Source organism: Coptis chinensis, chromosome 4 (assembly GCF_015680905.1).
Source record: "Coptis chinensis isolate HL-2020 chromosome 4, ASM1568090v1, whole genome shotgun sequence".
In the NCBI taxonomy this organism is placed as follows: Eukaryota; Viridiplantae; Streptophyta; class Magnoliopsida; order Ranunculales; family Ranunculaceae; genus Coptis; species Coptis chinensis.
The window spans coordinates 87204917-87277005 of record NC_141459.1 but is presented as its reverse complement, the minus strand read 5'-3'; the positions used below and the strand labels follow the sequence as shown (position 1 = coordinate 87277005).

The window sequence follows — 72089 nt, the reverse complement described above, 5'->3', positions numbered from 1 at the left end:
TTAAGCTCGATCTGATTTAACCTCAAACATACCGGTAGCCTTAACTGTTGAAGAAGAACTAGCGGAGCGGGAGTAATCTTTCACTACCCCCAATTATTATTACGCTTTAGTCTGATCTTCCAAAAATTTATATGCCTCTGAGGCTCCTTTAATTAGGAAACTACCCCATTTATTATGTCTAGGACTTCTTTATGGTGGTGTAGAAGTCCTTTGAAAAAGGCACGAACTAACGTGTCTTTTGCTAGGTGATGGTGTGGACACTCTATAAGGAGATCGGTGGAACGATTCCAAGCCTCTGAAAAATGATTCATGAGGATTCTCGAAAAGAAGTGAATCTTGGAAAGCATTTCATCCGTCTTTAGGGGTGGGTAAAATGTTCCATAAACAAACAACAAGTTTGGCCCACGAGTCCACGTGAATTAGGCGCTTTGGGCATTTAACCAAGACGCCTTTATCAGCTAAGGTGAAAGGGAATACCCTCAATTTAATTTGTTCCGCACCAACCGTAGGATGGTGGAATGTTATAAGGACTTGTTCAATCCCACGCGTAATGCCGATAAGGTTTTTCATGGTCTAAACCATGAAAAATGGGTAACAAATTAAATATATTTGGGGGATGCGGAAATCCCCATCGGGTCCGCTAGAACGATGCAAGATTTAGGGCTATCGCTCAAGGCTTTATAAAATTCAGAGAGAGGAGTCTCTCTTTCTTCAGCCATAATATCAGGTGGTGTGTGTGAAATAGTAGCTAGAGGTGTAGTGGGTGGTAAACTAGATAGACTTGTTTGTTGACGTTGCCGTGTAATTACGTTAGTTGTTTTTCTTCGACCAGACCTTAATCTCATGCAAGACTAAGTCGAACTTAACTAAACATGCAACACTCCAAACAATTCTGATATACTAGTAGAAATCTCTAACTGGAGATGCGAGGTGTGGAAGAAAGGAATACCTGATTGCGTCCTTGCTTCGCTTATGAATATCGTCTTGTTTATGCGTGTTCAGTGTATATAACAAGTTAAAACACTGAAAAACTTGAAAAATCGAAATTCAAAGCAAACCTGTGGAAATCCGGCAAATTTCAGCTTAGGCGGTCATCACTCGGTGTTCCATAACTTAGCGCTGGTCGCTTCGGTATGGGGCGGGTTAGCTCCGTGTTCCAACTTATCGCTGGTCGCTTCGGTATGGGCGCGGTCACGCTCCGTGTTCCAGTAACTTAGCGCGGGTCACGCTCGATAGAAGCGGCGGTCGCTACCGTATATTTTTTAGAACTTTTCAATGCTGAAACGGACAACCACAGTATGAATCAAACAAGGGTGGGTAGGTTTAATGGGACTTAAAAATGACTAATTCTATTATGAAAACAATGCTAAAGTGCAACTAAGATGGCAGCGGCGCCATTTGATAAAACATAAAATTGAATAGTTTTACCTACGAAATAAAGCGATTAAACTTACAAACGCAAGTAAAACTAAAACTATTTATGATGCTATATTTGTTTATCAAAGTTTCTACTCTCGAATCTATCGAAATAGAGTGGAGTAACAAATTCGTTCCACTCCTAGTGCTCTAGCATGGAATGTTTTCTAATCTAATTAGTCGGTCTTAAGCCTAATGAGAGCTTTACGAAGGGGAATTATACTACGATGCAATATGAAAAGCAATATAGTGGTGAGTGTCACTACGAAATATATGGAAATACTAATGTTCTTGAATCTAGATAAAGAATTAGAGGGGAATTGAATCCACCTCGAATCCAACTTAATCACCTAGAATAGACTGTTGTAATCCAATTCATCCAATTCTTACGTTCTTACGGTAAGAATTACTCGTTCTAATCCCTAATTAACATGGCATTTCTACCAATTATAACTAGCATGTGAGGTCGTCCACCCATTCTCATGGCGAAACACGACCTTCTAGAATGGAATAAACTCTACAACACTTCTACACTATACAACTAAGTTTTCATCAAGGCTTCATCAACCCCTCTAATGGAGGTTTTAGCCTTGATTCATCAAACCATCATTTCCCATTGAAATTGAATACAACATATTACAAAGATTCTAACTTTATGAAATTTAACTATACAATAATCGAAATCTAATTAATAACTAAGAATTGAATGATAACAAGAATTGAAATTAGATCTAATAAATTGTAAATGACAAAAATTGAAATTGACAAGAATAACTATTTTATTTATCTAATTGATAAAGAACAATGATTTAAAGTTTTAATATAAAACAGGGAATGAAATTCTAAAACTGAGATCTAAAACTAATTAATGGAGGCTACTAATCTAATTTCTAATCTAGGTCTAACTATCTACCATTAAGGTCGTTTTGACATAAGGTAGGCCCCATTCCGAGGTCTGAGTCCAAAGATACGGCCTTCGGAAGTTCTACTGACTTGTGTGCTGTTTTTGCCCGCGTCGACTTTTCAGCTTTTGACCGGGCTTTAGAAAGGCTTTATCTTCTTGAATCTTGGCCTTTAATCACGGAACTCCTTAGTAACCGACCTTTGCTTCTTTATCTCGCTAAAGTGGCACATTTCTACACATAATGGACTTTGAAGCCTGAAATGCATAAAAACACGTAATCAGTGTTAACTCTTAATTATTACTCACATAATTGGTCTAAAAGTATGATTATTAAGGGGTTAAAACTACAGTTTTGGGCTCTTATCAGTTCCTTTTCGTTTATTTCCTTCATCTGTTTCTTATCCACCGTTGGATGTGAGTGTACCCTATACCGTTACGTTGCATTTTCGATGCTGATCATTTTGGTACCTAATCAGCTCCCAAATGTGTATTTTATTACCCATATATTGCTGCATTACAGTCTCTCTTACGCTTAATGAAAAGATAACTCATAGCTTTTAATACCTTTTTCAAGTTAAGGAGTATTTCAGACCACTTATCATAAAAGCTGCATCTTAGCACCAAAAGGAACATTAATCATGCTTATTATGAAGACCAGTAGCTGCTATGGAAAAGTGCTGAAAAAATAAAAGTCAACCAGTCAAAGTCAACAGTCAAAGTCCTCAAATCAGAAGACTAAAGATGGAGGCCCTTATTTCAAATTATGAAGACTTTCTACCTAACCTACCTTGGTCAATAAGGCACCAAAAAGTAAAAGTAAAAGTAAAAGCAAAAGCAAAAGCAAAAGTGAAAGGGAGAAGTGTCTAGTTTATAATGGATGAGGGCAAATCTATAAAAAGCAAAAATAGGGGTATATAATCAAAAAGCAAAGAAATGAGAACTCATCCATTGTCTTATGATCCAAACCATTTGGTTTGTTTATTTTTCTTGTCTTGCTTTTCAATTCAAGTTTTTAATTTCTTGTTGTTTTATTTTATTTCAATCAACTTGTTATTTCATTTTCTTTATTTTAATCAAACTTGTTACTTGTTCTTTGTTTTAATCTTCAATCTTGTTTGTTACTTTCATTTCAATGTTTTAATCAATCTTCCTTTCATGTTTTCAAGTTATGTCAATCAACAATAAAAGCTTTCAAGTTCATTAGCTTAGAACCATTCTAATCTTATAAGAATCTACCTTTCACCTTCATATCTCCCTCACTCAAACTCTAAATAATTTAGGATGAACCTCAACTCTTAATCTAAACTCTTTTCAAGTATACTCACCACAATATTAAAGCTTCAAATGGCACCGCCATCATAGATTGAAGGAGTGGGAGTGATTGTTTGAGAATCTAAGAAGGGAGCATCATTCTCATCTCTCCATTACTATTTTATTTTAAAAACATTTTTATTTTATTTTTATTGTTTCTTAGTACTGTCTACTTTTTTTGCAAATCAGGTTGCAAGACAACAAAGCTAGAGAGGAGCTGAAGAAATAGGCAAAAACCGACGACCGTTTACCGATGACCGGCAGGAGACCGCCCAGCCACCTCAACAAAAGTGTTTGCGATTTTTTTGTAGTCCAGTTCATTTGTGACAAGAAGTTGTACTCTGAGCCCGGATTTTGTAATAGAGTAGGATATAACAGTGGAACTTGTTTGTAATAGTTAGTGATAAGAAGAAAAACGAAAAAAAAAAAAAAAAAAAACTTGGTTTTTGATTGATTTCTTATGATGAACATGAGTTAAACTTGGTTTAAGTTTAATACTTACTAAGGGATCAAAGCTTTAATTACCTTGGGAAGTTCAAGTGTGTGAGGCAAGTTGTGGATCATAGCTCACACACTATGAATCAACTTGGTAATCAACACTCTAAGTCCATTTACCTCTAGTTAATATAGGTGATTAATCTAAAACTAGTTAATTAGATTAGTATAATCTTAGTTTAGTTTTAAGTTTAGGCCCTTGAAGGAAAAGTTGTATAAATTGTCAAAAACCCAACTTGTGGGCTTTATAAGTGGGCCTTTATTATAACTTGTAACTTAAAACAGGGTAAAGCTCGAAAGGTTGGGCTTGAATTGATTCTCATATCACGAGCCAACCGACGTCGCCTTCTCCTCAAGCAGCGTGTAAGCACGGCTTGAGAGGTAAATTCTAAACCTCCTTGAAGCCCAAGTAAGAGAATACTTGTGTGTTCAAGCATGCTTACGTGATTGTTTGAAATTTAATTTTCGCACTACAATTTACATTCGCACATAAGGCTGAACCCGAGCCACATAACAACCATTGGGAAGTCATTCCCCAATGTAAGTAAATTGGATGTTGTTTGATTCTTGAAAGCCCTAGACCAAAAGAATGAATTAAAATCAATCAATTAGATCCCAAAGTAGTCACGCTCCTCCAGAAAAGGACAAAAATATAGCCACGAGGATTTAGAGTAATTAGTTACCAGATTCCGGTGGACCAACTACCTTCCTTACTCCCCTCCCCTAGATTCATCGTGAGTGAGATTCTTGGTAGCACACCACTTGGTGAAGTGACTGCCTACTCTTCAGAGACGTGTAGTAGAGCCATCCTAGTCTCGCACCTAATTGTTCCTTTGAACAGGGCATAATAAATTATAGACCAAGCAATTATTTTCAAAAATCCAAAAAAATGAATTTCTATATATTGTTTGTGCATCATCATTGATTGAGCATTCATGTATTATCAATATGCATCGCAACCGTCATGGAATTACAATGCAAACCCAGAACCTTGTTCTTTTTGTGGTAGCCCTTATCACTGGTTATCTCATTGTCCATTATATACCGAATACGAGTCTACTATGGGAATTCTTTACGATTACGAACCTCAATTTTCAAACTTCCCAAGTACCCAATACACTCAAGAGTTTTCCAGTCATGCCGACAATTCATAGAACTCCACCACAAATAGTCAACCACCATTCATGTATCATATGGTTAGTCAGAGTATCACCCAAAACCTTACCATCCATATCAAATTCATATTCCACTCCACCATCAATCACAGACCAACTCTACTAGAAAATGGCCAATCAAACAATACTAACTCAGCAAGTAGCAACTACCTTATGTTTTCTCCAATCCAATTCAAACAATGCCACATCTGAGACTAATATTCTTCCCACAAGTCCAGAACCCATCCAAAAAGAGAAACAAGGTGTTACTATAAGAAAGCCCATTGCTAAAGCCCATCCTGATACTCATGACCAATCAAATCACCATCAACCTCCACCTGACTATCGTGAGAATTCCAGCTATCATGACAATGACTATATGCCCGAAGTCACAGTTTCTCTCACATGCCTTAATGCATCATCACCTATAAATAAGAAAACTCCGGTAGAAGAAACTCAAGAGCATGTATTGGACTCGACATATTTAGAAAATGGCAGTGAGAAATTTTATGGAGATCTAGGTGGAGAGGATAAAGAAAATGAAATGCTTAGAAAAGAGGGAGTAAAATCTATGGTGGAAAGTGGATTTTAATTTAGTTTGGCCGTTAAAGACCTATCGATGGAACCAATTTGTGACATCCTTACTATTGCAGATATGAACCACAATTTTATGGAAACGCCAAAACTAAATGAAGAATCCTCTGAGTCCTCGAGATCATGTGAAGAACCACCACCCAACCATCACCATCCCAAATTAACACTTCTTGAAATCCAAACTCCATCCATAAAAAATCCACCCATTTCTGAGGTTGCACCACGAAACCATTCAAAAGAGACTTTGCCCAATATACAAACGCAAGAGTCCATTATTTTAGTAGTTAAGAAACATAGTATGTCATATTGCCCATCATTTGAGCCTCATGAAAGACATCTACTACCAACATCTCACTTTTTTGGACAAGTCAACTATGACGGATTATTGCATAAGTTCCATGATGGGTTACACAAACATTCTCTTATCATTCTGCATCTTACATTCCAAATGCATCATTTTATTATGTTTGGGGGTGTATGCTTCTGTCACACCCCAAATTTCAAGATAATATTTAAAACAATTATATTTAATTATCTGGAAACCCGGGGTGAAACAAAACCCAAAACCCTGTTATCAAACACGATATATACAAAAACTAAAATCAAAAGAAACGAAAAGGAAAAGTCCTTAAATCACATTATTCAACTATAAAGAAACTAACCAACTCTTCAGAAAATCTTAAACCAGAAGACTCCAAGAGGAACTCCAAATCACGTCTCCTTATCCACTGCACTCCACCATCTATGTTCCCAAGAACACACCCACGTTACAAAACAAAGCAAACATGGGTCATCAAATTGAATTTGCTGGTATGAGTAGACTAACCACAAAATATATATAACAATCTTTCAAATTAATAAATATAACATTTCTAACCATTTCAACTTGGAAGACAATATAGTTCCGTTTTTCCAAAACGGCGTGTAGTTTCTTCCCAAGTAAGATTTCATCCCCAATATACAAATTCCATGAATCTCATATAACAGTACTCGTCATTCCCACTTTCCAAAATAACTCACAACATAAATACCACTTACATTCCATTTATTAAATGCACATATGATAACCTAATTAGATATGAGTTTGGTATACCTTACCTTTAAGCCAACACGTCGTCTTAGGGTAGGGTATTTACGTCCCTGCAGAAAAGATTAATAGATCCTACCGTCCTGCAAAATAGAGTTAGACATCACAATAAAATGATTTATCTCAGCCAGTCAAATTTCCATTCATAACCAAACCTCATTCAAGACATTTAAGTCTAATTGATATAACTTGGTTCGTCCCGCATATTCGGGGAATACCACTTATCATAATACCTATATCAAGGGTAGTCATTCATATGACATCATTACGTCATAAAGTTTCTGCGTGCATAATCATAGATCTCAGACTATCACAAGTCATTAATAGTTTCGTAACAACATATCAAGTTATAGTCAATTCACAGTCACATTTCACATCCATAACTTCACACAATTCATATACTTTTACTTAAAAACCACTCGTCTATTTATGAGAACGGAAAAATATCACAACCAAAGAGTACATTCATCCCTTGTGAGTATCAACTCAGCCAAATCACATAAATATTTCTCATAAGAAATCATATACATCATATGCAATAACTCCATCACACGTAAAATCAATATTTTTACTTTGCTTATTAATTATCTTGTTGACTCATTTATTCAAAGACACAGCCCAACCTTTAGATCCTATTCCACGATTTGCACTACACACATTTGCCAAATCACACATATCCGTGTGCCTCACTCACACCGAGTACCACTACAAGACATATGTCCCAAGCGGGATACCGCCTCCAGGAAACATACTTTCATCTTGTAAACTCGTAACTTGTGAGTCACAGCCATCTCTGGGCTTTTCATACACATAATCACAAAGCCTCTTTGGGCATAACAAAAATATCAGGTCATTCATGGCACATTCAATGAATACCTTGGGTCATTCCCGCCACATTCAAGGAATACCCATCATAACACTAACGGGCCATTCATGGCACATTCAATAAATGCCCTGAGTCATTCCCGCCACATTCAAGGAATACCCAAACCTATATTCCCGTACATTCAAGGAATATGACCAACCCGCAAGGCGAATACCTTAGTTCCTCTCTAGGGCAGTCCAAACTATTGGGTCATTCATGGCACATTCAATGAATACCCGGGTCATTCATGGCACATTCAATGAATACCCATCTATCACATGACATCACAAGTCATAATATCTCATTACCAAATCCTGAGGCGTGGAGAGTTCTAAAGATGTGGGCGACACATTAAAACATTATTATCACTTATAATTATACTAGCATTACTCATGTCAAAACAGACCACACATGCAGAGAGTCATTTTCGCGCGTCAAGGCAAATCAAGCACTTAAATATCATTGAATGTAAACAAACTTATAATCAAACAAATACAATTTACATAACCGCACTCATATACACAATATCGTAAACAAATAGTTCATTAGCCCAAATTCAAGTCCACACACACTAATGTCCAAAACAGATCCACATATACTAAAGTCTATATTCATATATAACTTCTATCTCACACATATATATTTATGTAGTCTCAAAACAACAGTAATTTCTAACACAATCACATAGTTATCACACAAACTAATATATATATTATAGATATAGTGTAGTGTAGTGGCTGCACTTTTGCTCAAAGCTGCCTACGTATCCAAATCTTTCAAGATTGGAATCAAGCCTTCGTAGTTCTTACCAGCCATATAGTCAATGCTATAGTTTTTCCTACATTCATCCAAATGACATGTAACTTAATTATCTAGAAACTAGGGTAGGTAGACATACTTTTTCATATAGAACTCGAAGTCCCAACCTCAGCCTATCTAGAAGAAAACTTAAGTTGAAAACGGTAAAAATCCTAATTTTTAGCAAACTAGATTTCTGACGGACTATCTTCCGAATGACACAACATTTTCCATAGGTGTCCAAATGCATCGACGCTTTTTGCGTTGACAAGATAACACACAGAACTTACTTTCTTATGTTTTACAAAAAATCTAACTCTCACTCTAACTATATGAAAACTGGACTCGAACACACTGCGCATAAACTGAATTCTGCCACACTGTTTTCTGTCAACCAAACTTCCAGACATCATAGCTGTCTCCACAGGGCTCGGAATTGGACAAGGCCAATTGAGTTAGAAAGAAGACTCATAAAACTCACTTTTTAATGCTTTACAAAAACTCTAACTCTCCCCCTAGCTTTATGCAATTTGTGATCAAATCCTATGCAGAAAACTACTATTTTCATCGAATAGAATTTCTGACGCATAGAATTGTCACCAATACGTTTCGTTGTGCTGAGCATATGGCAAATTCATATACGGACTACATAGCATAGTCAACCTAAAGCGAAGGCAACATTCAGCAGTAATATATACTTTTAACAAATTTCAATAATCACTATCTTGCACTTAGAAAAAAAAAAAATCAACTAAATATAATAAATTTAAAACGTACCTGAACATCTTGGGCATTAACATCAAGCTGATCAACAATAAGAAACCGAAACCTCGAAGAATCAAAATTTGTACCCGACCCAATCACACGGTTAGCAGGAAACCCATAAGTGAGACGAAAATCCATTGAGTACCAAACTCCATGTATGTTTCAATGAAACAATGACTTGCAAACTCGGAGACCATCAACATAAAGTATAACATGAGCAAGGTGGCAATTCGTTAACTTGAAACTTAGAAGTAAAATCATGGTCCGAATCTGTTCACCTTCCTAAGGTATGTGATGTTGACCTCAATAGCAGGTTGGTTTTTCAGCAAAATTCAAAACAACTAATCAGATGTGGATGGCACACATACACCTATACTTTGATTAGCTAATCATTTAAGTATCTGGACCGTCAAAGATGATGAATGCTCACAAGGTAAAGTTTAAACCAAAGAATCTCTACAGTGATTCGTGATTTATATACAACTTGCAAATGGAAGCTTTAACAACAGAACTTCAAGAAACATGAGTCAATGCATCAGCGGGTTAGAACCAATCACTAAAATCGAAAAATCGAATCGGTGAATATTTTGCCAACGGGTATAACATCACGAAACAACGTTAAATTCCTTTGTGACAATTCACTAGATATTTGCCTTGCACCTTGAGAGCCAAAATTAATAGAAGATCTGTAACATCTATGACGAGTATCGCTTTATATCGCTTTTATGCGTGGAATATATGCCAGAAGAACCAAAGAACGCTTTTATGAAGCGGATCCCAAGTCCAACAACCTAGCCACCGTGTAAAACACCCTTAACCCAACAAATCATAGAAAACCGTTATACGCTCTCCGTATCTCCAGTAAGAAGCCTCCCTTTTTCTCTCTCAGTAAAACTCCTCCTCTCCCTTTTTTTTTTTTTTTCAAAACTCCTCAAAAATAGGAAATGGGGTTTATCATCTTTACCATATCTCTTTCTAATAATTATCCTTTTTATTTTATTTTATTTATTCTTATTATTAATATTAATCATATATTATAAAAATAATAAATAGAAATAGTCGGGTGTTATAATATACACACCTTAAAGGAATCTCGTCCCGAGATTCTAGGAAAGAACGTACATTAACCAAACAAACACTACACCAAACAATAATTCTTCAGAGAGTATAAAATTAATAGATCATATCACAACGACTGAACTTTATGTGATAATCTAACACATGTCAGCAAGATTAATTACACTTCATTTACAGCTTGCACCAAAAGGTTATGATAAACAAATATCAGAAATGAGATATAAGTGTATACCCAAGTATACACACCTTAAAAGAAATACACATATACAATAATGTATAACCTTACAGGTGGACATACGTAAATTAAAATCACGTATTGAAAAACACCACTTTATATGAAAATGCGGAAGACCAAAATTCAAAACGGGAACAAACAAGCTTGAAAGCAACAAGAAAACTTAATACCACAAAAACACTCCTACTACCCATTACCACAATCCGAGGATCACCTAGACCTTTTCATTCTAGGCTAACCTGGCTCTGATACCAAAATGTCACACCCCAAATTTCCAGACAATATTTAAAACAATTATATTTAATTATCTGGAAACCCGGGGTGAAACAAAACCCAAAACCCTGTTATCAAACACGATATATACAAAAACTGAAATCAAAAGAAACGAAAAGGAAAAGTCCTTAAATCACATTATTCAACTATAAAGAAACTAACCAACTCTTCAGAAAATCTTAAACCAGAAGACTCCAAGAGCAACTCCAAATCACGTCTCCTTATCCACTGCACTCCACCATCTATGTTCCCAAAGAACACACCCACGTTACAAAACAAAGCAAACATGGGTCGACAAATTGAATTTGCTTGGTATCGATAGACTAACCACAAAATATATATAACAATCTTTCAAATTAATAAATATAACATTTCTAACCATTTCAACTTGAAGACAATATAGTTCCGTTTTTTCCAAAACGGTGTAGTTTCTTCCCAAGTAAGATTTCATCCCCAATATACAAATTCCATGAATCTCATATATACGATTTTCGTCATTCCCACTTTCCAAAATAACTCACAACATAAATACCACTTACATTCCATTTATTAAATGCACATATGATAACCTAATTAGATATGAGTTTGGTATACCTTACCTTTAAGCCAACACGTCGTCTTAGGGTAGGGTATTTACGTCCCTGCAGAAAAGATTAATAGATCCTACCGTCCTGCAAAATAGAGTTAGACATCACAATAAAATGATTTATCTCAGCCAGTCAAATTTCCATTCATAACCAAACCTCATTCAAGACATTTAAGTCTAATTGATATAACTTGGTTCGTCCTGCATATTCGGGGAATACCACTTATCATAGTACCTATATCAAGGGTAGTCATTCATATAACATCATTACGTCATAAAGTTTCTGCGTGCATAATCATAGATCTCAGACTATCACAAGTCATTAATAGTTTCGTAACAACATATCAAGTTATAGTCAATTCACAGTCACATTTCACATCCATAACTTCACACAATTCATATACTTTTACTTAAAAACCACTCGTCTATTTATGAGAACGGAAAAATATCACAACCAAAGAGTACATTCATCCCTTGTGAGTATCAACTCAGTCAAATCACATAAATATTTCTCATAAGAAATCATATACATCATATGCAATAACTCCATCACACGTAAAATCAATATTTTTTACTTTGCTTATTAATTATCTTGTTGACTCATTTATTCAAAGACACATTGACCTTTAGATCCTATTCCACGATTTGCACTACACACATTTGCCAAATCACACATATCCGTGTGCCTCACTCACACCGAGTACCACTACAAGACATATGTCCCAAGCGGGATACCGCCTCCAGGAAACATACTTTCATCTTGTAAACTCGTAACTTGTGAGTCACAGCCATCTCTGGGCTTTTCATACACATAATCACAAAGCCTCTTTGGGCATAACAAAAATATCAGGTCATTCATGGCACATTCAATGAATACCTTGGGTCATTCCCGCCACATTCAAGGAATACCCATCATAACACTAACGGGCCATTCATGGCACATTCAATAAATGCCCTGAGTCATTCCCGCCACATTCAAGGAATACCCAAACCTACATTCCCGTACATTCAAGGAATATGACCAACCCGCAAGGCGAATACCTTAGTTCCTCTCTAGGGCAGTCCAAACTATTGGGTCATTCATGGCACATTCAATGAATACCCGGGTCATTCATGGCACATTCAATGAATACCCATCTATCACATGACATCACAAGTCATAATATCTCATTACCAAATCCTGAGGCGTGGAGAGTTCTAAAGATGTGGGCGACACATTAAAACATTATTATCACTTATAATTATACTAGCATTACTCATGTCAAAACAGACCACACATGCAGAGAGTCATTTTCGCACGTCAAGGCAAATCAAGCACTTAAATATCATTGAATGTAAACAAACTTATAATCAAACAAATACAATTTACATAACCGCACTCATATACACAATATCGTAAACAAATAGTTCATTAGCCCAAATTCAAGTCCACACACACTAATGTCCAAAACAGATCCACATATACTAAAGTCTATATTCATATATAACTTCTATCTCACACATATATATTTATGTAGTCTCAAAACAACAGTAATTTCTAACACAATCACATAGTTATCACACAAAAACTAATATATATATTATAGATATAGTGTAGTGTAGTGGGCTGCACTTTTGCTCAAAGTCGCCTCACGATCCAAATCTTTCAAGATTGGAATCAAGCCTTCGTAGTTCTTACCAGCCATATATTCAATGCTATAGTTTTTCCTACATTCATCCAAATGACATGTAACTTAATTATCTAGAAACTAGGGTAGGTAGACATACTTTTTCATATAGAACTCAAAGTCCCAACCTCAGCCTATCTAGAAGAAAACTTAAGTTGAAAACGGTAAAAATCCTAATTTTTAGCAAACTAGATTTCTGACGGACTATCTTCCGAATGACACAACATTTTCCATAGGTGTCCAAATGCATCGAGGCTTTTTGCGTTGAAAAGATAACACACAGAACTTACTTTCTTATGTTTTACAAAAAATCTAACTCTCACTCTAACTATATGAAAACTGGACTCGAACACACTGCGCATAAACTGAATTCTGCCACACTGTTTTCTGTCAACCAAACTTCCGGACATCATAGCTGTCTCCACGCAGGACTCGAATTGGACAAGGCCAATTGAGTTAGAAAGAAGACTCATAAAACTCACTTTTTAATGCTTTACAAAAACTCTAACTCTCCCCCTAGCTTTATGCAATTTGTGATCAAATCCTATGCAGAAAACTATTTTCCATCTAATAGAATTTCGACGATAGAATTGTCACCAATACGCGTTCGTTGTCTTTGAGCATATGGCAAATTCATATACGGACTACATAGCATAGTCAACCTAAAGCGAAGGCAACATTCAGCAGTAATATATACTTTTAACAAATTTCAATAATCACTATCTTGCACTTAGAAAAAAAATAATCAACTAAATATAATAAATTTAAAACGTGCACGAACATCTTGGGCATTAACATCAAGGCGATCAACAATAAGAAACCAAACCTCGAAGAATCAAAATTTGTACCCGACCCAATCACACGGTTAGCAGGAAACCCATAAGTGAGACGAAAATCCATTGAGTACCAAACTCCATGTATGTTTCAATGAAACAATGACTTGCAAACTCGGAGACCATCAACATAAAGTATAACACATGAGCAGTGGTGGCAATTCGTTAACTTGAAACTTAGAAGTAAAATCATGGTCTGAATCTGTTCACCTTCCTAAGGTATGTGATGTTGACCTCAATAGCAGGTTGGTTTTTCAGCAAAATTCAAAACAACTAATCAGATGTGGATGGCACACATACACCTATACTTTGATTAGCTAATCATTTAAGTATCTGGACCGTCAAAGATGATGAATGCTCACAAGGTAAAGTTTAAACCAAAGAATCTCTACAGTGATTCGTGATTTATATACAACTTGCAAATGGAAGCTTTAACACTGTGTAACTTCAAGAAACATGAGTCAATGCATCACCGGGGTTAGAACCAATCACTAAAATCGAAAAAATCGAATCGGTGAATATTTTGCCAACGGGTATAACATCATCGAAACAACGTTAAATTCCTTTGTGACAATTCACTAGATATTTGCCTTGCACCTTGAGAGCCAAAATTAATAGAAGATCTGTAACATCTATGATAGTGTATCGCTATATCGCTTGTACGTGGAATATATGCCACGAAGAACCAGTAACGCTTATGAAGCAGATCCCAAGTCCAACAACCTAGCCACTTCGTGTAAACACCCTTAACCCAACAAATCATAGAAAACCGTTATACGCTCTCCGTATCTCCAGTAAGAAGCCTCCCTTTTTCTCTCTCAGTAAAACTCCTCCTCTCCTTTTTTTTTTTTTTTTTCAAAACCCCTTAAAAATAGGAAATTGGGTTTATCATCTTTACCCTATCTCTTTCTAATAATTATCCTTTTTATTTTATTTTATTTATTCTTATTATTAATATTAATCATATATTATAAAAATAATAAATAGAAATAGCCGGGTGTTATAGCTTTCATATGTTTTTCTATAAAGATCCCCAACTGTTTAGGCTATTAGTATATAGTTAATAACATATCATCCATCTCATATGCATAGTTTTGGGGAATCTGACTTAAAACGACCCCACATATAGTCTTGAATATCTTATTATAAAAGATTCACAACATGTTTTCTTGATGCATTGCATGGGAGTACATCAATAAGGTAACCGGACCACTCCACTTGGAGTATGTGGTTGTAAATGGCAGAACCTTAGTCCACGTATATCTCACATATTCTTTACAAAACACTTTTTACTCGTCGTTTGAGTAAGTGTGATCCTATGGAGCGAGTATACAATTTTCATTTTCTTTATTTTACATTTCTTTTTCAAAATAGTTGTTTTTTCACCGTTCTCATAATAGATGAGTCTCGATACATCAATATTCAAGTGATTTTCCAAAAACAAAACAGGTAATGGATTCAACATAGACCAACCCTTAGAAGTACGCAATCTCCATTCTTCTAAGGGCGGTTTGAGTAGGGCTGACAATGGGTCTAGTAAGAACCGATACCCGATCCGGTCTGAACCAATAAAAGCTGGTCTGGGACATGTAGTTAGCATATTGGATCGGTTCTAGGTCTTGAAAATCAGAACCAGACTCTTATTGGATTGATTATGGATTAAATATGTACCGAACCGTTATAGGCCTGATGCGATTAAAATTTTTAGTCTTATTCTTCATAATTTTCCTCCACCATATATTTCTATTACCACAACATTGCAATATTTAAAGGGGTTAGTTAGACTTACCACCCCATTAATAGTTGCAATTAGTGTTACCCCCCCCCCCCCATTTTCAAAAATATTAGTGATACCCCCCCAATTGCAAGATCCAACGGCTCTGAGATGATTTTTTTTCGGATGAAGAAATCGACCGTTGGATCTTACAAATGGGGGTATCACTAATATTTTTAAAATGGGGGTAACACTAATTGGCAACTAGTAATGGGGGGGTAAGTCTATCTAACCCTATTTAAAGTTCCAAAATAAGATATACAAAATACATATGTAATATTAGGATATGTTTTTTTACATGATAAAAAGATGGTTTCTATCTAAAGGAAAATCCTCCCTTACAAATTTGGATTTCAAATCATTCATTATGCCTTTTGGATTTGTGTACCTTGTTTTTGTGTTTGAAAAAAAAAATTATTTAATATTTATATAACAAAAATTAGGATTCAATTATAAAAACAACTCGGTTCACTGGGTTGAAATTGAGCTTATTGGTTCGGAACGGATCGGATCTGGAATCAAAAAAATATTTTCGGTTTGGTTATGGTTCTCTAACTCAAATATCCGTTCGGGTTGGGTCCGGTTCTGGGTCTGTATTGTTGAAAAGCGAATTAGTATTGGATTTGCATATATCCATACCGATCCAACCCATTGTCAGCCCTAGGTTTGAGGATCAGTTATGTGTTACTAAGGGTCGCTCATATCACCATGCACTTTCTGTCTTAGCTTAAACCATATAGATACCAATTGTCCCTTGCTCACCAACATATCATCACGTTAACTATCAAATACATTCAGACAAGGACAAGGTACCTACAATAATCATAACAGAGCATTGGTTCCCATCCCATTTTAACTAGAACTACCAAAATCCACCAAAGAGACCTAGTTCCACCACCCACTAGTGTCCAATCAAATAAACCATTCCATTACGTCATGAGCAGTAACCCCCAACACACACACATAATTGAAGCCGCAGTCTGACTGGATTGGGTTCAATAAAGAGCCGACATGAAAGTTGCCTGAGATCACCAGTTATGGTTTGTTTTCAAAAACTGACATTAAGAATCACAGCTTTTGAGTACGAGTATCATCAAAACATCTCTCCATAGTTTTCAAAACTAGAGGATATAAAAATTAAGATTATACGCTCCGGAGTAACCAAAATGATATCGGATCAAAATATAATTTTATCTTCTTGTTAAAACCTCTATATGGTTAGAGATAGCTTTAGATTAAGAAAAACATTTCATTTGTGTTTGTATAGATAGTTGTTTACATACTTACATTTCCCATCTTTTTATTTTTTATTTTTAAAAAAAACCAAACATACACACATTTCATATGTGTCTGTATAGATAGTTGTTTACATACTTGCATTTCCCATCTTTTTATTTTTTTTTAAACTTCTAGTATAATCATACATGCATGTTATACTTTCATGCAATTCTTATATGTTTTCAAAAATACAAAAAACCCAAAAAGATTTTATAGTAGAATAAATATCCCTAGTATATAATAAACCATTTATTTCTCGTTCTATATCAAACAACCCACGCCCCAAACTTATTTGGGGATGGTGATAAAGAATACAAGTGTCTCGCTATTTTTGCTCATGTTTCTATGGTAATCTCTTTTTTTATCTCTTCAAACTTTAAGGACAAAGCATAGTTCTATATGGTATAGTAACATTTTGCAAAAACTAGGCATTTTCTATATAATAGTATATTTCTTCCTTTCTAATTTTTTTTTTGAAAAAGACCAAAAATATTTTTCCATTTAGTTTTAAAAAATCTTGTTTCCTTTTTCTATGATGAATAAAAAGTTTAGAAGTCTCATTATAGTAATAGAGTAAGGACATCCTCTTTATACTTAGACTAATATACGTATAATAGTTTCTGCATCTTTTCATGAATGGCATGCATCAACATTTGTTTGTATATAGTAGTGAGTTTCTAAAGCCAAAGTTAGAACAATTAAGTTTCATATCTTGTGAGAATCTAGATAAAAGCCTCATCTGAATGATTATTGAGTGATGACACAAAGGATGTCCGGATAGAAAGACCACACGTCCACTTGCTTGATCACCATGCCATATTCTATGAGGGAATTTAGGCCCTTTTTGGATCGATATAGCCAAATAAACGTTAAAACCCAAAAATATAGATTTCATCTAGTTACCCCTCTTGAGCCTTCACCCTTTCTAAAAGCCTTTTCATTCTTCACCAATAATTCCTAACCCATTACAACACACAATAAAAAGCTTACCCAGCTGATAAGTTGAGAACTGGATGATTATCAGAAAAAGAGAAGAGAAGACCTTGTACAAAAATAGAACAGTTATTTTCTTCAAAAAGAGAAGAAAAGAAAGACCCGTCAAAAACCAAAATTCCAAAAAAATTCAAATGAGTAAAAAATCAGATCTCCCAAAAGTTCAAAATAAAAAAGAGATGATATAAAAAACAAAAAGAATCAAAAGCAAAGTTAGAACTCCCAAAATCCAAAATCATATGGAGCCACAAAGCTAAGGGGCTAAAAGAATGTATCATAACTCGGAAGCAAAAGAACAAAACGAGGTTCTTCTCTGGTTACAAACATCTTGAAGACCCAGTTTCTAGACTTATCAGATTTTGTTTTTCCCTTTCTTTTTTTTTTCTAAACCATCACCTTAGCCCCGTAACTTCTAATATAAAAGACCTCTAGCTCGATTAGGAATAGGATAGTATGATAGTAAGTGGCAAGCAAAATTAATCGACCCCGGTTTCTTTGGACGTCATTTGAGTATGCGAGGAATATAAGTTCCCACGGCATTTGAGAGAACGAACCTTGAGTGAATATATCAGAGAGTTGTGATTGCAACACACCCCTGTGAGAACTCACCTTAATTAAGCTCTCCAAAAGCCTCAGAAACAACTCTGTTTTTGCATATCACTGCTCATGTTTTGTACATTTATCTTTAGATGATTAAATTACTGTATATATGTCATTATGAGTTCAAAGGAGCCTGTCCTTATTTACCGCTAATGAGATGTATGAACTTTTGAGAATAAATAAGGAAACAAGACCATTTGTACTAAATAGAAAAAATTTGTGAGTACCTTCTCTGGAAAACTCTCACGAGGTTTAAAACTCGTCCACTAGGGAATTCCTAGTGGTTTAAGGCCTTGTTGCATATGGTCAACGCAATCACACTCTGCGAAATGAGATTAGTATATGGTATAAGAAATCACTTATTTGTGATCTTAGTTTTTTCTCTCATCCTTGCTTGAGGACAAGCAATATGCTATTTGGGGGTGGTGATTAGCTCCTAAATGTGTGTTTTATTACCCGTATATTGATGCATTACAGTCCCTCTTATGTTTAACGAAAAGACAACTCATCGCTTTTACTACCTTTTTTAAGTTAAGGAGTATTTCAAACCACTTATCATAAAAGCTGCGTCTTATCACCAAAAGGAGCATTAATCACGCTTATTATGAAGACCAGTAGCTGTTATGGAAAAGTGCTAAAAAGTCAAAGTCAACTGGTCAAAGTCAATAGTCAAAGTCCTCACATCATAAGACCAAAGATGAAGGCCCTTATTTAAAATTATGAAGACTTTCTCCCTAACCTACTTTGGTCAAGAGGCACCAAAAAGTAAAAGCAAAAGCAAAAGTGAAATGGTGAGGTGTCTGGTTTATAATGGATTTGGGTAAATCTGTAAAAAGCAAAAGTAGGGGTATATAATAAAAAGCAAAGAAGAGAGAACTCATCCATTGTCTTAGGATCCAAACCATTTGGTTTCTTCATTTTTCTTGCCTTGTTTTTCAATTCATGTTTTTAATTTCTTGTTGTTTTATTTTATTTCAATCAACTTGTTACTTCATTTTCTTTATTTCAATCAAACTTGTTACTTGTTCTTTGTTTTAATATTTAATCTTGTTTGTTACTTTCATTTTAATGTTTTAATCAATCTTCCTTTCATGTTTTCAAGTTATTTCAATCAACAATAAAAGCTTTCAAATTCATTAGCTTAGAACCATTCTAATCCTATAAGAATCTACCTTTCTTCTTCATATCTCCCTCACTCAAACTCTAAACAATTTAGGATGAACCTCAACTCTTAATCTAAACTCTTTTGAAATATACTCACTACAATATTAAAGTTTCAGTACCTCATGGGTCAAGATCGGAGGAGTAACGAAGCGCAGATTGGCTCTTGAAGTTGGAAAAGCTCTAAGGACATGATTAGAATTATCTGATTTCATTTGGGCTTGGGCCAAAATTTTGAAATAACTTAAAAAAGTACGTGCCTCGCACGTGCCATCATCTCATATATATAACTCGCGACCACCCAACCTCATCATCGTCCACAAATTTTCCAAAACCCTAGCCACCCAATTCAGCTCACGCCCGCCCCTTTTCAACTCACGACCGCCCATTCACCCATAAACACCACCACTTCAATTTTTCACAGCCTACCCCATTTTCATCCACCATTCCAACACAAAACCCTAATTTTATCAATTCCTACTCTAAATGGCTCGAGTTCTTAAAATTGTGTCGGAGCAAAATTTTGAACCCATCTTCAATTACAATCTGTTTGAAATGTACTTCAAGGCTGAGATTAGGAGAAGAGGATGGGAAGCTTTGGTTTTGTTATGAGGTACAACTTATTCTCCCTCTCTCACTCTTTCGTTCTACAATGGTATGCTTAGAGGGGAGGATGACTACATCACGGTTGTTAAGGATGGTTGCTCGCTTGAGCTCACCAAGGAGGTGGTAAGTGGTGTTATGGGGATTCCTTTGAAGAGTTATGATCAGATGGAATAGTCTCCAGATGGAAAAACCATTGACGTGATGATGGTTGAGACACTTCTCGAGGGGGTGAAAAACCCCAAGTTTCAACTATTTGGCGTTTGAGTTAAGCTATGAAGGAACCAAATGGCGGTATCTCGATCTCAAACGACCCCTACAACACCGCTAGGCTCAGCCAAGCCTTCTGATATAGGTAAGGCAATGCTTCATATTTTATGGATTCTTCAAGAATAGAAGAATAGCTTCTACATCATCTCCTTTATCTTTGAGCAACTTTGCAAACTGATGAAGTCAACCGCACCTCTACCAGTGCCGGTCACCAGGATCATACGCACGGATTCTGACTAGGCATTTCCCTTGTGTTTGTATAGTCGGATATATTTATATTTATGTTTTTTTTCTTACGTGTATGACGTTTAGTATAAGTTTAATTATATGCTTGTTTTATTTTGTTTTCTTGTGGGAATTTGGTATATTAGTAGAAAGTAAAACAGATACATCATGCCAAAAAAATTCCATTTTTTTTTCATGCCTTTTTTATATATTTTTAAAAATACAAAAACCCAAAAAGATTTCAAAGTAGAATAAATATCCCTAGTATAATAAACCATGTATTTCTCGTTCTATATCAAACAACCCACACCCCAAACATATTTGGGGGTTGCGTATTTTTATCATGAAGAACAGAATACAGGTGCATCACCGTTTTTTCTCATGTTTCTATGGTAATCTCATTCCTTATCTCTTCATACTTTGAGAACAAAATATAGTTCTATTTGGGGGTGGTATAGTAACATTTTGCAAAAACTATGCATTTTCAATATAGTATATATAATAGTATATTTCTTCCTTTCTAAAAAATTTCGAAAAAGACCCAAAATATTTTTCCATTTAGTATTAAAAAATCTTGTTTCCTTTTTCTATGATGAATAAAAAGTTTAGAAGCCTTTGTAGCGACCCAATTTATGATGGTCAGTGGTCCGACGGATGATGGATCCAGAAAGAGGACATACGGTGGGGTGGGAGGCACTCTAGAAGGGCTGCGGACATAGGAGTCGAGTGTGAAGGCCGAGAATCGAGAACGAGCAGTGGAAAGCCATGAACTGAAGGGATAGCTGACCTGGAGTGGTACTATCAGGACACGTGCCCAACACGAGCAAGGGGAAAACCCTAGTGTCGTACGGGAACCCTCCACGCGGCAATCGATGGACCAAGAGATGGAGGGACAGGTGGAGGGCCTAAAAGAGAGGTGAGGGATTATAAATAGAACAGTAGAGGGGAGAAGAAAGGGAGGAAAAAAGAGGTCACAACATTTGGCGCCGTCTGTGGGGAGCAAGAGTGAAAAATAGTGAGATGGCAACAAAAAGAAGAGTGGGCCGACCGAAAAAGGCGACGGTCACCGAGATGGATGTGGAATCAGTGAGGAGTGAAAGGGAAGAGCAAGGTAGGGAAGAGACAGTAATGTCAGAGGCGGAGGAACAAGGTTGTTACATGAGGAGATAGCGAGGTTGAGGGAAGAAAATGAGGGGTTAAGGAGAGAGAAAGAGACAATAGAGGAGTCGGAAAGGGAGGTGTCGGGAGCAGAGAGAGAGGAGGAAGGGGGGACAGATGCGGAAGAGCAGACGGTGGTGGGGCTCACTGATAAGTGCTCAAAAAGTGATATTTAACCCTCGATTATGCCTCTTGTTTAGCCATCTTAGTGGACTAATAGTGTTTATAAGTTGTGTTTTAAGATTCTACAGGTGAAAAAGAGAGTTTTGTAGAATATTAGAGAAAATGGGGTAAAACGAAGCAATTCGGAGCATTAAGGATCACATGGGAAGCCCGTGGACAATCATGGAGAAGGCCAAGGAATTGGAGTTGTTAAAGATGCGACTTGGACCTATTTTAAAGTCTATTTGGAAGCCCAAGGCCAAAGGATTCGTTGCTTGGACCAAAGCCCGCAAAAGAGGATAGAAGGATAAAAGCGAAGAGAAAAATCGGCTTATCGTCCCTGGGGCGATGTATCGGCGTCCAGACGCATTGATTGCATCTGGGGCGATAGATCGAAAGGTCCGAGATGCATTGATTAAGTCTAGGGCGCATGAATAATGCGTCCGAGACGCATGAATCGGCTTAATCGTGCCAATTCCTTCTCGGTTTGAAAAGGCGAAGTTGGACTCTGGAAGAAGTCTATTTGTATTAGGAAACAAATGACGGTTTGGAATACTTCTAGAGCTCATTGTAACCCCTATAAATAGAGGACCTAAGTGCCTCATGTAATTTGCCAATTCACTTATATTCTTGTCTCGAAACTTGAGGCGAGAGAGATTAATAATAAAAGATCGGTTTTAACTAGGCGAAGTCTTAATAAATTAGTATTTCTAGTCTTATGTTCTTCAACTCTTCTTCTTCTCGTTCTTAGGTGTTCTTCCTTCTTTATGGAAGGCTAATCTTCTCCTTCAAGGGAGAAGATGAAGCCGATGCTTAAGGTTTAATGATTCTTCCGATTCATGGTGTTCTTCAATCGAGGTTAGTTCTTTATGTTTGTAGTTATTAGTTCCATTGCCCACACCGGGGGATGGAAGTATAGAATAGGGTTTATGTTTTGTAATATTAATATCATGCTAGTGTTCTTTACTTTTCTTCTAGTAGTGTAATTCTTTAGAGTTAGGGAAGTATTCTTTGTGTTGCCTTAGAAGGGGTATTCTTTGTGTTTTTGTTTGCCTTAAGTGGTGATTCATTGAATGGTCACTGCCCTATTAGAAAGTACTCCTTGATGTTGCTCTTGGTAATACATTGAATGACTGCCCGAGCTTACATAAAAGGAAAGAAGATATTAATAACATAAACATAGGAACAACCTTAAGTAGAGTTAATTGTTAACAATGTTTCGTCCAAGAGGGCATCGGCACTGGCTCGATTACCTAATTGTAGTCTACTTGTAAGAACAACCATGAAGCAGAAGGTCATAGATTAAAAGTATTGGTGGATTCTAATCTCTTGAATTCCCTCTCTTATAAATTCTCAACAGTTTAGTTAGTTTAGCTTAGTTTAGCATTAGAATCTACAATCTCTACAATATTAGTTTTTAATCCCTCAAACCCCCTTTTCAGTCCTGTTCTTCACATAACATACACTTAAAAGTGGAACGATACCCTACTCATCCTTTACTTATTGAGGGATAATTAGGTTTTGATACGCTTCTATTAATTTGTTCAACGATCATCATCTATCTACATCACCCATCATCTCATCTACACACACAAAAAGAGGCAGTGTCAAATGGTGTCGCTGTCGTTTTAAGTTGTTTATGTTTAACGTTTTCTTTCAAGATTAGAATTTTGGATCTTGAGGTAATTTTAGCTGCATCATCCATCCTTTTAAGAAAGAAAGAAGCTTGAAGGACATCTCGAAGACAAGATCTACCATCCAGAATTTTCTAGTGTATGCCCCGTCGTCCATATCATCGTCCAGTAAGAACACAACAGTGGACAAGGTTTAACAACCGACTCACAAGAATACTAGACGAGATTGATACAATGGCCGCAAGCAATGATGGAGGTGTTTTGGACACCAATAATCTTGAAGCTATCCCTCCCATGCAAGCACAACAGAGGAAGAAGCTGAGTGATTTCTATTCACCAATCATTGGAGAACCACCAAGCAGTATTGTTTTTCCAGAGACAGAAGCTAACCAGTTTGAACTTAGAGCATCAGTAATCTTTATGCTTCCAAAGTTCAATGGTTCAGACAATGTTCAGCCTTATGTTCACATGAACAAATTTCTATCAGTCCTCAGAACTTTTAAGAACCAGAATATCAGGGATAAGAGTATCAAGTTAATTCTTTTTCCACTCTCACTCGAAGGTAAAGCATCCGAATGGTTAATTGCACGACCAATCAATTCAATCAACAAGCTGGGAGAAGTTAAGAACAAAGTTTATGAACAAGTTCTACCCACCCTGAAAGACATTGATCAATGCGACAAGCCATCACAATTTCAAAGGGAAGGTGGTCAAGAATATCATCAAAGCCGGGAGAAATTCAATAATCTGCTAGTCTCATGTCCACATCATGGTTATGATAAAGAGCACACCGGCTCATTTTTTCTTTCGAGGACTTTCTATTATGAACAAGCAGATGATACAGTCAATGCATTAAGGTAAGTTTACATCATTGGATGGAGAGGAAGCCTACAACTTTCTCGAGAATTTAGCTGAAGACACTCAACAATGGAGTACTAGCCACGAGGACGTAGCTAGAGTGGAGGGGGTGCCGAAGAAATTTGGCAACCAAATTCAAGAAGACCCAAATCAAGCAATGCTATCAATTATGGCAAGCCTATCGACAGGACTTGAAAATCTAAACAAGAAGTTTGATCAGTTCTCCATGGATCCTCCAAAACCAAACAATTTCCAAGCTAAACCTCAGCCATCCAAGCCTTGTTATACCATTTGTGAGCTATGTTCTGATGAAGGCCATACCACTGAAGAGTGTTCGTACTATCTGGATACTAATGCAGAGGCATGTAGTATCAACTCTTTAGGAAGAAATAACCAGTTCAATCAGGGACATAATATTGGAAGCCACAAAATACAAATCAGAGGAATTATCCTCCGGATTTCGAGAATCGATCAAATCAATTCCAAAATAACCCGATCGGTTCCCCCAAACCGCCCGGAACCATACAAAATCAACGGTCATACGAGAACCCGGCAATACCAAGCCAACACAAACAGAGAATTAGTACCAGATCTTATGAGTGGATATATTGCCCCTACGCCTTAGTCGAGCAAAGCAGTTATCCCACATCTGGAAGAAGTTATCACCACCATTGTCAATGAGCTGAAATAGACAAATCAAAGAACCCAGAAGTTGGAGAATAACTTTAGTGTCATTCAAGGCCAGATAGGGCAAATCGCTGCCACCTTGACAGAGAGATCAAAAGGAGCATTACCAAGCCAGCCGGAGCCAAATCCGAAAGGAAGAGGTGTCCTGCAGGTGGATAACTTGGAGATTACTCAGTCGAATGCCCAAGTTAATTCTGTCACCACTCTGAGGTCAGGCAAGAAAGTTGATAACAGGATTGTCTATGAACCAGGAAAAGATTCTACGGAGCCTAAGGTAACTTATGTCCCCACCATCCCACCCAGTTCTAACATTCCAGATATATCTAGTGTTGTGCAACCTGCTGAAGAAACTATTGCAAAAGAAGTTGAAGGAACTACTGTGGAATTAAGTAAGAAGAAGCCATCACGAGTGACTCCACCTGTCACTCCACTAATTGTTACCAAGCCAACTGAAGCCAAAAGAAGAGAACCGATATTGAAGAATCTGCCAGCATCGTTTCCTTCGAAACTAGTAAATACCAGAAAAGATGACCAGTACAAGGAGATTTGCGATGTATTTCAAAATTTACAGATTAATATCCCATTTCGACCGCCATCAAGCAAGTTCCCTCATATGCCAAGTTCTGAAAGATCTAGTAAAGAAGAAGACCAACATTCGAAAGAAGCTTTTATCGCCAAAAGATGTTCATCGTTACTCTGAGAATCTATCGGTTGTGAAATTGAAAGATCCCGAAGTCCAACTGCTACATGCAGAATGGAGATTCTTTGGAGGAACAAGCTTTATTAGATTTGGGTGCCGGTGTGAATCTTCTACCATATTTCGCTCTACGAAGTTGGGCTTGAAGGATCTAAAACCGACCGATGTTACTTTTACTGATTGGTGATAGATCAGTGAAGATACCTAGAGGAATCATTGAAGATGTCATAGTCAAGATCGAAGATTTCTATTATCCGGTTGATTTCATAGTATTAGACACAGAACCTATATCTGGTAGGTAGATACCAATCATTCTAGGCAGACCATTCTTGGCCACTACAAATGCACTCATCAACTGTCGAAACGGTAATATGACGTTATCCTTTGGTAATATGAGAGTCGAAACCAATATTTTCCATACGTTCAGCAACCACAAGAGGTGTGTGCTGTGAACGAGGTTTGTATGATTGAAACGTTAGCACAGGATTATCAGACTCATTCATATCCTCACGACGGGCGAAGTGTTGAAAGTTGAAAGCTCACTCGACTTCGGTGAGGAACTTAGTGTTGAGGCAATGCCTAATGGACCATATAAAGAGTTTAAGAAGGAGCCGCCTAAGCTAGAATTGAAGCCTTTGCCGTCTACACTCAAGTATGTTTTCTTGGGAGATTTGGGAACCTACCCAGTAGTCATTGCATCAGATTTGACTGAGGAGCAGGAATCCAGGTTAGTAGCATTTTTAAAGGAACACAAGTCAGCTATAGGTTGGACAATTGATGATATCAAGGGGATCAGCCCTATGATAGTTCAACATAGGATTCATTTGGAAGAGGATTCCAATACTTCTAAGCAACCACAGAGGAGGCTTAATCCGAAGATGAAGGAAGTAGTTCGAGAAGAGGACGTCAAACTCCTTGATGCCAGCATTATCTACCCTATTTCTGATAGTCAATGGGTTAGTCCAGTTCAAGATGTGCCGAAGAAGTCCGGAACCATAGTAATCGAGAATGATAACAATGAGTTGATTCTAACCAGGATTCAGACTGGATGGAGAGTTTGCATCGATTACAAGAAGTTGAATAACGCATCGAGGAAAGATCATTTTCCATTTCCTTTCATCGATCAGATATTAGAAAGATTAGCTGGACAAGCTTACTACTGCTTTCTTGATGGTTACTCAGGATACTTTCAGATCCATATTCACCCTGAGGACCAAGAGAAGACATTCACATGTCCTTTTGAGGATTGTTTGCATCATCTCTCCTTAGTCCTTAAACGTTGTTGCGATACCAACTTAGTTCTGAACTGGGAAAAGTGTCACTTCATGGTAAAGGAAGGGATACTGCTGGAAGGAATTCTAGTAGATCGAGCGAAAATGTCTACAGGAAGTAAGCATGTTGTCGAAAGATTAATTTTGAGATGGAAACCTAAATATTCCCCACCTGTTAGTTTATGGGATTTACTCCCTGTTGACCTTCAAAGGAAGATTATTTCTATGGCTCGTGTATGGTTCGGTAAAAGTCCATTTGCACATAAGAGGAGAGTGCGTAAGCTAGGTTGCTGTAAGAATTGCCATTCTGAAACTTGTCCTGGGTTACAACCATTAAGAGAAAATTGTTGGTACAAGGTATACTTTTGTCAATCACATGCTGAAAGAGATCAGAAGAATTCCTACAAAGTGGAACCAAGTGGGTGGGAGTACTAGTCTTGAGGATCTAACTTTAAAAGACTCACATTATGTCTTGAAGGTCTGACTTTAAAAGAGTCACATTACGTCTTGGGGATCTGACGTAAAAAGACCTAAAAATTTGTTTCTTGAACTAATTCTAATATTCGGCATCAATGGTAATATCCTACCTTTTTCTCATCCATTTCATTTACTTCTTTATACATTGAGGTCAATGCATGCATAAGTAGGGGGAGGGTGTACTTGAGAAATGAATTTCGAAAATTAGTTTTCAAAAACAAAAATATTTTTGGTTTCTATATCAGTAGCATGAGAAAAATGAATTTTAATGATGAGTCTGGGATATATATTATATACTGCTTAGTGTTGAGTTTGATAGATAGTTGATATTATTGATTTCATTACCACTTAGACTATTTATTATGCTCGGACATAGTTCTTATTGATAGAATTCTTTATCAAGGCACCACCATAGTACTTGGTCAGTTTTGTGTACTTTTGCTAGAAGAGAGATTTAAACCCCTAGTAAACTAGAAGTAGAATTTTTAGACTTAGCCCGTGAGACTTGAGCTTTATACCCATTCTTTGGAGAGTTCTTACAAAAAATCCGAGTCTTAGTGACTCAACATCTTTCAGTTCTTTATGTCGTTGTAATATAGTCTCATTATTCGTTGATTTGGTTAATCACGAAGTGACATCAACTGGGAGATAGCCATTAGGTCTTGTAGTCTATTCAAACAGAGTATCATAATCTTGATAAGTCAAGTAGTAAACCCATTCAGCCTTTATCCCACCTAGTAGGACCATCATGTTAAACCCTTTTTACTTTTTACAATAAGCCATTTTCTTTCATAAAACCCCCTACCCTTTACCCAACTCCAGACAAGGAGTATAGCCAAAATCTTTATCAGCCATACCCATATGTTTCTGAGAATACGAGGGACACAAAGAGGAAGAAAGAGCACAAAAGGAAGATTACAAGGAAATACCAGAGAGATACAATAAAGACCATCATTCTGTTCTAAGTGAAAGAAGCTAGTGGAAAACAAGCATATCCAGTACTAATCAAGGATATTCCACTGAGTAAAAAAAAAAAAAAAAAAAAAGTTGAACAGAATGGATGGAAAAGCTAAGACAAAGGAAGAATTTTCTCTGCAATACATAATTTAAATAAATCTTCCAAAGAAAGAAGCAAAACCCTTAGTGTTTTTCAAAAACAACCTAAGAATCCTTTTTACCTTTTCTTCATAAACCAATACCCAAGCCAAGTTACAACCCATGACTTATCATTACAGTATGGTACGAAGTCTAGAATAGGTGAGAGGATGCTAAAGTGAATGACCCGACACTTCATATGTGATTGACATTCTTTCCATGAGACTACTTTTATTCAGAAGTCTGTTTTTCAAGGTAGTTGTGAGATGTTCGTATGCATTATTCTTTTCCCCACATATATGAGGTAAAATAGTAGACCATCTTCTGAGAGATTCTTTTCCCCACATGTTTTTGAAGTAATCTTGAGCTAAGCTCTCGATCATGCTAACCTCTCCATTTGTAGATGAATCGGGATATTGTGTCCTCGTTTTAAAAACATTGACTTTAACAACAAGATGGCCAAAAGACATGGACATTGAACCATCGCGGCAATTAATGAGCGCATTGGCAGTTGCCAGGAAAGGACGCCCTAAGATTATCGGACAGAGTGGATAATCCGACTTCAGATCGAGGATGACAAAATCAGCCTGATAGTAGAAATCCTGAATTTTACGAACATTTTCGACCACACCCTTAGGATACTTAATAGACCGATCGACTAATTGCAACGTCATTTTAGTGGGTTACATCTCGTCTAGACCTATTTGTCTATACAAATAAAAGCGGGAGTAAGTTAACACTAGCCCCCAAGTCTAATAACGCCGTCGTCAGATAAGAATCTCCTAAAGTGCATTGTATGATGGGGCTACCCGGGTCCTTGTACTTAACAATTCCATTATGTTCAGATAGAGTTGGGAATTGTTCCGTTAAAAAGGCCTTTTGGTATATTGGTCTTACGCCTAGTAGTACACAATTCCTTAAGAAACTTAGCATGGTGTGGTAGCTTTTTAATAGCTTCGAGGAAAGGAAGGTTTATAGTTAGATTCTTGAAAACATCCCTAATCTCCTCATAATTTGTATCCCTAGTTAACACGGCTAATTTTTGTGGAAACGGTGGTTTCTGTCTATATTTAGCAATGGTATCACCTAGATGTTTAACCGTGGCTTTCTGTTTCTTAGGTTGTGTTGTGGCGGTACCTCTACGGTGGTAGGCTCTTCAGTTTCTATTTCAAGATCTAGTAAAATAGCGGTGTGTAGGGTTATCGGTGGGGGTAACTATAGGCATAGTTACTTTGTTATCAACCACTCTGCCCGAGAGTGGTGATGGCCTTTAGCTCACCTACATTTTCATATTCCTTACTAGTATTATCGATTACCTCAAAGGCTGTATTTGTTGTTTTAGGATTAGGTATTTCGTGACTTGGAAACACACCTTTGGGTTGGGCTTTATCTTGAGCCAACTGTTGTGTTAAATTATTAACGGATTGTAGAAGCTGTTGGTTAGATTGAGCCATGGTTTGGAAACGTTTTTGGCTCACTTGTATGAAGGTGTCAAGACGATCTGGTTATGTGGGTGTAATAGTCACGGGTGGTGTATGGATTGAACTATTTCAGCGTGAATTATTTATGGGTGGATTTTGATAGTTATTATTTACCTAACGATACCTCTATTAGCATTATAATTATTATAAATACCTTGACTTTGTGCTTGACCTTGTCGAGGTTGCATTTGGTTGTTATAATTATTAAAATTACCCCGACTCGCCCTTGTCGTGGTGGAGCTTGGTTAAAACTTTGTGTTGGCCTAACATATTGATTATTGTACCACGGAGGTGTGACGTGTTGGTTATTTCTCCAACCGAAGTTGGGATTTTGTCTCCAAGGGCGTTAGGTTCACTATTAATGGAACAAGCCCGCTCATAGGCAATAGGACCGATGGGAGTCGGGATGCTTTCGGGGCTCCAACGAAAACTACATGGATTTGAATTTACGCTCATGACGGGGATAGGCTTTTGTTGAACGTAAATGGCCTCTACCTTTTAGTGAGTGATTCGATTAGAGTTTTAAGCTCGGGTCATGTTTAATTTCAAACATACCGCGGCCTTAATCAGTATTAGAAGAACTAGCGGAGCGGTGGATATCATCACTACCCCCAGTTGTTATTTAAACAGTTTGATCCTCTAAAAATTTATAAGCCTCCGAGGCTCCTTTGCTTAAGAAACTACCCCCATTCATAATGTCTAGGACTTCTTTATGGTGGTGTAGAAGTCCTTTGAAAAAGGCACGAACTAACGTGTCTTTTCGCTAAGTTATGATGTGGACACTCTATAAGGAGATCGGTGAACGATTCCAAGCCTCCGAAAATGATTCATGAGGATTTTGTCGAAAAAAATGAATCTTGGAAAGCATCTCATCTGTCTTTAGGGGGTGGGTAAAAATGTTCCATAAACAAATGAACAAGTTTAGCCCACGAGTCCACGTAATTAGGCGTTTGGGCGGTTAACCAAGACCGCCTTTATCGGCTACTAAGGTGAAAGGGAATACCCCGAGTTTAATTTGTTCCGCACCAACCGTAGGATGGTGGAATGTTGTTAGGACTTGTTCAATCCTACGATGTAGCCGATAAGGTTTTTCATGGTCTAATCCATGAAAAACGGGTAACAAATTAAAATATTTGGGGATTCGAAATCCCCAATCGGTCCGCTAGAACGATGCAAGATTTGGGGCTATCGCCAAGGCTTTGTAGAAGTCGAGAGAGAGTCTCTTCTTCTTCGTCGGGCATTGTGTCAGGTGATGTGTGTGAATTAGTAGCTAGAGGTGTAGTGGGTGGTATACTAGATAGACTTGTTTGTTGACGTTGTTGGGTAATTACGTTCGGTGTTTTTGTTCGGCCAGACCTTAATCTCATACAAGGCTAAAACCAAACTTAGCTAAACACATCAACACTCCAAACAATTCTGATATACTAGTATAAACCTCTAACAAGAGATGCGAGGTGTGGAAGAAAGGAATACCTGATTGCGTCCTTGCTTCGCTTATTGAAAGCCTCTTGTTTACGCGTGTTCAGTGTATATAACAAGTTAGAACACTGAAAAACTTGAAAAATCAAAGTTCGAGTCAAAACTGTTGAATTCCGGAAAAATTAGCAAAGGGCGCGGGTGCGCTCTCATAGGGCGCTGTTGTGCTCCGTGTAATTTTCAAATTACAATGTTTTTAGGGCGGTCGCCACCACATGGGGCGGTCGTGTTCCAGGCTATAGAGCAGGTGCGCTCCTTATAAAGGCGCCGACGCTTCGATGTATTTTTGTCCAGAACTTTTCAACGATGAAACGGAAAACCACAGTATGAATCAAACAAGGGTGGGTGGGTGAAATGGGACTTTAAGAAAAGTACTTACTCTACGAAAACAATGCGAAAGTGAAACTAAGATGGCAGCGGCGCCATTTGATAAAACATAAAATGAAATAGTCTACCTACGAAATGAACGATGAACTCAAAACGTAAGTAAACTACAACTATCTTATGTGCCTATGTTTATCAAAGATTCTACTCTCAATCCTATGAGATATAGTGGAGTAGGAAGTTCGTTCCACTCCTAGTCCTTCCGCATGTTAATGTTCTCTACGTATAAGTACTTTTGACACTAAAGTCTAATGAGAGATTTACGAAGTGGCAACTAGACTATGATGCAACTACCCACAAGATGCAACTAGTCGATTATCAAAATAACTATGGTTATGCTACGTTGATTCGATGATAAAGAGTTAGAGGGGGATTGATTCCACCTTAACTCAACTTAATCCTATTAACGACCTAATCGTCAAAATCCGACTTGAATCGCTTCAAGAAACAATTGGTTCTTCCTAATCCCTAATTACACATGGCATTTCTACCAATTCATAACTAGCAAGTGAACGATTAAACCCATTCTCATGGTGAACTAATCGTTTCTAGAGTGGAAATGAAATTACGACGACTCTACGATAATCGGAATCAAGCTTTCATCAAGGCTTCTCAACCCCCTCTAATGGAGGTTTAGCCGAGAATCATTACGCAATCATTTCCGATTAAATTTAAACTAAACATAATATAAAGAATTGAATTTACTAATCTAAATTAAACGATAATTAAAATCTAATTAATAACTAAGAATTGAATAACAAGTAATAAATGAAATCAGATCTAACACAAATGTAAATGACAAGAATCGAAATTAACAAACTAGCAATTTTATTAATCAAACTAATTAAGAGTAATGATTCTAAGAGTTTAATCTAAAACAAGAATTGGATTTGAAACTAAACTTAATTAAAACAATTAAATCTAGATCTAGAAGCTATTCTAATGGATACTTTCTATTTTAATCTACTTTCTATCTACCATTCTCTACTATTAACAAAGAGTTAAGCTTTGGTTTTTATACTTTCAGATCCAAAAATCGTGCATGGGCTTGGAGCCATGTTTTGGGCCAGAGAATCAGGCCCAAAACCCAATTCTTTCAGTCCAAAAAGGCCTCTTCAGCTGCAGTTGGCTTCAACAGACTTTTTGTCCACTTTTGCTCCTCTGATTGGATCAAGACTTAGACCATTGGAAAGCTCTTTCCGAGCTGGTCGTTTTGCCATAAGATAGGCCCCATTCCGAGGTCTGAGTCCAAAGATACGGCCTTCGGAAGTTCTCTGCGACTTGTGTGTCGCTTACGCCACGCGTCGACTTTTCAGCTTTTTACCGGGCTTTAGAAAGGCTTTGTCTTCTTGAAACTTGGCCTTTAATCACGGAACTCCTTAGTAACCGACCTTTTCTCCTTTATCTCACTAAAGTGGCACATTTATGCACATAATGGACTTTGAAGCCTGAAATGCATAAAAATACGTAATCAATGTTAACTCTTAATTATTACTCACATAATTGGTCTAATAGTATGATCTGTTATTGGGTTAAAACTACAGTTTTGGGCTCTTATCAAACCACCCCAAACAGCATTTTGCTTGTCCTCAAGCAAAGATGAGAAATTAGAATAAGTGACCAAAAATGGAGTTCTATCTACTCTCGTTTCGCTGAGTGCGATTGCATTGACCATATGCAACAAAAGCCTTAAACCACTAGGAATTCCCTAGTGGACGAAGTTATAGCCTCGTGAGAGTTTTCCAGTGAAGGTACTCACAAACTTAATCTATACTACAACGACTAAGAAATAAAACTATTGTTTCCTTTATTCATGCCCTAAATTAACTATACCTCTCACTAGCAATGCATATAGAGTAATCAAGTCGAAGCCTAAAACTAATATATACATAATAATCAATCATCTACAATAAACATATATACAATGAGTAATACTATGAAATGCCTAGCAGTCCGTTTAAAAACCTCGGAATAGCCGCCCTTAAGTAGGTTCTCACAATAATAGTCAAGATACAACACTGATTTTTCCACTCAAGTTTTCATACTCCAAAGTGTCAGGCAATGGGCACACTTTACCTTACAATCTTCAATGACAACAAGGAAGCCGGAGTCGATCAAACACATCTGCCACTTACTATCACACTAACATATTCCTAATTGAGCTAGAGGTCTTTATTAGGTATTGCGGGGATTAGGAGATGGTTTAAGAAGGAAAGAAATGGATATTCAAAAAGGACAAGTCTGAGATAATAGAGTTTTCATATTATGTAACTTAGAGAAAACCTTGTTATTTTCTTTTGCTTCTATACTTTGTTTCCATCCTTAGCCATATTTTTCTTTTTCTTTGGCTTTTGACTCCCTTTTATTCTATTTTTGGAGTTTTTTATTTATTTCTATTTTTGGAGTTTTTTTTTTTTTTTTTTTTTTTTGGATGGAAACTTCTTTTCTTTTCTGAAGCAACTAACTAATTTTTGTTTACACATGTTTTTCTCTTCTTCTTTCTTCACTCATTCTATTCTCAGACTTATTCTAGATTGGGTAAGTTGAATTTTTTATTTTGTTTTGTTTTTGTAACAGGGTAAAGGAATTATGGTTTATGAAAGGCTAAAGAAAGGCTCAGAGGGGCGACTAGCGGAAAATAATTCATAGGTTTGAATTTCTAGCTATATCGATCCAAAGAGGGCCTAAATTCTCGCTTAGGATATGGTTTAGTGATCAAGCAAGTGGACGCAGGATTTCTCTATCCGATTTACTTCTCCCTTGTGTCATTTCTCAAATGTTTCGCTCATGTAAGGCTTTAGGCTATATTCTCACAGGATTTGTAGAATAAGTACTCTAGCCTAGATTTCATAAACTTACTGCTAACAATTATAGATACTTATGTAATATATTTATAGATAGATGCAAAGATTATTACCTACATATTAACCTAAGTTTCTAAAAATTATTCTAATGCAAAACCTATGTGAGACTTCTAGATTATTAAGAGCATAGAGAAGGAAAACAATACCAATATTCCTAAGTGTATAGCATAACTTATTTATTTATATTTTTGAATTTTTGAAATTTTAACTAGAAAACAAATGCATATTATACATATCTATATCCTAACAGATGCCTTAATTACACGTGTTTCTATGCCCCCCAACAAGAAGCATGTTTTGTCCTCAAAGTATTGTAAATAAAGAGGGTAGGAAAAATACCATGGAAACGTGTGAAATTCAGGAACATCTGCAAAACAAAGTTAGAACGTACCATGGTAAAGAAAGTGTTAGTGGACTGCGGCAGTGCGGTGGATTTACTGTTTAGAGGGACAATGGAGAAAATGAAGATAGAAAGGAAGCAGTTGAGGCCCTCACCGACTAATTTGTATGGGTTCAACGGAAGCATGACGGAACCTTTAGGAGAGCTTCTACTCCCAGTGACCACGGGACCAGTTACAGTGTTCTCGAGATTCAAAGTGGTGGATGCCGACTCGCAATACAACGCCATCCTGGGAAGGAGGTGGATTCACGAGATGAAAGCGGTCCCTTCTACAAACTACCAAGTGATCCGATTCCCTACTCCTATCGGGGTATATGAGGTCCGCGGGGATCAGGTGACAGCCAAAAACAGTCACCAGAGTACAGTGAAGAGATTTATCTGCGGTTCAGAGGAAGAGACTTCGCGTTCTAGGAAGAGGCAGGCATAGCAATCACAGTGCACCGCCGGGGAGGGGTCGGCAGAGTCGACAGAGGGACCGAAGACCTTGGATGAGATAGAAGTAGTGAATTTAGGGGAAGGCGATGAGGAGAAGTTCACATCAATAGGATCCAGTTTGTCTGAGGAATGGAAGGTTAAGTTGGTACAGTTTTTGTCTGCCAATAAAGATGTGTTTACGTGGACGATTGAGGAGGTCACTGGATTAGACCCAGAATTCGCATGTCATAAGTTACATATGAGGGAAGACGCTAAGCCAACAAGACAGAAGATCCGAGGCATTAGGCAGAAGTACGTTGAAGGAATTTGCGAGGAGGTCACGAAGTTGAAGGGGGCAGGTATAATACGAGAAGTGTCGTTCACCGATTGGTTATCAAATGTGGTCGCGGTGCCTAAGAAGAATGGCAAGGTACGTATGTGTGTCGACTTCACTGACGTGAATTCAAAATGTCCTAAAGACAGCTACCCCATGCCGAGAGTAGACGAGCTGGTGCATAGAACCGCAGGGTTTAAAATATTTTCTTTTATGGACGCATCAATGGGATATGACCAGGTCGCCATGTATGGGCCAGATCAGGAGAAAACAGCCTTCGTGGTAGGAGGCGGTACATATTGCTATACGAGAATACCGTTTGGATTGAAGAATGCCGAGGCTACATTTCAACGGCTAGGGGAGAAAATGTTTGAAAACAAGATCCGAAAGGGGATTGAGATTTACATAGACGACATGGTGGAGAAGAGCATGTCAGAGGAAGAACACTTAGAGGGTTTGAAAGAAACGTTCAATATACTGCGGTCGTACAATTTAAAGCTTAACCCAGAGAAGTGTGCATTCGGCGTTACTACGGGAAAGTTTCTGGGGTACATAGTTACTTACTGGGGAATAGAGGCCAATCCCAAGCAGATAAGAGCCCTGGTGGAGATGTCGTCGCCTCAGGACGTCAAAGAGGTGCAGAGACTTGCGGGAAGGGTCGCGGCTTTGAATAGGTTCATCTCAAAGTCGTTGGACAAGTGTAGGCCGTTGTATTAGTTGCTAAGAAGCACTCTAGATTTTGTATGGACCGCAGAGTGTGAGGAGGCATTCCAGGAGTTGAAGAATTATCTAGGCAGGGCCCCTCTGCTGTCGCGGCCAGAATAAGGTGAAAAGCTATACTTGTATTTAGGGGTCACAGAGTATGCAATTAGCTCAGTGCTAGTCAGAATTGTGGGTAAGTTGGAAAAGCCGGTGTACTTTCAAAGTAAAACATTGCTGGATGCCGAGACCTGATATAGCAGAGTCGAGAAGTATGCCTTGGCATTGATTTTCTCTGCCTTGAAGTTGAAACCATACTTTGAAGCACACTCAGTAGTGGTAGTGACAAATCTGCCTTTAAAGCAAGCGTTGAAAGCAGAAAAATCTGGGAATATGCTGAAATGGGCAGTAATGTTGAGTTCTTATGAGATACAATATCAGATCAGGACAGCGGAGAAGGCGCAGGTGGTGGCAGAATTCTTAGTAGAGTTCCCAGTGAAGGATCCCACCTAGGGAGAAGAGATGATCATGGAGCCGGAGAAAATCGTTGAGTAGGATTGGTTAGACCCCTGGGATCAGAGAAATGGGTGGAAAGTATTCACCGATGGGTCGACCACAGACGCCTGCAGTGGGATAGGAGTGGTATTGGTTATGCCGGAGAACAACATAATGGAGTTAACCATGAAGTTAGGGTTCACGACATCCAACAATGATGAGGCGTATATGAGGCGAAATAGCGGGTATGAGAATGGCGAGGGATGTGGGGATAAAAGAGTCGACAAATATTCGACTCGAATTTGGTAGTGTGCCAGGCAAATGGGGGGTTTGCCGCGCGATGCCCATGGATGGTAAAATATTTGAAAGCACTGCAAAAGAGGGCCACCAGGTTTGCAAAGATCAAGTTCATACATCTGGGTCGCGGCGAGAACAGACATGCCGATGCCTTAGCATACGTGGCCGCTGCAATCCCGGAGTCCGAAGAGAGAGTGATAGAAATAAAGCGATTGGAGAAACCTAGTACAGAGGAAATAGAAGAGGAAGGGGCGGAGATATGTCAGGCCGAGGAGGAAGAGGGGGGTTGGATTAAACCCATCAAGAGTTTTTTGTCTGGGGACGTGGTGATAGATAAAAAGGAGAAAAAGAGATTGGAGCAGACTTCTCGAAGGTACATACTAATAGAAGGAGAGTTGTATCGGAAGAATTTTAACGGGCCTTTGTTGAAGTGTCTCGGGCCGAAGCTGGCCATAGAGGTGCTGGTGGAGTTACATGGGGAGATCGCGGGAAGTCATTCGATTGGCGTAACAACGGCCGCAGTTGATAACGCAGGGCTACTTTTGGCCACACATGAAGAGGGATGTCGTGGACTACGCTAAGCGGTGTGAAAAATGTCAGAGATTTGCTCAGATGATCTTTGCGCCAGCAGAACCACTACATAGTGTGTCTAGTCCGTGGCCCTTCGCGATGTGGGCAATGGATATAGTGGGTTCGCTGCCCATGGCTAGCGGCAAAAGGAGATTCATGTTAGCGGCCATAGACTATTTCACCAAATAGATCGAGGCAATATCCCTACAATAGGTCAAGGAAGCACAAGTGATCAAATTCTTATGGGAGAATATATCTGTAGATTTGGGTTGTCGTATATTATCATTGCAGACAATGGAACCCAGTTCACAGGATCCAAAGTGGAGGCGTTCTTACAAGCCTACAAGGTGAAGCAAGGGTTCTCAGCTCCATACAATCCAGAAGGCAACAGGCAAGCGGAATCTTCTAACAAGACCATTATGAACAATCTCAAAAGAAAGCTAGAGGATAAGAAAGGCATGTGGGCAGATGAGCTGAGTCATGTTCTCTGGGCCTACAGGACAACGCCTCGAACGTTAACCGGGGAAACTCCCTTCTATTTAGCTTACGGAGTCGAGGCCGTAATCCCCTCGGAAATGGTGGCAGCCACCACACGAACAAGAGCAGTGGAAACGGGACTAAATGAGAGCATACTGGCAGTGGATATGACTTTAGTAGAAGAGAGAAGAGACACTGTGCGAATCAGACTAGAAGAATATCACCGATGCCTTCAGAGACGGTATAACAAGAAAGTCAAGTCGCAACAGTTCAGAATAGGGGATTTCGTGCTGCGACGAGTGACACACAGTACCAAGAAAGAGAACGACAAAAAGTCGGGCCTGAACTGGGAGGGGCCCTATACAGTGGTCGACATAGGAGGAGCTGGCACTTACAAGCTGCAGACAGCGGAGGGAAAAGTACTAGAAAAGCCGTGGAATGTGAGAATGTTAAAGAAATTCTACGTTTGAATGTAATGAAAATCCAGAACGACACACTGGAGCTGTTTGTAAATATATAATACAATGGCACTTTTGGGAAGTAAATTTCACCCTTATGCGTAAATTCAATAATTATACTAAACACAGTTTGGGAGAAAGAGATATTCAAGGATGAGAGGTCCACCACAAATTAGAGCCGCGGATCAGGGAGAGCCATCCGCAGAAGAAAGGCATACGCTGCACCTGGGGGCAAAGAGAAAAGCCCAGCGGTTGGCTAAGCCACTCCAAAAGATAGGCCGCGGGAGGGACGAGCCCTTCACGGACAAACTGTTCAAATCATGTCTACAGCAGGTTGTGCTGCCTCAACGGCCCTCATAGTTTATGAGTGCCTGCGAAGTGAAATGAGATATTCGGGGATGAGAGGCATGGGTCACACATGGGGGCAAGAAGAGAGAAGGCCCCATGGAGGACACTGACAAGTGGAGAGAGAGTAGAGATGGAAAGGGATGAATAGCAACACTTCAGGCAAACAATAATTAAAACAAAGGGAACACACATATAATGCGGGGAAATAAAATAGTTCCAAACAAAATAAATACACAAGGGAAAAATAACAACGGCACGCACAGTCGGGTGAGTTAGTTACAAAACAACTGGCAAAATGACAGGATAGCCAACATGGGGGCTAGTCAAAGTTTGGTAGTAGGTCTTCAGCAAGGGTTGAATGTTCAAGAGCACTCGAGGCGGGTCCGGAGAGGTGGCATCACTAACAGGGTCTTCTGGCAGCGGATTGAGAGTAGCAACATCAACTCAATCGTAAACACCGTCCGGTCCGCAACCGGACCGCGGATGTTGGGTCTTCTGACATGGGAGAGTGAGGTTTTTCTGGGAGGAGTTGGCCTTCTTTGAGCAAACGTGCATGTTTGTCAGCGAGCTTCTTGGCCACACGCTTGTCAACTTGAGCTTTGAAGCTTATCCGTAGCTGCTCCATGTCATGAGTGTGTTGTAGAAGGAGGGCAGTGGTATTCTCGGTATGTTGGAGGACAAGGGCTTCCCGCTGCTTGCTCAAGCGGTCATTCACTCCATCCATGAAGTTCTGATGTGAAGCTTCTGCAGTTCTTAATTCATCCTCAGCTCGAAGTTTGGCCATGTTCGCGGCTGTCAAATCGGCTTGAAGGCGGGCACAGGTGGCCCTCAGTCCATTGGGACCGCCAACCTTCTTCTCTAAAGACTCCACGGTATTCAAGGAGGAGAAAAGGTTGCGGATCATGTAGGACATGTCCAAGCTCACCTAGCAACTGAAGGAGCAGTCAAAACAATAGATAGAGCAGAGAGTGGAAGGTGGGGAAAGAGGGATGCACCTTCTCCCAGCTGGTATAGAGGGAGGTGCGATGCTGTTCAAAGGTCCCAGTATCTGCATAAGCCAGGTCACGGGGGAGATGGGAACCATAGAACATAGCAGAGGCCACAGCAGGATTCTCCATAGCAGAGTCCTCAACATTGACAGAGTGGCCGTGCACCTTGAAGGTGGGGCAGAAAATTTCCGGAGCCACGGACCCTGGGAGAGATCGAGCAGTTTCCTTGTCGGGGCGCTGCATCTGGGAAGTGGGGTGAGACACCGTGGAAGGTCTTGCGGGAGGGGAGGATCTGCTGCGCTTTTGTGGGGGCTCTTCGAATGAGGGATCCGTGGACATGTGGGGGCCAGCTGAGGCTGAAACAGTTTAGGAGGTGAGGACTTTTGTTACTTCATCGTCAAAGTCACTGTCATATGATAAATGTAAAATGAATAGTTTACCTACGAAATGAACGATAAAACTCAAAACGTAAGTAAACTAAAACTATTTACGTGTCTATTTTATCAAAGTTTCAACTCTCAATTCTATCGAAATAGAGTGGAGTAACAAATTCGTTCCACTCCTAGTGCTCTAGCATGGATTGTTTTCTAATCTAATTAGTCGGTCTTAAGTCAATGAGAGCTTTACGAAGGTGATTACTACGATACTTACTGAATTTGATTACTTGACTTTTAAACTACTAATGCTATGGAAATATGATTGTTTTGAATCTAGATAAATGATTAGAGGGGAATTGAATCCACCTCGAATCCAACTTAATAGCCTAACATAGATTCTTGTATCTCGATTCTTACGTTCTTACGGCAAAGAAATTTGAGTTCTAATCCCTAGTGTTCATGGCATTTCTACCGAAAGTACTAACTAGCATGTGAGGTCGTCCACCCATTCTCATGGCTTAATCACGACCTTCTAGATTGGAATAGATTCTACAATGTTTCTACACTATACCACTAAGTTTTCATCAAGGCTTCATCAACCCCTCTAATGGAGGTTTTAGCCTTGAGTCATCAAACCATCATTTCCCATTGAATTATAACTACACATCATATTAAAATTCTAACTTAACTAAATGAACTAACAATGGTTCAATCTATTTAAACTACAAAATGATAATCAACAAGAATTAAAATCAGATCTATAAATTGAAATAACACAATTCGAAATTGAGAAAACAACTATTTTATTTATCTAATCAATCAAGAACAATGATTCAAAGACTTAATCTAAAACAAGAATTGAAAATGGAACTAAAGCTTAATTTAATTAATGAAAACAGATCTAGAATTATCTATAATATTTTAGGTCTAACTAGCTACCATTAACAAAGAGCTAAACTTTGGTTTTTATACTTTCAGATCCAAAATCGTGCATGGGCTTGGAGCCATGTTTTGGGCCAGAGAATCAGGCCCAAAACCCAATTCTTTCAGTCCAAAAAGGCCTCTTCAGCTGCAGTTGGCTTCCATAGACTTTTCGTCCACTTTTGCTCCTCTGATTGGGTCAAGGCTTGGACCATTGGAAAGATCTTTCCGAGCCGGTCGTTTTGACATAAAGTAGGCCCATTCCGAGGTCTGAGTCCAAAGATACGGCCTTCGGAAGTTCTACTAACTTTGAGTGCTGTTTCTGCCCGCGTTGACTTTGACTTTTCAGCTTTGACCGGGCTTTAGAAAGGCTTTGTCTTCTTGAATCTTGTCCTTTAATCATAGAACTCCTTAGCAACCAACCATTGCTCCTTTATCTCGCTAAAGTGGCACATTTTTGCACATAATGGACTTTGCAACCTGAAATGCATAAAAACACGTAATCAGTGCTAACTCTTAATTATTACTCACATAATTGGTCTAAAAGTATGTCTGTTACAGGGTTAAAACTACAGTTTTGGGCTCTTATCATCATATAACTTGATCTTGGTGACATCCATGGGGGAAGGCGGGGAGTCGGCAGGAGGGAAATTTGGAGGAATATATTGATCTTCCTAGTCAGCAAGGGAGCGGAAGGAAGAGGGGGTATATCGACAAGACTGGGAAGGAAGGTCAGCGGTGGATTTTCTGACTATCTTTTCTAGAGCACGAGCCTGGCCCTGAGACTTGGTTGTTTTCCGAGTGAAGCCGCGACTGTGAGGCTTACTCTTGGGAGGATGGGACACGGATGGTGGAGGAGGTGAAGGCCGAGGCTTTCATTCTTTGGGGGGTGGTGGACGGTAGAACGGGGCATAGTATTTACCCAAGGTATGCAGAGCGGGTCTGTCAATAAGGGGTTCCATGGGAGGGATCTATGCCGAGAACTTCAGTTTGAGAAGAGGCCAGGTTGTGGATCTGTTCAAAGACCGCGGACGTCGCACCGGCATAAAAGCGAGGATTTCGAGTCGGTCTTCCAACCTGCGTAATAGAGAAATAAAGATAATGAGTGAGTCCGCAGCACAATCAACTTAAGAAAGAGATGTAGTTAATCGAACTCACCGCGAGGCAGAAAAGTGAGATGATTGAGAGTCACTTCAGAGGGTATATCCGCGGACAGGAAATTGCCAAAGACATACAGGGGGTAGTGGTGCCAAGTTTTGTCCGAGGTGGTGAGTTTGAGGACGAAGGACTGTTTACCGGGACGGACACAGAAGGAGTGGTACCCCACGCTCACGTCTTTGGTGCTTTTACGTATATAGTAATGAGAAATTATGTCACAAAGGACTATTTGGGGCTCATGGTGGTGGTTGTAATGGTTCGCGGCATACATGATACGCCAAAAATTTCCTATACCCTGGCAAGGGGGAATGTTGAAGTGGTTGCATACTTCGACATCTAGTAAAGACAGCGGCAGCCGCAAGCCAGAGACAATTTGACCAACCGTGGCCACGAGACATCCAGGTCTGGGGGGAACTAAATGGGGAAAGTGAGTCATGTCAGGCACGTGCTCAAGGAGGATATCGTCTGGTATGCCATAGCCAACCCTAATCGCTTCTAGGTTAGGTTAACGGGAGCGTGGGGGAGGCGGCGGGAGTTTAAAAGGCCGCCCATTGGTGGAGGGGGCCATGGTGGGATCTGACGGGGGAGAGGAAGCCTCCGCATATGACCGCGAGGAAGTCAGACCCCTCCGATTGGGAATCCGACATCGGGAGAGAGTTAAGGAAGATGAACAGTTCATGAAAGGAAATGCAAAAGAGAAGAGGAAAGACTACCAACCTGACGTGTCAATCTACTGGCAAGAACAAGCGTCTAAGCAAGCAAGGAATGGAGAAATGAAGGGGGGGAAGAAGTCTAAAAAGGGGGAAGGGCTGAATGCAAGGAGGAGAGAGGGTGGTGGAGAAAGAGAATAAGGAGTTAAAAATGGTGTCTGGTGAGAAAGAAGGAGGAGAGTGAGAAGTAAATGAGGAAGAGAGAGGGAGCGAGCGGAATTTGAAGTGCAAAGGGGGTAAAAGGGTAAAAGAAGGGGAACGGAAACCAAGAAGTCGTCAGTTGGACCAGAGGATGCGCGACACGTGGAGGAATAGGAAACGAGGTGATCCGAACCAAGCACGCGTGGGACACGTGTACGAATAGAAATGAAGCGTGAAATAGAAGCCAAGAGAAAAGGCGGGCAAAGATGAGTTCTCGAATCCACGAACATTTAGGAGGTTCCGCTCGGTTCGAGATCAGGGCATTATGCGATCTAATTTATGATGGCCGGTGGTCCGGCGGATGATGGATCCAGAAAGAGGACATATGGTGGGGTGGGAGGCACTCTAGAAGGGCCGCAGACATAGGAGTCGAGTGTGAAGGCCGAGAACCGAGAACGGGCAGTGGAAAGCCGCGAACTGAAGGGATAGCTGACCTGGAGTGGTACCATCGGGACACGTGCCAAACACGAGCAAGGGGAAAACCTTATGGTCATACGGGAACCCTCCACGCAACAATCGATGGACCGAGAGATGGAGGGACAGGTGGAGGGCCTAAGAGAGAGGTGAGGGATTATAAATAGAACAGTAGAGGGGAGAGGAAGGGGAGGAAAAAAGAGGTCACAACAACTTCATTATAGCAATAGAGTAAGGATTTGTTCTTCGTACTTAGACTAATATACATATAATAGTTTTTGCATCTTTTCATGAATGGCATGCATCAGCATTTGTTTGTATATAGCAGTGAGTTTCTAAAGCCAAGGTTGGAACAATTAAGTTCCATATCCTGTGAGAATCTAGCCAAAAGCTTCATCTAAATTATTATTGAGTGATGACATAAAGGATGTCTAGATAGAAAGACAACACGTCCACTTGCTTGATCACCATGCCATATCCTATGAGAGAATTTAGGCCATTTTTGGATTGATATAGCCAAATAAACGATAAAAACCCAAAATGATAGTTTTTCCTCTAGTTAACCCTCTTGAGCCTTCACCTTTTTCTAAAAGCCTTTTTATTCTTCACCGAAAATGCCTAACCCGTTACAACACACAATAAAAGGCTTACCCAGCTGACAAGTTAAGAACTGGATGGATATCAGAAAAAGAGAAGAGAAAACCTTGTATAAAAACAGAACAGTTATTTGCTTCGAAAAGAAAATAAAAGAAAGTGAAGAAAAGAAAGACCCATCCAAAACCAAAACTCTAAAAGTCCAAAGGAGTAAAAAAAAATCGTATCTCCCAAAAGTTCAAAATCAAAAGGAGACGAAATCAAAAGCAAAAAGAAACAAAAGCAAGGTTAGAACTCCCAAAAATTCAAAATCATATGGAGTCACAAAGCCAAAGGGCTAAAAGAATGTATCACAATTCGAAAGCAAAAGAACAAAACGAGGTTATTCTCTGGTTACATGTATCTTGAAGACCCAGTTTCTCATCTTATTAGATTTTGTTTTTCCTTCCTCTTTCTTTCTAAACCATCACCCTTGCCCCGTAACTCCTAATAAATGACTTCTAGCTCGATTAGGAATAGGATGGTGTGATAATAAGTGGCAAGCATGATCAATCAACCCCAGTTTCTTTTGACGTCATTTAAGTATGCGAGGAATATAAGTGTCTGCTGCACTTGAGAGAACGAACCTTGAGTGAATCTATTAGAGAGTTGTGATTGCAACACACCCCTGTGAGAACCCACCCTAAGGACGCTCTCCAAAAGCCTAAGAAACAACTCTACTTTTGCATTTCATTACTCATGTTTTGCACATTTATCTCTAGATGATTAAATTACTGTACATATGTTATTCTGAATTCAAAGGAGCTTGTCCTTATTCCCCACTAATGAGATGTATAGACTTTTGAGAATATATAAGGAACCAAGACCCTTTGTACTAAATAGAAGAAGTTTGTGAGTATCTTCACTGGAAAACTCTCACGAGGCTTAAAGCTTGTCCACTAGGGAATTCCTAGTGGTTTAAGGCCTTGTTGCATATGGTCAATGCAATCCCACTCTGCGAAACGAGATTAGCATAACTTATTATAAATCACTCATTTGTGATCTTAGTTTTTTCTCCCATCATTGCTTGAGAACAAGCAAGATGCTATTTGGGAGTGGTGATCAGTTCCCAATTGTATTTTTTATTGCCCTTAAATTGCTACATTACAACCCTTCTTACAATTAATGAAAAGACAACTCTTAGCTTTTATTACCTTTTTCAGGTTATAGAGAATTTCAGACAACTTATCATAAAAGCTGCGTCTTAACACCTAAAGGAGCCTTAATCACTCTTATTATGAATACCAGAAGCTGCTTTGAAAAAGTGCTGAAAAAAATCAAAATCAACAGTCAAAGTCAATGGTTAAAGTCAAAGGTCACAGCCCTCAACTCATAAGACCAAAAATGGAGGCTATTATCTAAAAATATGACATTCTCAAAAACCTACCTTGGTCAAGAAGAAAGCATAAAGCAAAAGCAAAAGCAAAAGCAAAAGCAAAAGTGAAGTGTGAGGTGTCTCAAAAGTAATGTAAGAGGGTGATAAAAGTAAAAAGACAGTTTCTTACCCTATGAATAATTATCTATGCTAAGAATAAGAAAACTATATTATTCTACAATTAGATCAAAGTTTCTACTCTCGTTTATCATGCAATATGGTGGAGTAAAGATTTCGTTCCACCCCTAGTTGTTTAGACATAGCAATTTCAATAGTTTTAACAATTCTACGTATATAAATGAGAGCAATGGATTGTAATTTTACTAAAATAATAAAAATAACTAATTACGAACATTTAATGGTCTAGTTTATACTAAGGCAATTTACTACGAAGATTTTAAATGGGAAGAAGGAATTAGGGGAATTTGATATTCACCTAGATAAATTCCTAATATGCTAGTGTAGATTATTACAACCCTAACCAATAAAGATTAAGTATTTGATCCCTAACTATTCATGGCATCTCTAACTAAATAATAATTAGCATGAGAGGAAGTTTAACCCATTCTCACGGTGAATAAACTAACATCTAGATTGAAACTCTTGAATAAGCAATAAATTTAACTAACACATCAAGTTTTCATCAAAGCTTCATCAAACCCCTCTAATGGAGTTTTAACTAAGATTCATTAGACTATCATTAATAGAAGAAGAATAAGACATAATGAAGACAATAACAATAATTTGGTTTTATTAATGGATGCTAGGTTTTAGAGACAATAATTAGGTTATACTAGAGAGAGAGAGAAAAAAAAAACTAATTTAATTAAGAGAGTTCTAATTAAGGGGGAGGAATCTAAGAATTAATAACTATATATTTAAAGTTATGCCTTAGTCCTATTTATATAGGAGAGGGCTAGGTTTACAATTTCATGCATAGGCTTTGGAGCTATGTTTTGGGCTATTAAATCAAGCCCAAAACCTAATTACTTGAAGTCCAAAATGGTTTCTCTATTGGAAATTACCTGAACTTTTTTCGTCCAATTTTACTCCTCTGATTGGATCAAGGCTTGGACCATTAGAAAGCTCTTTCCGAAATACTATAGATTATATGGGGGTTATAGATTATATGCCATATGATTTTACTGAGGTAGGCATAGTTGTCTAGTTCAACATCCCTAATGCCTAAACATCCATTTATCTTTGATTTGCATATAAAAATCCAAGTTTTGAGGTAAAGGGGATGCTTTTTACCTGTGCCAGTACACTAAAAATCCCTTTGGAGAGCATTAATAGTGGCAGTGATGTTATTAGGTAGCAGGAAGATGCTCATGGTATAAACAGACATATTTGAAGCTATGGATTTTATCAAAACAGTTCTAGCTGCCTGTGAGAGGAGTTTGCTTTTACAACCAGAGATTCTCTTGTTAATAGTAGAGATGATACCACTAAAGATGTCAGATTTATTTTATCCTAGAAAGAGAGGAGAACCAAGATACTTCTCCCCTATAAGAATAAGACTCATATTGAGCAAATGAGTGATTTGAGTTTTCGTATCAAAGGACATATTTTTACTTAAGTGTATACCATATTTGCCATAGTTGATCTCTTGACCAGTAATAGTGCAGAAAAACTTTAGGGCATCTAGAAGCTATTTAGCTTCATCTATGTTTGCTCGGCAAAAAAAGAATGTATCATCAGCAAAGAGAAGGTGTGAAATTGTTGAGCTATTTCGAGAGATATGGATACCATGGAGTTTATTTTCATTAATCTTTTTAATTAGTTAGAATCCTTGAAAGAATCTCCATACAAAGAATGAAGGGAAAAGGAGATAAGTGGTCTCCTTGTCTGAGCCCCCGAGAAGATTTGGAGCGTCCAAAAGCAGTCTCATTAATGATTGGTGAGAAGTGAGGTGAGCTGATGCATTGTTGGACAAGATGAACAATTTTGGTATCAAAACCAAGACAAGAGAGAGTGGAGAGGGTAGTGGACCAACATAATTTGTCAAAAGCTTTGGACATGTCTAATTTAATAGCCATCAATCCATTTTTTTTCTTTTTTGAGTTTGAGGGTATGCATGATCTCATGAGCAAGAATGATGTTAGCACTAATCTACCTGTTAGGAACAAATGCACTTTGGAAAGGTGATATGCAATTTGAGATGGAGCTTTTAATTCTATTAGAAAGGAGTTTGGAGATTATTTTGTAGGATATATTACAAAGACTTATGGGTCTAAATTCTATACAAGACACAGGATTCTGACACTTAGGGATTAAAGAAATATTGGTATGATTGATATGTTCAAGAGAGTGACCTTCCTTAAAGAAAGAGGATACCATATGATGAGTGGACTCACCTATAATATCATAGGAGTTGTGATAGAAGATTGCTAGAAAACTGATCAACTCCCAAATGTGTGTTTCATTACCCTTATATTGCTGCATTACAGCCCTTCTTACGCTTAATGAAAAAACAACTCATAGTTTTTATTGCAATTTTCAGGTTATAGAAAATTTCATACCACTTATCATAAAAACTACGTCTTAACACCTTTTTTTTTGGCGAGCAAATGTGAATATATTATAAATATAAAGTTACATATTAGAGTTTCTTGCTACATAAGGAACAAAAGGAACAAAAGGGCATCTTGCTACACTCTAAGGGAATCTAAAGTATAAATGGTCCTGGTTTTCCAATCTTGTGACAAAAGGTGGTCTTTCCACGCTCCATACAAAATCATTCTGGTCTAAAGTGGCTCCATGCTTTGCCGCAGCATCCGCGCTAAAGTTAGCTTCCCTCCAGGCATGCGATATCCTATAGAAGGAGAGTGCAGCAGTAGCTCTTGCCCATCTCGATTTTAGAACCTAGGGAATGTGGCCATTAGAGAAGGCTAGTGCAAATGACTGTGAATCTGTTTCAAGCCAAACTCGTTTCCAGTTTCTTGCTGTCGCACCTTCCACTGCCAAAGTTAGTACTTGACACTCCGCTTCATAGTTAGTAACTATCCCCAGTCCTTGTGCAAGTATGCCGAGCAGGTGGAAATGATGGTCTCTGAAGATTAGCCCCACACCCCTCGAACCAGGATTACCGATAGAGCTGCCATCACAATTGATCTTAACCACTCTTTCCTCTGGTGGGTGCCATTTGACTTGTTGAATTGCTTTTATCGGCTTGGGCTTGCATTCGATCCCCAGAGAGTGTAGAATTGCCAATTCTTTGACTGAATTGAACATGTAGCTCTTGACAAAGATCTACTAGTCGTATGAATTCCTTGCCAGACCAGCTTTCTTATGTAACAATGGTTGAAGTTTGAGTCATTGTACCTCTGCGCATTGCTCATCTTCCATACTGCTACCAACAAACTCAGAATTGCTGCTGTCCACAATTCCTTGATCAGTGGGCTTGCTTGATTTGCCGCTTTCAGAATTTCCTTCATATCGCCGTTTCTGGTAACTGATAATGCATTCAACTGGAATAAGCTTTTAATCCAATCCCAGAGGGCCTGAGAGTTTGGGCAGTACCAGAATAGATGATCAAAGCTTTCTTCATCTTCCTTGCATCCATTATAATAAGAAGCCAATTGGATACCTTGGCTTGTAACTTTGTCATATGTTGGTATGATATGTTGCAGAATCTTCCAAGCCATTCCAGCAGTTTTGAGATGAATGTAGCTGTTCCAGATGATGTGGTGCCACCAGACAATATTCCCTTTTCCCCTTATAGTGTCATAAGCCGAGAAAACTGTGAACTTGCCTTCCTTGTCAGGCTTCCAAATTCAGTAATCATCTAGCTCATTGCAAGGTGGGGGTAGAGAGAGAAGTGGCATGCCCAACGTCTCAAAGAGCTGCAGAGTTACGGTAGGGAAATTCCACTAGTTATTCATTATGAAGTCGCTAACTCTGGTTTTGGGGTTTCTCCAATCGATGTGTGGGAGCAAGTCAGCCACCGAACTAGGCCCAGCTCAAGCATCTCATCACATATCCACTGCAGTACCATTTCTAATAACCCAAGAAATGTGGTTTCTAATGGATTCCAAAGCCCACTGATAAAACATAAAATTGATAGTTTACCTACGAAATGAACGATGAACTCAAAACGTAAGTAAACTAAAACTATTTATGATGCTAGATTGCTTATCAAAGTTTCTACTCTCAATTCTATCGAAATAGAGTGGAGTAACAAATTGCTTCACTCCTAGTTCTCTAGCATGGAGTGTTTTCTAATCTAATTAATCAGTCTTAAGTCTAATGAGAGCTTTACGAAGGGTGTTATACTACGATACAATATGAAATTGATTATGTTGAATTTAAACTACGAATGCTATGGAAATATGATTGTTTTTGAATCTAAATAAAGGATTAGAGGGGAATTGAATTCACCTCGAATCCAACTTAATAACCTAGCATAGATTCTTGTATCTTGATTCTTACGTTCTTACGGCAAGAATTTCGAGTTCTAATCCCTAGTGTTCATGGCATTTCTACCAAATACTAACTAGCATGTGAGATCGTCCACCCATTCTCATGGCGAATCACGACCTTCTAGAGTGGAATAGATTCTACAACGCTACTACACTATACCACTAAGTTTTCATCAAAGCTTCATCAACCCCTCTAATAGAGGTTTTAGCCTTTAGTCATCAACCCATCATTTCCCATTGAATTATAACTACTCATCATATTAAAATTCTAACTTAACTAATTTAACTAACAATGTTTCAATCTACTTAAACTACGAAATGATAATCAACAAGAATTAGAACTAGATCTATAAATTGAAATGACAAAAATCGAAATTGACAAAATAACTATTTTATTTATCTAATCAATTAAGAACAATGATTCAAAGACTTAATCTAAAACAAGAATTGAAAATGGAACTTAAACTTAATTACTCTACTGAAAACTAGATCTAGAATTCTATATAGTTTTAGGTCTAACTAGCTACCATTAACAAAGAGCTAAGCTTTTGTTTTTATATGTCTAGATCCAAAAATCGTGCATGGGCTTGGAGCCATGTTTTGGGCCAGAGAATCAGGCCCAAAACCCAATTCTTTCAGTCCAAAAAGGCCTCTTTAGCTGCAGTTGACTTCAACAGATTTTTTGTCCACTTCTGCTCCTCTGATTGGATCACGGCTTAGACCATTGGAAAGCTCTTTCCGAGCCGGTCGTTTTGACATAAGATAGGCCCAATTCCGAGGTCTGAGTCCAAAGATACGGCCTTCGGAAGCTCTGCTAACTTTGAGTGTTGTTTCTGCCCGCGTCGACTTTTCAGCTTTTGACCAGGCTTTAGAAAGGCTTTGTCTTCTTGAATCTTAGCCTTTAATCACAGAACTCCTTAGCAACCGATCTTTGCTCCTTTATCTCGCTAAAGTGGCACATTTCTGCACATAATGGACTTTGACGCCTGAAATGCATAAAAACACGTAATCAATATTAACTCTTAATTATTACTCACATAATTGGTCTAAAAAGTATGATGTTCTGAGGGTTAAAACTACAGTTTTGGGCTCTTATCAAACCACCCCAAACAGCATTTTGCTTGTCCTCAAGCAAAGATGAGAAATTAGAATAAGTGACCAAAACTGGAGTTCTATCTACTCTCTTTATTTGAGTGCGATTGCATTGACCATATGCAACAAGGGCCTTAAACCACTAGAAATTCCCTAGTGGACGAAGTTATAGCCTCGTGAGAGTTTTCCAAAGTGAAGGTACTCACAAACTTCATCTATACTACAACGACTAAGAAATAAAATTATTGTTTCCTCATTCATGTCTCAACTATCTATACATCTCACTAGCAATTGAATAAGAATAACCAAGTCAAAACCTAAACTAATATATGCATAATAATCAATCATCTATGATACAAATATATATACTATGAGTAATACTATGAAATGCCTAATGTGTTCATTTTGAAAACTCGAATAAGCGCCCTTAAGTAGGTCCTCACATAAATGTTAAGACAAAACCACTATGATTTTTCCGCTCAAGTTTATTTACTCCGATTAATAAATGGGCACACTTTACCTTACAATCTCAATGACAAACAAGGAAGCCGGAGTCGATCAAACACATCTGCCACTTACTATCACACTAACCTATTCCTAATTGAGCTAGAGGTCTTTATTAGGTGTTCATGGGATTAGAGATGGTTTAAGAAGGAAGGAAATGGATATTCAAAAGGACAAGTCCGAGATAATAGAGTATTTATATTATGTAACTTAGATAAAACCTTGATATTTTCTTTTGCTTCTATACTTTGTTTCCATCCTTAGCCATATTTTTTCTTTTTCTTTTCTTTGGCTTTTGACTCCCTTTTATTCTATTTTGGAGTTTTTATTTATTTCTATTTTTCTTTTTCTTTCCTTGGATGGAAACTTCTTTTCTTTTCCTCAAGCAACTAACTAATTTTTGTTTACACGTTTTTTCTTCTTCTTTCTTCACTCATTCTATTCTCGGACTTATTCTAGATTGGGTAAGTTGAATTTTTTATTTTGTTTTGTTTTTGTAACAGGGTAAAGGAATTGTGGTTTATGGAAGGCTAAAGAAACGCCGAGAGGGGTGACTAGCGGAAAATAATTCATAGGTTTGAATTTCGCTATATCGATCCAAAGAGGGCCTAAATTCTCGCTTAGGATATGGCATAGTGATCAAGCAAGTGGACGTGTGATTTCTCTATCCGGATTTTACTTCTCCCTTGTGTCATTTCTCAAATGTTTCGCTCATATAAGACTTTAGGCTATATTCTCACAGGATTTGTAGAATAAGTACTCTAGCCTAGATTTCAAAAACTTACTGCTAACAATCATAGATACTCATGTAATATATTTATAGATAGATGCAAAGATTATTACCTATATATTAACCTAAGTTTCTAACAATTATTCTGATGCAAAAGCTACGTGAGACTTCTAGATTGTTAAAAGCATATAGAAAGAAAACAATACCAATATTCCTAAGTGTATAGCATAAACTTATTTATTTTTATTTTTGAAATTTTTAACTTGAAAACAAATGCATATTATATATATCTATATCCTAACAGATGCCTTAATTACACGTGTTTCTATGCCCCCCAAACAAAGAAGCATGCTTTGTCCTCAAAGCATTTAAATAAAGAGGGTAGAAAAATACCATGGAAACGCGCGGAAATTCGAACATCCGCAAAACAAGGTTAGAACATACTAATATAGGAAATAAAATACTTGACGCAACTCTATAAGAGTTCCACCCATTATGGGGTTAACGTAATTAATTTGCTTGGGACATAAGCGGCAATAACAAAACTAAAACTTACCTTATCTCCCACTTAAGATCCTCCTCCTCGTCAAAGAGACGAGGTTCCTTCGCATCCCGCCACCCATTATAATTTGCCAAGCTTGCCGCCATGTATCATCTACTAATGCTAACCTCGTTAAGTGTTATTATGTCCGATGGGATGTACGGGGCGACCAAATGAGGTCGCACCGCCATCCCGCCAAGTCATTATTCGCGAACGAGCGAACCACCCAATTGGGGGTCTCATGACTTCAACCCTTTTCCAATCTGCGTGAATTGTGCACGTATGAGTGTAAACAACTACGCATGATGCGGCTTACGCAATGGGCATAAGAAGATACTTATGCCTCATGCTTTGGGCTCTCTTAAGACTAGCGACTAAAACTCTGGATGTCATATCGGCGACGCCCCTCACCTAAAGCGAGGAAAAATGTCACCGCAAGCATCGCTTCGAAATAAACGCCATTCCCCAAAATATTCATCGGGATGAATAACATGGTGGTGCCTACGTTTAGGGAAAGGCTACCAAGGGCAATGCTATATCACCCACGTCCATTACTTTCGAAATACCCTCCCCATAATACTCATGGAAAATATGTATAATCATAAAGGTATGCATTATCGGTCATATATACCCATGTGTGAAATGTGGGATCGTATTGGTAATCCTGAAACTAAAGCGACCACATTTTATTGAATTTATGTATCGTGTCATCGACTACGACGGAGAATAATTGTTCTCCATCCCGATTACAATAGAAATTAATGTGGTCGTAGAAATAAGCGATGAAGTCGTGGTGAATATGAATCGCCATCACTTACCGTAGATGACGCCATCCTAATCTTCGGATCCCGTGGTCGGAACCAATGTCCATAGGTCTCGTGCCCAACACATCTTTGAAAGACTGTTCAGGTATGACTATAGGAGATGTCATCTCAACTACTCTTTGAACAGTTCAAAAAAAAAAAAAATCCTGGAATGACCGCCAAAATTGGAATTTGCCGTTCACGTAAAAGTGGCCAAAAGCGGTCGCTCGTGGGTTTTTGCAATAACAGTGTTTGAAGCGGCCAGTCGCTCAAGGAGAGGCGTGGAGTCGCTCAAGGAGGGCGGTCGTCGCTCCCGAGCAAAATTTCCGAAGTGTACGGGGCGCAGTGCTTCGTAAGTCTTTGAAACAGAAGTTTGGAGGAAAAAGAAGGAAAAACTTGGAGTGAAAGGTGAGGGATGATGGTAGGGTGTAGTGTGGTTTGTTAGTGTAGAATGAAGGGGGTTTAAATAGGTTCTGTGCTTCCAAAACGAATCGGCAAGTTGCCAAATTGTTTAAAGGCAATTTCCAGAAATAGAAAGATTCTAAACCCGAAAACGGAAACAAACCATCTTCTTGATTTTCTAAAAATCCTGGTATCTTTTATACTGGATTTAGAATAGTAACTTCTAAACTCTCCTAGATTTCATGCTACCACCACACATAATCATAGATATGCCGATATCGGCCAAATTCTCAACCTTTCCTCCAAGACAACTTTACAGCAGATGATCATATAACGACTTATGCTCGGTATAAATATTACCACCCCCAAACAAGTCGGGAAGGTGGGATTAATGATAAAAACAAGCAGTACTCGAAAATAACCAATTATATTAAAAATAAAATTTAAATCCAAACAACATAAAACAAACACATTAATATTTAAATTTACTACTGAATTAAAATCCAACTAATAAAACAATCAAAACAATGAAATAACAGCGAACACAACTGATGGTGAACACCTAGTTTTGTGATGATGATGGACCTTGAGATGGAGATTGGTCTTGGGATGGAGAATGGCTTGAGCCATCTGTCCTTTGGCGACGACGCTCATGCCTCTCAGACTCGGCTGAAACAGAATCCTCCACGGTATCTAATTATGAAGATTTAATGGTCTAGTTTATACTAAGACAATTTACTACGAAGATTTTAAATGAAAAGAAGGGATTAGGGGGATTTGATATTCACCTAGATAAATTCCTAATATGCTAGTATAGATTATTGCAACCCTAACCAATAAATATTAAGTATTTGATCCCTAACTATTCATGGCATCTCTAACCAAATAATAATTAGCATGAGAGAAAGTTTAACCCATTTTCATGGTGAATAAACTAATCTCTACATTGAAACTCTTGAATAAGCAATAAATCTAACTAACACATCAAGTCTTCATCAAACCCCTCTAATGGAGTTTTAGCTAAGATTTATTAGACTATCATTAATAGAAGAAGAATAAGACATAATGAAGACAATAATAATAACTTGGTTTTATTAATGGAGACTAGGTTTTAAAGACAATAATTAGGTTATACTAAAGAGAGAGAGAAAAAAAAACTAATTTAATTAAGAGAGTTCTAATTAAGGAGGAGGAATCTAAGAATTAATAACTATATATTTAGAGTTATGCCTTAGTCCTCTTTATATAGGAGAGGGCTAGGTTTACAATTTTGTGCATGGGCTTTGGAGCTATGTTTTGGGCCATTAAATCAAGCCTAAAACCTAATTACTTAAGTCTAAAAAAGGTTTCTCTACTAGAAAGTATTGCAATACCCTTTTCGTCCACTTTTAGTTCTCTGATTGAATCAATCCTTGAACCATTAGAAAGCTCTCTCCGAGCCGGTCGTTTTGACATATAGTAGGCGCAATTATGAGGTTTGAGTCCAAAAATACAGCCTGCGGAAATTCTGTTGACTTTTCTGCTCTATTTCTGTCCGCGTTGACTTTGACTTTTCAGCTTTGACTGAGCTTTAAAAAGGCTTTTTCTCCTTGAAATTTGGGCTTTAACCATTGAACTTCTTAGCAACCAACCTTTTCTCCTTTCTTTTACAAAAATGACATATTTCTTCACATATTTGACTCTAATACCTATAATACACAAAAGCACGTAAACAATACTAATTCTTATTTATTATAAACATTGTAAGACCCCAATTATTTTTCTATTATTTTGTAACAATATTTAGTATTTCAAAATTTGATATATATTTCCTGGTCAACGTGCTAGTAAAATGTGGGCTTGACTTTTTGATAGAAAGAGAAATGAGGGAAAATTAGTATTTTAAATTTTAAATTTTTGTGTAGAGATTTTTAATTATTTGGAAAGTTTTCAAAAAATATATTAATATATGGTATATAATAAAAATATAGTACTTATAATAGAGAAAAATATTCTATTGTTAGGAATAGAGATATTTGGTAAAATATGAAGTTTCAAAAATGTTAAGCATAATATAAATTCTTTAGAATGGAATGATTTATCATAAATTTAGGATTTTTAAGAATAAGTTTTTTCTTAGAACTAGGCAAGTTAATTAAAAGAAAAAATGGAGACACGGATTGTACATCTTTTAGCTAGCTTGGGATTAGTTTTCTTTCATATTCTAAATACTCTTTTTCACGATACTAGAGGTGAGTAGTTATATTTTTAAATCTATTCCACTGAACCTACAGGTATGAAGAAAAAGCTTTACTGTTAGAGTTTTGTTTCCGCTCAGTATATATTTTGTTCTGCTTACTGTCGATATTTTTCGTCCTGTCGAATTGTTTTAAATGTTAGCATATTGTTTTGCCAAACTGTGAACTGGAATTTGATTTGTTGAAGCTTATGGGTTGTTAATGGCGGTGCAAGCCTAAAGAAGAAATTGCCCAGTATTATTTGAACTATATTATTTGAACTTTTGTTGTTATGATTTTTGGTTGAATACTTGAATGATTATTGATTGCTGGGGTGTATTTGAGTACTGTAGAGTGGGGGATGGCGAAGCTTGAAGAGGTTGTTAATGGCGAGCAATCCAGATCTAGTTTGGAGGAAGGGGATCGATGTAATGAATTAGGTTTTTATGTTAATTAAAGTGTGTGGGTTTTTCACAAGGAGAAAAACCGCTGGGATGAGAGTGGAGGAAGAGAAGAGGTGGTGGTGGCTAGAACTTGGTGGTGCGCTAGTGAGGGTGACCGAGGAGGAAAGGGATCGATATAATGAATTAGAGTTTTTGCGTTAATTAAAGTAGTTGGGGTTTTTCCCCTGAGCGATTTCGGTTAGTTTTGGAGTGCCGTGGGTGGAACTCGTGGTGGCTGGTGGTGGAGGAGAGCTGCTGGTGAGGATGATGACCGAGAGCGCGATTCGGTGTTCCCAGTATGGGGTTAAGTTGATTAGATCTGTTGGTTAGGTGAGCTTGGGCTGGAATAATGTCTTTTGTTTGGGCCAGTTTCTATTTTTGTTTTTGGGTCGAAACTTATTAGCTGTTGGTGGGCCGAAACCTATTAGTTGTTCTTGGGCCGGTTTTATATTTTTATGTGGGTTGGTCTTTATGTCCCCAATTGGGTCAGGTTGGATAAATAGGTTGATTTTAGACTTTTGGGCTTGGGCTTTTCCCTTGTTTTTGTTTTGGTTAATTGGGTTAGGATCATGGGTTGAACTGTTTTAAACATGGGTTGGGTTAGGACTTGTTTGGATGACCACCGGCTTGGGACTGGTAACTGTTGGGCTTGACCTGTTGACAAGTCAACCCTTTAACTGATGACCGTTGACCGTGGACTGTTGACTGTTTATTGTGTTACATTTTTTATATATTAAATTTTATGGACTAATCAAATAGTAGAATGTTGTGGAAGCCTGTATAAACTGGTTTATCATTATCTAAAAAAGATTTGACGTTGATATTGTGCAATTTTTGACACGTGAGAAGATTGAAATTTTAAGAGACGTAATATTCCTAAAATGCTATAAAAATGTTATGCGGTACGTTAGGAGAAATTGTGACATTATGTGGTATGCTGAAATTGTTGTTCTATTAAATGATATGATATGTTAGGGTGTATATTAAATGCAATATCTTTGAGAAATAAATGTAAATGCTCCATCATTTTTATATGTGAGATGCTACTATGAGGTATTATAATATTTGTGGATATTTCCAAAGGGATTGTGGTTTAGTGCAATATATTTTATTTGGCACGTGAAAGAATGAAAATAAAAGATATTGTGATATTTTAAAATATGGTGGCTTAGTGCAATAATTTATTTGGCACTTGATAGAGTGAAATGGTTATGAGATACAAATGTATGATACCTAAATAAATTATGTAACGAAAATCCTAGAACCTAGCTACCACAACTCATGTGATTTGGCCCTTGTGTAGGGCGTATGTGATATGATTGGCTCTTATGTAGGGTGTGTGAGATGTTGATTGACCCTTGTGTAGGGCAGTCGTAGCCGAATAGTGGCTTGATTATCTCGTTTCATAAAATTAGAACGAGACACGCGATATTTTATGCCGAATAGTGGCAGTACCCACCTAGGCATTCGTGTGGGGATTACGTGGTATGCGATATCCCGCTTAGGGTAACTACTCACGGAGTGGTTCATTACATGAGGGGAGGCATGTGGATGTACATGTTCGGCGTAGGGAAGCGATTGTGGTAGCCAAGGAAACTAGGTAAGACATAGAGACGATGTGATTCTAGAGACACTTGAAGAAACTTTAAACAATAATTGTCATGATATATCAAAGTGTACGTTAAATCTATAATAAATTATTTATTATAATTTATGTTACATTTACAATGGTTTTGCAGAAGGGTGGGTTGAATTGATTATTTATGCAGATGTGACCCACTATATGATTATGATTACACCAGTGTAAGTATATAGTAAGTTTTAGTTTTGTTATTTTATTATTAGATGCAGTTGATCTAGTACGGTTTGAAGCTAAGGCACCTCAGTGGAGGAATTAAATGCCTTATTATTATTGAATTGGAAGCTAATTAAGGCGCCTCAGTGGAGGAACTACCTATCTTAATTATTGTATATAAGAATGTTGTATTATTCATTGGAAGTTAAGGCCCCTCGGTGGAGGAACTAACTACCTTTATTGATTGTGTACATATATGTATAAGTATGTTTTGTATTTTAAAGCTACTCATACCAGCATTGTTTATAATGCCGACCCGATTTGCATGTTTGCTTATCAGGTGTGTTCATAAAATGAACACAGTTGATAAGTCTTGACATGATTAGTGTTGAAGAAGGTTGATTGCTGCTTGTGGTTCGCATTAGCGTCTCATTACAGGATATGTTTTGTTTTCCCTTGAGGTGCAATAGATTTTTAATTGAGACAATGTTTTTTTGTATTTTCAGTTGTAATTATAATTAAAGAGTTGTTGAAAGGAAATTTGTAACTTATTCACATTTGTGAATTTTTGTAATGATGAGGACTTTTGTTTATTTGAAATTTTTTATGGGCTTTTGGAATGTGAGAGTGCATCAGACCTCGAAAATCGAAGAGTCGGGAACAAATATTGTTTTTTCTGATTTTGTCAAAATTTAGGATGTGCCAAACATAATTGGTCTAAATGTAATACTATTAAGGGGTTAAAACTACCATTTTGGGCTCTTATCAAACCACCCCTAAACAACATTTTGCTTGTCCTCAAGCAAATATGAGAAATTAAAATAAGTGACCAAAAATGGAGTTCTAACTAATATCATTTCGCCGAGTGCGATTGCATTGACCATATGCAATAAGGCCTTAAACCACTAGGAATTCCCTAGTAGACGAGTTATAGCCTCGTGAGAGTTTTCCATAGAAGATACTCACAAACTTCATCTATACTACAACGACTAAGAAATAAAAATTACTTTTTCCTTATTTATTCTCAGATATCTATACATCTCACTAGCAATTAATACAGAATAATCAATTGGAAATTTAAGCTAATACGTGCATAATAATCAATCATCTACGGATAAACATATATATAATAAACTATGCTATGAAATGCAATAACAGGTCTGTTTCTGAAACTTTGGAATAGCGTCCTTAAGTAGGTCCTCACATATATGTCAAGACAAAAACACTCTGATTTTTCCACTCAAGTTTCGCTCACTCCAGTGTATAGTGGGCACACTTTACCTTACAATCTCAATGACGTACAAGGAAGCCGAAGTCGATCAAACACATCTGCCACTTACTATCACACTAACCTATTCCTAATTGAGATAGAGGTTTTTATTAGGTGTTGCGGGGATTAGGTGATGGTTTAAGAATGAAGGAAATGTATATTCAAAAGGATAAGTTTGAGATAATAGAGTCTTCAAAATATGTAACTAGAGAAAACCTTGTTCTTACTTTGCTTCTACACTTTGTTTCCATCCTTAGCCATTCTTTTTTCTTTTTCTTTTGGTTTTTGACTCCTTTGATTCTGTTTTTGGAGTTCTAACTTTTTATTTTATTTATTTATTATTATTATTTTTCCTTTTCTTTGGATGGAAACTTTCTTTTCTTTTCTTATTTGAAGCAACTAACAAATTCTTGGTTTTCCACAGGTCTTTCTCTTTTTTTTCTTCATTTCATCTCTATTCTCAGACTCATTCAAAAATGAGTAGGCTGATTTTATTTTTATTTGTTTTTGTAAAAAGGTAAAGGATTGTGGTTTATGAAAAGGCTAAAGAAAGGCTCAGAGAGGCGACTAGAGGAAAATAATTTCATATAGGTTTGAATTTCTAGTTATATCGATCCAAAAATGGCCTATATTCTCGCTTAGGATATGGTATAGTGATCAAGCAAGTGGACGTGTAATTTCTCTATTCGGAATTTACTTCTCCCTTGTGTCATTACTCATACTAGCAAGATGCACGTGCTATGCACGCGATGCCAAACAAAACTTACCGAAGAGTGTAAACATAATTTGGGTGAGCACACTTACAATTGACATTATGCCCGAAAGCGCCTGCTCAATCAACCATTTAAAATTTGAATTGAATGGAACTCCATTCCTATTTGATTTCCAGACATATGTAAGCAATAAACTTTTAAGTATAGTTCCAAATCACATGTACTTTAAGCTTCTCATTCTAGCAAGTGCACGCTGCAAAACGATAAAAGATAAAAAAAGTTAGTGCATCAAAAACATCTATGTAACTTTATTCACTGAGATCAGTATCCAAACCTTAGGTAAATAGGTAATATGCAACCGTATGTATTGAATTGGAAGAATGGGACATACCCTCCATAGTTGAGTCATTTGGTTTGTTAATCAATCATCCAAAATGGAATTACAATGGCATATGTGGCACAACGGCATACTCAATCTACATAGGATATTACATTAATATAAGAATTAAAGTACACCGATAACAAAAAGAAATAGGTCGCTCTGACTTGTCCTCCACTATAATAGTTGATATGTTGTAACCATCTACTCGCAAGCAGCTACTCGCAGGTAGAGTGAGACAGGTGGGGAATCTATAGAAGTATGTTCTTCTTATGAGTGTTCATGTATTGGGCGTTGGCTTGAAACTGGGTCCCAGATACGACCATAAACTTAGCAATTGTCAAAGGGAATGATTCTCATATAGTAAATGCATTATGAAATGGAATGCATCATACTCACATATATGCAAGAAATCATAAAAAATTCAACCCGTTGAATCCATTGATACTCCAATATTAACTGAGCATCTTTGGGATGAACTTTATTCAGTTAGAAAATATTTCTTTACCTGTTTAAAGAGATTAAATTTCAAATTGTTATAGTTATCTAGAATTATAATTGGATGGTCTTTTTATAATCCATTGAATTAGATATTTCCTATTCTAACATGGATATTTTAGGCGTTGGATTTATCGCCAACTTTCTCCAATAAGCACCACCAAATATAGTAATATACCATAATTGTTTTTTTTTTATTGTACATTATTCACGAAGATTATAGATGAAGATCAATTAAGGGAGGTGAAAAACGATATATACAAAAGAGTTAATTAAACAATATATATATATATATATATATATAGCCCGGCTCCTAAAAGGACTTTAAATAAGTACCAAATCTAAAACACCCACAACTTCACCTACAAAATGATTTAAACCCTAATCTTTTGTGCATATGATCTACTAACCATAAAGAACATCTCTACAAAAATTCAACTCGTTTGATATCCTCTAACTTAGATAAAATTGTTTTCCACTTTTGAATATATATATATATAAAGGTCCAGAAATGTCTAGTTTTTGCATTCATCTTTTGCCAGTGTTAAAAATTGTCAAACAAATTGAATTTTTGTAGAGATATTCTTTATAGTTAGCAGATCATATGCACAAAAGATTAGGGTTTAAATCATTTTGTAGGTGAAGTTGTGGGTGTTTTAGATTTGGTACTTATTTAAGGTACTTATTTAAGGTCCTTTTAGGAGCCGGGCTGATATATATATATAACAAAACAGTGTGCAAAGAACACATAAATTTACTCCAAAAATTTATAAGTTTATTTGATAAATATTCTTGACATAATCATATTGCTATACAAACATCATTTTTGACCTCTTCCCCAAGGCATATTTTACCTGCTACCAACTTGGTTTATAACTGATTTAATCTTTATTCTCATTCCAAACGAACTAAAGAAGAAAAATATCAGAAAATTGAAACTGCCAAAGCAGTTCCAGAATGACCCCTATAATTGCATAAAGGATGGACTCTCACAGAGTTAAACCCTTTGCTTGCTTTACCAAAAAAAAAAAACCAACCCCCTTTGCTTGCCATTAAGTCTCTTAGCTTGGATCCACTTTCTTTCACGTATATTGCAGCCTTTATTTCAGTAGGAAGGTTATATTTCAGTAGGAAGGTTAATAGCAACCCTTGCCCTGAGGATAAACAAATTTTGGGCTAAACTTGGGGCTTAATAAAAACACCTTTACAAAATTCGCACCTAATTAGTGGAAGTCGTCATTCATTGATCTTGGTTCAAATAAACTCAATGGTCCCCTTCCTGATAGTCTCTCCTCTTGTCTAGCACTGAGAGCTATTAATTTTGCAGTCCCTCTCTTACCTCTTGCTTTCTAACACCAGCATTCACAATATTTTAGCTGCTCTTGTTGGTTTGCAGCAATGCGAGAACCTAAAACCCTTGTGCTCACCCAGAACTTCCAATCTGAAGTGATGCCAGCGGTTGAAGATCAAAAGTTTGAGAACCTTACAGCTCTTGTAATTGCATATTGTGGCCTAACCAGATCTATTCCACAATGTGTGGCTAAGAAATTCCACCAAATTGCAGTTGTTGGATATATCGTTGAACCACTTGAGTGGAACCATTCCAAATTGGTTAGGCGGGATGCAATCCCTATTTTACTTAGATTTGTCAAACAATTCTCTTTCTGGAGAAATCCCAAGTAGCTTGACCAAATTGGAAACCCAGATTCTTGAAAGTCCTTAATGACTTCCATAAAATCATGTCTCAAGAAGTTCCAGCATTTTCTATACACAATCATGGGAAAGCGTCAATCCCTGGGGCCTTTTCTCCATCGAGATCCTTGATAGCAGCCATAACTTCATCTTCTTCAATCATGCATATCTTCCAACTTCGCTTTATGTTCATTGATAACATTTCAAATTCCATCCCATACATAATTGGTTTGGTGAGTCCATCGTATGAGTACAAAGAGGAGTAGTATTCTAATGTGTGGTCTCTAATTCTTCCTTTATTTCCCGTCATTCTGCCATCTATGATCATCTTATTCCTCCGGCTGAATCTATTTCGGATGCAAGCCATCCGATGGAAATACTTTGTGTTTTTGTCCCCCTTCTCTCTCTGTATACCCCCAGATTTTTGCCTCCATTTGATCTCCTCCAACCTAAGCAATCTTTAAAGGTCAGATTTAAGGTTCACTCGTTCCTTTAGTTTGTCTTCCAGCAATTCTGTAGTTTCCTCTTTTTTTATCCAGATTATCGATCGCATTCACCTTTTTTTCGATTTGCTTGTCCACCCTACTAAAAATATTGCTTACCTTCTCTTCTATCTTTCTGCTGTATATCCTCTAGAATACTATAACAATCTATTGTCGAATAACCAATTGCTCACTTGGTCCAACGAATTTTTCCAATTTTGATCAGTGACACTAAACTCGACTATTGAATGTAGATTGTAAGTTGTAGCTATTTAAACTTGATATTTTCTTCACAGTTTCTTTCTTTTCATTGTTCCTTCTTCAAATTCTAACTTGACATCTTTGGATTTAAGAAATGCCAAGTCTGGGTTAGGTTCTGCTTCCCACATAGATGGATCGGATCACTACACACTCCGATTCGGGATAAAGCATGCAACAAAACTTATACACCAAATACCAATAATACTCTTGGCAAACATTACCATTACCTTCTTAAATTAGTAAGATCCTATCATTGAAAATTTACAGTAATAAGCCCTGTAATTTTATGGAAAATACACATACCTTCGCCTGGTCCCTCTTTGATCCAAACCTACCCGTAAGCACAACTCTCTTTTTTTGTGATCCTTCTCTCAAGGGAGAAAGGTCTTCTTCCTTTGACTCCTTGGGAAATGTCTTTTCATCTAATGTTAAACCTTTAACTCTTGGTTCCAATCCCAGGATCTGCAATCATAAACATCCTGTTACTAAGATCACAAGATAGTTGAGAGTCACAATTCCAGTAGCTGAACTCCAAAGCCTAAAATGGCAATGCAATTTAAAACCTACCATGGCATGTAATTTTGATATATACGCGATCAATTTCATTAAAGCACCACAGGATGAATGTGAAGTGTGAACCACGACTTCTTATTATTATTACTTCAGTCTAGAAACAATACCTATGCAATTCACATTCTAGTGAACTTAGATTTTTTTTTTCTTTCCATATAACTTGTACATATATGATCAGTCATCCGCGACAAACTCAAGATTCATTTATACAGTGTGCGACTTGTAGTCACATGTTTAACTTAAAACGCATTAGCACTCCCATACAAAATCTGTGTTTCTTATATTCAATATGAAATAAAATTATTACATACTACTTCTAATTACACAATAAAGTACAAATTTCTAAAAAATGCATAAGAAATAAAAGTACACCTTGTTAGAAGCAATAGGAACAATTTTAAGAGTGTATGAGTATCTCTATCAAGAACACCAAGAGCATAAATACAAATGAAAGTACCACTGATCCGTCGTCCAAAAAACTTTGTACAAATAAACCTTGAAACTAATCAGATTCATACATCTTCCATCGTTAATTTAATCTATAAAAGCACAAATTTCAAACATGGCGTAGCATGGAAAATTAAAACCAACAAACCAAAAATGTAAAGAACTCCTAATAAGCCTGAAATTGTTCATAAAGCGTGAGGTAGCCAACCCTCACCAACCAAAGTGACTCACCTACTCAAGACACAGATTTCTCAAACCTGATCAATGGCCAAAGGACATCACCTATTAGAAATCTGTTGAAAATGAAAAGAATGCATTCCAACAAGCAACAGAAAGTGAAACACATCCTCTAGGTTGAAGATTCCATTAAAAGAAAAACAAATAGGAAACACCAAAAAAAAAAAAAAAAAAAAAAAAAAAAAAAATAGCTTAATTTTAAATTTAACCCAATTGAGAATTGAATCCCGAAAACTTATGTAATTTTGTCATTAATTTTTTATTCAAGTACACTACACTCGAAGAACATAGATTCAAATATAGTGTTATTCATTTCAAAATTCATACAAACTTTAACAACCTTGCAATCGTCCAATCTCTTTAAGAAAATCCAAGGGAACAAAAGCCAAAGCCAAATTCTAATTACACAAATCTAACAGCTTAACATATTTGGATTGGATTTATACTGCCATATTGACGAAGATATTACTTAGGAGCATTAAACCAGTTAAAACACAAAGGTCTTAACCATGTCATCCTTAAATGTGAGACAATAATCTACATCCATACTATCGAAATGTGAAGGGCATCTATCATTAGAGAATTGTAATAACGAAACACGATAAATGGTAGTAGAAAAGAAATACATTTAGTCTATGAAAGTAGTTAATGGAGCGATATTGCACCTGTTTAAAAGTTCACTTCTTCTTGGCTGCAGCCTTTGTGATTTTGGCACCAGTGGGGTCTTTCTTCTCAACACTCTTGATGACTCCAACAAAGAAAGAATACCGGGCGATGTCCCTAACAGCAAAACGCCAAGAGGAGGGTACTTTCGGAGAAAGTCTCAACCACCATAGGCTTGGTTCAAGCATCTTGACCATACCGCATCACCATTCTTCAAGAATTTGGGCTCTTTCTCAAGCTCTTTACCAGATCGCCTCTCAACCTTGGTCAAAATTTCTCCAAACTTCAAAGCAATGTGAGATGTGTTGCAGTCAAGAACTGGAGCATATCCATTTCCAATTTGCCTGGGTGATTCATGATAATGACTTGCGAGGTGAAGTTGGCTGCCTCCTTGGCGGATCCTCCTTGGAATTTGATGCAACAAAACCACGCTTGAGATCCTTGACAGCAAACATTCTTAACATTAAAGCCAACATTGTCACCGGTAAGGCTTCCAATAGTGCCTCGTGGTGCATCTCAACGGACTTGACTTCATGTGTCGACCAAGAGGACCGAATGTCACGACCATACCAAGTTTCACAACACCAGCCTCAACCCGACCAACCGGTACAGTTCAATACCACCAATGTTGTAAACATCCCGAAGTGGGAGACGAAATGGCTTGAATTGTCTGTGGGTCTCTTGGGCTCATTGATCCGGTCAAGTGTATCGAGAAGAGTTGGGCCCTTGTACCAATCCAGATTGGTGGACCTCTCAATCATGTTGTCACCCTCGAACCCGAGATGGGAACAAATGCAATCTTGTCGGGGTTGTAACCTACCTTCTTCGATAAGAAGATACTTCCTTCACAATTATTTCTTCATACCTTGCCTTGGAGTACTTTAGGGAGTGGTGGCATCCATCTACAAGACAATATCAGAAATAATATACAATTAACGGTAAAATCAACAAGAAGGTTTAGAGTTTGAGATACTAATTGTGGCGGAACTCATGTTTGAGTGGTGGCCCCCATCTACAAAAGAAGTTCACTCATATGATAAGTAACTTCAAAAATTAAGAACCTTGAAATGCACAAGGCAACATCCACATTAAAATAGAAAAGCCGATAATAAAAGCAGATGAGTTCATACCTTATTACAAAGAAGAGATCATCCGCTTCACCCCAAAGGGTGAAGGCAAGCAGAGCATGCTCACGAAGTCCCGACCATCCTTGGAAATACCAGCCTCAAACCACCAAGTAGTAGAGTCGATGATAAGAACAAAGACGGCTGCCCGAGAGGTACCAATAATCATGTTCTTGATGAAGTCAATGATGGCCGGGAGCATCAATGATGGTCTGATCGCGAGTATTTGGTGGTCTCAAACTTCCGAGGGCAATATCAATGGTAATACCATGCTCACGCTCAAATTCAGTTTGTCCAACACCCAAGGGTAACTTCGAATCACATATGAGCTTTGCAAATACCAATAAAGCCTTGAAAAAATTAAAAATAAGACAACCAAACAAAAATAGTTTGTTAAATTCAATACTTTTAAATGATTCAATTGGGGCCTGAAGATGCTAGCTAATGGAGAAAGGAGAAAAATCAAATTAATCAAAAATAAATTATAAATCATAAATAACTTACATGAGATTCAAGGTGATGCCACATTCAAAGCGGAAAAGAGAGGGGAAGAAACCATAAGGTACATTGCGAGGGATTGAGGTGAGCAAAAAGGAGGAGAAAATATTCATTTTTTTCATTTGGTTATCTTTTATTTTTATTGTTCGCAAAAGAAAGTGGTAGAGACAAAGAGTTGGAGATTGGGAACGGAAAGTGAAAGGGCTATGTGTATATTTATGGTAATTAATGAGCCGTAATTAATATTAAGTGGGCATTTACTGTGTAGCGTACAATTCAAAATTGCATGCATTTGATTTTTTAATTAACCACCACATAGAATGACCGATTACCCCTATTAAACAGTATTAAACAACATTTTAATTGAAGGACAATATCGGTATTAAGAATTTATATGGGTGTAAAAAGACCAAATAGTTATTCTTAATTGATTTAATTATTTATTCAGGGGTATTATGCGTAAGGAAAAAACCCGGATGAATTTAAGAGGCCACGATCATTATATGATACTAGCAATATGCACATGCATGCACGTCTTAATAGCACAAATATGAAATCAATAAATTTTCATTGATGCTTTAAACTTAAATTAAACATAGGCTGTACAGAGTTACATACCCACCTACCCATTTAGCTATACTATGAGCGTTATAATTAGATTTACTTTGAACCCAAAAAACTCAAAACCATAAAATCACTTGAAAAATACTCTTCAAAAGCTTTTTGAATGCTATTATAGTGGTCTTCTAATCTCCATGTCAGACTGCTATCCCTTACTGCAAAAGCCTTCATGAGCTTTTGGTTATCACCTATTACCACTGTGTTGGCTGTATGCAATATTTTTGCTAACAGTTCTGCTAATTCTCCTCCCTTAAACTCTGCTTGCATAGCATTATGACACTTGAACTTGCTGTACATTGCACCTAGAAGTCGTCCATCATGTCCTTTACATAAAGTTGTCGTTGCTCCGCTGTTTGTACCTTAGCATAAGAACCCATCAAAATACATATTGCAGACCAATTACTATATAGTGCTTGCTCATCAATTTCAAATGTGTTTGATATCTCTGACAAATAATCATTAATCAAGCAAAAAAAAAAAATGCTCATTAAAAATAGACATGTTATCCGAGTTTATTAAGAGAGATGGCTTAGGTCTACAATATACTAAAGCACTTTGTATCCAAAGTTAGTTAAGTGTGTGCTTACAATACAAATCTTCTAAAATCTTATTGTAGTACTTCTTCCTCTTAATTGAATTGAAAATTAAATTAATTGAAATCGAGAACGGGGAGAAGAGAGCTTACCCGGTTGGTAAGTACAGTGAGAGATGAAACCCTGACTCTTAAGTGATGCAATTTGAGTGTAGAACTGGTAGGTCGGTTGCAAATCACTTAAAGCGTACTCCTGAACTGGGCAATTTAAATAGTAAATTTGGCCTTGCTTGGCTTCTGCCCAGCTTGGCTTTTGTCCAACTGTACATGCAAAGATTTCTGGAACTGCTGGAAGTAATGGATTACAAACTGCACTTGATATAGCTTCAAACACGTCCTCATTAGATCTGTCATCTCCAAATGGAACACACACAGATCTTACACTGGCTAGGATGAGGGGCCTACATCAATCATGAATGATCGTACTAATAGATTGTTTAATCAAAATCTCGCAAAGTAGTACCTAAACCCACCAACACTTGCATATTAACTATTCTAACAATCTCCAAATGGCCAATAAGCTTCATCACATACGCTCCGATCGAATCCATCTTGTTTCTGCAGATAAAGGAAATTCAACTTTGGTAAATAATAAACACACTGATCACATCGCATAATTTACAATTGGAGTTCTGAAAATTTAACTACAGTTACGTTATACAGTTGGTCATTTTAATCAGCTTTTGTTTATGGCCCAAGTATGCGCAAAGTAGTCTAAAGCCTTAAGGACAAAATATGAGCAAAGCAGTTCTAAAGTCGTGCTCACTTACTTGGGAGGGTCATAATAGTTTGAACTATCAATATTTGTTGGGGTATTAAAGAAAAAAAAACAGTGAAAAACAGAATATTCTTACAACTCTAAAAATTCTTAAGACACCTGAGCTTTCTATAATCCTGCTAATGTTAAGACAAAAGCATTTGCGCTCTTCATTATCCTCTACTTGGGACTGCATCATTATGACTACTTATTCCCATCTCCTCAAAGCAAGGAGCTCTAGTTCAGATTCAAAAGTAGGCATGTCTTCTTCATGTAAAGTTACCCATGCTTAAATCCCATCACCAATCTTTGTATCCATAACCACAATAAATTTCTCATGAAGCAGACTAAGGACTGACCCATATGGGATTTTACCACTCAAAAAAATCCACTTCATAGTAAGGGCACCTACACCAACCACTAAATGATGAGACCAATGGCTCGGCAGCACAGTATGCACCAAGCTGGTCTCTAAAACAATTAGGAAAAAAAACTCTAAGATCAAGTTGTGCTTTCTTTATATATTCAGCTTCAATCTTCTTGATAGACTCATTCAGACATTGTAACTCTGCAGTCACAATGAGATAACCAAAAGAATGTTGAGACAATGGTGGACTCATCCTATTACGCAACTTCACAAGTAAACTTGTCATAACTAATTTTATCGTCGGTCCAGGTTGTGACTTAGCCAGGTTAGTGATACATCGCAATAAGAGTGCCATCACTGCCTCCATACACGTGTTGGGCTTATCATGTATAACTCACTGGCGGATTCAATTTTAAGAGCAACTAAGCCAACACGTCAAATACAAAACTCTTACTGACAACTTCTTGATTGCGCTTCCAGTGTGAGGTACCCATAAAGAGGGCATTTATCTAGGAGGGAAAAGCGACTCTTATCGAATTCAACATCGGAGACACAATGGTTTTATCATACACATGACAATTGGTTGCTCACGTATTGGTTACAGTATTAAGAATTACTACATTAGCAACCTTATGTGATATAGATGATTACACGCGGCAATCACCATTCCACCATATAATCAAATGTGGTAACTTGAACAGCAAATAACTCCATGCCCGCACTCATTAACATGTATACTGAGTATCTTATTGTTCCACACACTCATTAACATGTATACTAAGTATCTCATTGTTCCACACTCGACAAAACATTTAGTCTTGCTATAATTAAAGAGCAGTATAAAGAACGGTGCTGAAGAAAAACCTTCAAATAAAGAATTACAACCAACAATATTTAAAAGTAATAAAATCTTAGTAGATTGGAAATGAAACAATGAAAGAAACAGGGTAGCATGAACAAATAAAATTTGGGAAAAAAATTAAAACATATAAGAAATATTACCTGTTGATCTGAAGGAGTGAATCTGAAAATTGAAGAAGCATAAACCTTAGGTGTGGCGACATGAATTTGAAACTTAATCGAGTGGAACCCATAAAAGTGCTATAGTAACTACGCGACACAATTCCGAAGCTTTTGCAAAACCAACTGAATGTTATTACAGAAATCTATACCAAAATTAGTTCGTAGTTTTTGCACTAAGGACTCAGATAAGAATGTTCCCTTTTGTATAATCTTTGAAACTAAAAAAGACATGCTAAATAAAGCTTGGATGTCAAAAGCAATTATATACCAACAAAATAAAAAGTTCAAAGCGACTACAATCTATCAAAGGCAACTATGCAAATAAAAAGACTATAGACAGGAAAAAAAGAAGTGAGACATACCAATTTCAAAAGTAATTTTTCCGCTCCATTTTCTTCTCTCCGTCCTATTGATTTTCTATTCATTTCCATCTACCATGGCAATTTCACACTCTCTTGATCATAACA

The 72089-nt window shown here is 37.6% G+C and overlaps 2 protein-coding genes, 1 long non-coding RNA gene and 1 pseudogene across 3 annotated transcripts in view; 2 read left to right on the top strand and 2 right to left on the bottom strand.

Annotated features, from left to right (window-relative positions):
- Positions 1-35600: 35600 nt before the first annotated feature.
- Positions 35601-36035, top strand: LOC147505394 (uncharacterized). The gene has a single exon (XM_086605529.1). The coding sequence runs from the start codon at positions 35601-35603 to the stop codon at positions 36033-36035; it is 435 nt and encodes a 144-aa protein (XP_086461655.1).
- Positions 36036-37900: 1865 nt separating this feature from the next.
- LOC147505393 (uncharacterized) lies at positions 37901-39364 on the top strand. The gene is made up of 2 exons (XM_086605528.1): positions 37901-38220; positions 38680-39364. The coding sequence occupies exons 1-2, from the start codon at positions 37901-37903 to the stop codon at positions 39362-39364; spliced, it is 1005 nt and encodes a 334-aa protein (XP_086461654.1).
- Positions 39365-66510: 27146 nt separating this feature from the next.
- Positions 66511-67948, bottom strand: LOC147505392 (elongation factor 1-alpha-like; annotated as a pseudogene).
- A 991-nt stretch (positions 67949-68939) lies between these two features.
- Positions 68940-72089, bottom strand: part of LOC147505391 (uncharacterized) — a 4741-nt gene continuing 1591 nt past the window's right edge. The window contains exons 3-5 of the long non-coding RNA XR_015220592.1: positions 71985-72089; positions 69569-70033; positions 68940-69242 (exon numbers count right to left, since the gene is read on the bottom strand). The exon at positions 71985-72089 is cut by the window's right edge and continues 1 nt beyond it. This is a non-coding gene — a long non-coding RNA (uncharacterized LOC147505391). The remainder of the gene's footprint in view (positions 69243-69568; positions 70034-71984) is intronic.

Bases quoted from the DNA above. Each gene is read 5' to 3' on its own strand.
- LOC147505393 (XM_086605528.1), top strand. From the start codon at position 37,901: ATGGTAAAATATTTGAAAGCACTGCAAAAGAGGGCCACCAGGTTTGCA. The intron at 38,221-38,679 runs GTACATACTAAT...ATATATCTGTAG, and splicing joins TTGGAGCAGACTTCTCGAAG to ATTTGGGTTGTCGTATATTA.
- LOC147505394 (XM_086605529.1), top strand. From the start codon at position 35,601: ATGGTAAAGAAAGTGTTAGTGGACTGCGGCAGTGCGGTGGATTTACTG.